The sequence below is a fragment of the Serinus canaria genome, chromosome 2 (assembly GCF_022539315.1).
Source record: "Serinus canaria isolate serCan28SL12 chromosome 2, serCan2020, whole genome shotgun sequence".
Taxonomy (NCBI): Eukaryota; Metazoa; Chordata; class Aves; order Passeriformes; family Fringillidae; genus Serinus; species Serinus canaria.
This window is the reverse complement of record NC_066315.1, coordinates 123,077,342-123,133,645: the sequence shown is the minus strand read 5'-3', so window position 1 is coordinate 123,133,645 and position 56,304 is coordinate 123,077,342. Positions and strand designations below refer to the sequence as shown.

Below are 56,304 nucleotides of genomic sequence, written 5' to 3'. Positions count from 1 at the left end.
CATTTTTCTACACATAAGCAACATTTCAGTCACAAGGAAGACCAAAAACCACAGCAGCGCAGTTTATTCTTTTCATTTGGTTTGTAGTTTTGATACTGAAATCTTCCATGAAAATGGAGAACAAAATGTTTTTACAAATACCGGGGTTATTGAAATAATTTAGCTTTAAAAAATCAAGAGCATTAAATATAAGCATCAATGCTGCGTTGGTAGTGCTGTGTAACTGCATGCATTATGTCATGACTTATTATAGGAAACTCAAGGAAATCCATTGCTTCCAAATGATTCACTCCTCCAACCTGGCACCCAGTTTCAAGTGAGTAGTACAGAAGAGTAACACATCCTACACATTCCCTGCAAACTTTGTTTAAAAGTCAACTTCAGGAATCCGGGATGGGCAATGCTCTGCCACAGCCATGCTTTACACAGATATTGCCTTGTTTAGAAGCATACTTGGCTATGTAACTGTATAAACTTGTTTGATATTTTGATTATTATATTGCTGCTAAGAACTCTCACGCAAATTAAATAGCTTCAGAGAGTTGCTTTCCAAGCACATGTGAAGATTAGAAGCCCCTTAAGGTTCCATTTATGGGCTATTAATTATTATTATTATTTATGTAATTCTCTTCTGCGCTAAGTACTTGTGACTCCATGTGCTTAAGGAGCTTACTGGAGGGATTCCAAAGCAAGGATGTTGCAAAGGAGGAGAGGGAAGAAAAAGCCTGCTGTTTCTGAGAGGAAAGCAGCGTGTTGTGTAGGCCTCATGGAAGAAGTTGTTGCATTGAAGTGTATAAAAGCAGGAAAGCATAAGAAGAAGGGACAGTGGAAGGGTTTCAGATGTGTGCAGAGACAGTAGAAACGAGAAGGTAAATTCACACTGGGGATTTAAAAGATGCCAGCACTCCTTTGAACCTCAGCTTTTAACATACAGGAACCACAGATTTGAAATGAGCCCTCTTCCCTCCTGAAATCCTAAATGTCAGCAAATTGAACAGGGATATCTCCAAAATAGCTGTAGGAAATGCTAAGGAGAGAGCCACAAGTTAACCCCAAGGGGCTAAGGGGCTTAGGCTCAGATTCTTAGAGGTAATTAGGTACCTTTAAATACAAGTTAGACATCTAAATCTTTGAGGCTCAGGATCTTACTTAACTAACTCTGGACTGGAGGAAGTTTCCTTAATGGATTCACAGCCATGAACCCTTTCCTGGATTTGGATCATGTTTTGTCTTGCAGAAACTGAACAGGGCATATTTTTATGGTGACAGTTAGGGCAGTGTGGTGGGGACAAATACTCTCCAGGAAACAAGAGATAGAAATGTAGGGCAGTTAGGAAATGTATCATCACTGGTCTCTTGTGGGGGAAAAAAAAAACTTACATGGCTTTTGGTCAGCAATGAGATTTTCTTAGTATAAGAAAGTGAGTAAAAGTAAGGAGCAAAAGCCCTAATTTATCGTGCCATGGAGCAGAATCTCAGAATTCTCATAGGCCCTTTATTTTGATGGACGTTGCTCATTTCACAGCTATATTCCTATATTCTGGGAACAGAGCAAACTTGCTTTTATTCATCTCAGGCATAAAGAGCCTTGAAATTGCAGTAACAATAATTTACACTACACACAGGCATCTTATAGTATTTATAATTAATTCCTTGAAGTATTTGTATGCGTTCTTTGGTTTGGGCCTCTGGCATATATTGCATTCCACACTCAAGTCTTAAGAAATTCAAAAGGATTGTGAGAGCTACATTATTAGAAACATAGTCATATATTTGCTTCTGTATAATGTTCAGCTTTTAATAAATTACCTTCTCTCTTTGTCTCTCTTCTGTCCCTGTTGCCTACTGTCATAAACCTGCAGTTTTTCTCTTTAGGAATCTCAGCATTCATTGTTTTGACATTATTTGTGGTGTAATACTCAGTATTTCTTAACCCTTTCCTGCTGTTAGGAGGTAAATAAAGAAGAGCTAAATTTAAAAGCATCAGAGCTCGTTTTTGTACCATGTGAGAAATTCATAGTAATAGAAAGGTTTCTGTGATTTAAAATCCAATGGAAATAGTTTTCTTTCAAGTTCCTTGAAGCATTTACAGCCCAAACATTACAGTGTTGTAACATTAAATTACTCACCTGCTAGAAATAGAATGTGAAAATATTTGTTTCCTTTCAGCCACTGATGGAGTGAGTCTGGAAAATTGATTTCATTTTTCATATTTCCATTTTTAATAACTTGGAATACAGCAAACGGAGCAAGTCACCTCCCGAATTACAATGCATTGAACCAATTCACTCATTTTTCCACAAAAAAAAGATGTCAAGAAGTCTGGAGAACACTCCTCTTTCTTGCAGAGCTTCCTGTGCAACGTCTCCTCCCAAAGGACTGCAGCCTTTTGCAGCTCCTTTCCTGATCTCCACACAGCTAGACAGCTCACCTCTTCCTGCCCCTTCTCCCAGCTTTCTGTCTTACAAGCCTTGCAACCTCCATGCCTGGTTGTAGTAGAGCTGTGTATTTGTCCTCATGCTCTGCACTAGGGAACAGCATAGGAGCCCTGTCAGTAACTAAGGATCAAATCAAGGCCAAGCCACAGCAGCTGAAGAATTGTGAAGGATCACAGTGGGAGCAGAGAACTGCCACACTTTGAGCACTCTACAGCACAGTCATAAACACTCCCCCACCTGTAGCTGCTGTGCATGGAGTGTTCACTGTGGTGACTCTCATGTACTATTGGGGCTGCTGGAATGAATCAAAGGAATTCAAAGGCTGCTGAAACAGATTCAGTTCTTGATGTGTGCTGATCCCCTTGAACCCAAGCAGAAAAAGAGCTGCATTGGTACATTAAGCCACTTCTGCATCCCATCCCCCATCTGTGCCTTTGAGAGATGATACAGCTCAGCATTTGGTGTCTCATTATCCAAGCAAGCAGATGTGGTATAAATCTAAAAGGTTTTCATGGCAGGAAGTGGTAGGTGGAGATATCCTAAGGGCTGGAGCAAGGCTAAGACACAGCTGCCAGGGAAACTCGGGTGGGTGAGTGGGTGGGAGGAGGCAGGAACATCCTGGCAATAGAGCACCTTCCCAGGGATGAAGGCAGTTGAGAGAAAGTTACTGAGAGAGCCGAACTGTGCAGCAGGGATGGGCTTTGTCCAGTGCTCACAATAAGACCAGATGTGGAACACAACTCCCTCCATTGTGTTGTAGAGAAGTGAAACAGGGGAAGTGTCAATCTCCTGTCCTACCTCTCCATCTTTCTGCTCTCTCAAAGTAGAAGAGGAAACCTTATGGAATGAGGGTATTATTTCCTTAAAGCGACAACCAACCTTTTCACTCCTGCCAGTATGCCTTTGGCATTGTAAATCAGTTGTGCTGTTGTTACCAGCAAAAAAAAAAAAAAAAAAAAAAAAAGTTTGAGGAACTCCAGTCTCTGCTGGATCTGAAAAATGTTCTGAACTGAGACCTAGCTCTCAAGTTTAGAAATGGAAAGTGAGTGTCAGATGGCATTCATTGAAATTCCAGCTGTGTTGCCTTCTTTATAGGGCCTAACTGTTCTTGAAGGCAACTTTGGGGAAGCATCACTAGGAGGCTGCTGGCACCTTCCAAGGACTGAGTGGGCTGGAGCACCTAGGAGCCATTGCTGTCTTCAAGGGTGTCAGAGGATGTTTAAGATGAAGGCTGGTCAGAGGCCATGCTCCCACTAAATCTGATTGCTTACCAACTTCTCCAAGGGAAAAAATATCCCTATTAACTTGGTCCTGATTTTATTGGGAGATCTTGCAGCAGTAATTGAGAGGTCTGCCTGTGGGCTAAAACAGCTCTTAGAGAGTTGCAAGTAAGAACTTGACACAAAGCACTTCCATAGGAGAAAAATCCTAACTCCAGGTGGGAACTATAGCCTTGTACATTGTCAGCTGTGTTCAGGTGCTCCCAAGCTGGCATTACAAGTAACATAGAGGTAGAGGTGTCTTTGCTGGAACTGGAATGCAAGAGCATATCAGCTATGGACTCTAAGGAAGTTTTTCACATTCATGTGAGTGTAACAATCTTTAACCTTGGTTGTAGGTTCATAAAGCCTGTTATTCAGTAAAAGGCTAATATACCAAAAGCAGATTAGACAGTGGTTAAGACTTTTTTCCCCCTCTTTCCTAAATGAGTTGCACACATCTGGTTTGATCCCTTTGTTCTGGGAGCAGTAGCCAATATTTGTCATGTGAACATACTCTCTACAAACTTCAGGGAGTTTGTATTTTTTAAAAAGTGCTTTTCAGCTTGTTGCTGCAGACAAACGGGTTCTCCCAAATCAGTTGGGGCAGACAATACAAAGAAGCTAGAGAAACAAGTCTGCCTACTGGGACTTGAGACTTTGTTTCCATATCCTTTTGCAAAAACAAAACTGAAAGCGCAGGTCCTTGGAAATGCTGAAGTGAATGTGTTCATCTAGGACAGTATAGTTAAGTCTCTTCTAGTGGAAAAATGATTCATTTGACTTACAGTAGGAAAAGCAGACTATTTCATTTGTTTGAGACTCAGTGGAGAATTCCTTATTTGGGAACTGTGCAGTTCCCCATATTTGGGAGAATCTGGTTGCTGTTTCCTATGGGTGTTTCTAACTGTGAGAACAGCCTAGATTTAAAAAGCAGAGGACTTTCTTCCTGCTAGGAATGAAGGCTACCAAGCTACTTCAGCTGCTTCTCTGTCCAACTGAACAGTTGTCTTTCATCTGAATATTGAATTTAGTTATCTGTTTGGAGAATACAGATTGAATGACCATCTTGTTACTGTGTCCTCTTTGGACTGTAAACTTTAAACAGATAGTAGTTTTAGCCATTTATCTGAAACAACAGGTGGTTTCATTAGGAAAGTACAGGACATAGCAATAGAAAAGAGATTATGCAGCTGGAATAAATTACGTGTCTCGATGTAAAAGTCTGCATTTACCATGGCTCCAAGAGTGTTTTGCATTCATTCACTAAAGCAACAGCATGGGATTTTGCAGAATGGTGTTTTTATGCATGGCAGAAAACTAGCAAATGTCAGTGTGACTGGGAAAATTCCTTAGGATTTATGTTTAACTTAATGCTTAATCACACTTTGCAAAAGTCAACCAGTCTGATAGAGTGGTGAGATGGGAGTCAGGTCAGACACAAAATCCCTATTATAACATCAGTAATAACATTATAGCACCATAACTAGTAGCTTTGTTTTCAAAGTATGCTGTAAAGTGTGCTCTGAGTTGAAATATAGTGTATGTAATTAGATTTTCCTGCAAAACTTGTTCCTGGAGGCTAATATTCCCAAATGCTCTGGGGAAAAAAAAAAAAAAAAAAAAAAAGAAATTCAGAGAAAAGCTATAGAAAACACATCAGAGCTCCATGCAGAAGGCAAAAACCTAAGTTTGCAATCTTCATGGTCTAATTAACTTGTGGGTACGTCTGATTTCTCCATTTCTGCAGTGTCAGAGTATGGCTGCATCTCACTGCTCACCAAAAAATTGCTGGGATCAAATACAAAATAGCTGTTTGACTTTGTCAGAATTGCATTGAATATTTGCCTGTTACTGCTTTGCTCACTATATTTTCTCCTTGTGTGGCTGTGGCATTCCTTGGAGGGGATCTACAAGGCCAAGAACTGGATGGGACCTGGGCAAATGCTACAGGTTGCAAGATTTGAGGTAACTCATTCAGGTAGGTAGATAAGTGCAGGGCTTCTCTTTCTTGTACAACAGTTATGGTCAGATGTCTTCTCCAAATGTAAAGAGCTTGTGGGACAGAGGAAGAGAAGTTAATCTTCATCCTATTCTGGAACCCTTTTGCCTGCTAAAAGGTACCCATAGGCCTTATTTTCGTGTTCTGTGTGTGGTTGGTAGCTGCATTTAAGAAAGACACAGTATGGAGACTGCACATGGGCTGCACATTCTGCATCCAAAGAAATTTCTCCTTGCAAAATGAAGAGCTATTCCTGAAACAGCTGGGGGTCATGCTGTACTGTCAGTCCCCCCTGAGGACTGAAGGGGAAATTAGTCATCTACCGTAGAGCAATAGGAACAAAAAGATGATAAACAAAAGAAAAGTCACATGGATTTTTCTTTGTTTTTATTTCTAAACCTGTTCTTTCTTCTGGTAAGAGAGTCAGAAGCCAAGGATTTTGAAGGGAGGAGAGATACAAAATCATTCTGTTTAATATCTTTACTGATCACCTAGAGGAGAGAATTGAGTGCAGCCTTAGTAAGTTGGCAGAGAACTCCTAGTTGGTTGGGAGTGTTGATCTTCTGGAGGGCACAGGGATCTGGACAGGCTGGATCTAAGGGCTGAGCCCACCTGTACGACGTTCAACAAGGCCAAGTGCTGGGTCCTGCACTTGGATCATGACAACCTCAGGCAGTGCTACAAGGCTTGGGAAAGAGTGGCTGGAAAGCAGCCCAGTGGAAAAGGATGTGGGGTGTTTATTGAGAGCCCAACAGAACATGAATCACTGTGTGCCCAGGTGGCCAAGAAGGCCAATGGCATCCTGGCTTGTGTCAGCAAAGGTGTGGCCAGCAGGATCAGGGCAGTGATCATCCCCCTGTACTCAGCACTGGTGAGGGCTGCCCTGAACTGTGTCCAACTTGGGCCCCTCACTACAAGAAGAACATTGAGATGCTAGAGTGTTTCCAGAGAAGGGTAATGGAGCTGGGGAAGGGTCTGGAACACAAGTCCTATGGGGATCAGCTGAGGAAATGGGGATTGTTTAGCCTGAAGAAAAGGAGGCTTAGGGGAGACCTTATTACCCTCTACAACTGCCTGAAGGGATGGTGTAGCCAGGTGGGGGTTGGTCTCTTCTCTGAGACAACCAGCAACAAGACGATAGCATAACCTCAGCCATAACCAGAGAGGTTCAGGTTTGCCATCAGGAGGAACTTCTTCACTGATAGAGTGGTTTAAGCACTGGATCAGGCAGCCCAGGTGGGAATGTTAAAATAATGACTGTCACTTAATGCTATGGTTTAGTTGGCATGGTGGTGTTTGGTGAAAGTTTGGACTTAATTAACTTGGAGGACTTTTCCAAACTAAATGATTCTGTGATTCTACTATAATTGTAGGTGATCTTGGCTCTTTCTGCTCTCCTCTTCAGTGGAGTATTGCAATTTCTTTTTTCCTTTCTGCACATCAGATCAAGTGAACCAAGAAGTTCACTGCTGCAGAGAAATGTGAAAAATATGCTACAGCCTCACATTACCTGGCGCCCACAGGCTTCCCTCATCACTTGGCAGCCAGGCAGAGCAGGGCTGTACCCACCCATGCTAGGGGCACAGTTTTGCCTTTAGAACTCTGTAGTTAAAGTATAAATATATTTCCTAGATTCCTCCTTATGATAGCATGAAGATACCTGAAACTTTGCAGTATCTAACTGATACTGAAGTATTCTGCTGCTCACACTTGGCAAGTTCCTTCATTACTAGTTCTTCCAATATTTCTTGCTTTCACAGAGATTTGGCCCTCTAATCACTTTTGTGTTCCTGCTAGTTTTTCATTACAGCTATTATTTTCCTTTCGAAGAAATTGCATAAACTACTTCAGTGCAAAGAGCTCTCAATGTAAATCAGTCTCCTTGTTTTTATGAGTTTGCAGTTTTGGCAGTATTGGTGATTTTCTAAGAGATCAGAGACTTTCAAGTCTTTAATATACAGCTGTTAATTAGATTCTGCTGCCATTAAATCTAAATAAAGATTTTCTAAGATATTTAGATCTGTTAAGACTCTTCAGGCATCAAATAAATGAGCTTTGTTCTTATACCCAAACAGCACAGGTCACGAAGATTCAAAAAAGCCTCTAGGATTATTGTTTCAGCTTCATACCGAAGAAAGAAATGTAAAGTTGCACTATTCATCAAGTTCTGATCAAATCCATGTGGGCCTGAGCAGACAGTGCTTCTATCAAAACAAGGGCTGTATTAGGTTTTTGTGGCAAGTTTTTAGTTGCAGGGGTGGCTTCTATGAGAAGACCCCAGAAGCTTCTCCTTGTCCAACTGAGCCAATGCCAGCTGGCTCCAAGATGGACCCACCACAGGCCCAAGGCTGAGCCCATCAGCAATGGTGGTAGCACCTCTGGGGTTATGTATTTTAGAAAGTAAAAAAAAAGCCAAACCATCAGGTTTGGTTGGGAGAGGGGAGTGAGGATATGTGAGATAAGCATCTTTGCAGACACCAAGGTCAGAGCAGAAGGAGGAGTAGGAGGTGCTCAGAGCATTGGAGCTGGGATTCCTTTGCAGCTCATGGTGAAGCAGCTGTGCCCCTGTACCAGTGGAGGACCATGGAAATGCAGAGATCCACCCACAGCCCATGGAGACCCCCAGGCCAGAGAGGCAGATGTCCAGAGGAGGCTGTGACCCCATGACCTGCACTGGAGTGGGCTCCTGACAGGACCTGTGCTCTCATGGAGAGAGGAGCCCATGCTAGAGCAGGTTTCCTGGAAGGGCTTGTGACCCTGGAGGGCACCCATGATGGAACAGCTCATGAAAAACTGCAGTCCATGGGAAGGACCCATATTGAAGAAGTTGGTGGAGGACTGTCTCCCATGGGAACGCAGGGGAAGAATGAGAGGAGTCCTCTCCCTGAGAAGTGGCAGAGACAATGTTTGATGGACTGACCTCAACCCCCATTCCCATCCCTCTGCACTGCTGGGAGAGAGGAGGGAGAGGAAACTGGGAGTAAAGTTAAGCCCAGGAAAGGGGGTATGAGTGTGTGTGTTTAAGGTGTGTTAAGATTTAGTTTTTATTTCTCATTATCCTACTCTGATTTGATTGACAATAAATTAAACAAATGTCTCCAAAGCAATTCTGCTCTGCCCATGAAGGTAACTGATGAGTGATCTCTCCCTGCCCTTCTCTCAACTCACAAGCCTTTTGCTACACTTTTTTTTTCCTGCGCAGCTGAGGAGTGGAGTATTGGAGCAGCCTTGGTGGGCAACTGGCATCCAGCCAGGGTCAACCCACCACATTGTTTTCCAAGTTTATCAGCACTTTAGACAGAAGTAATTTTTTTTAGACAGTTGTAATCTGAAGTGAGAAATGGGAGGTGATGATTAAGGCTGGCTGAACTGTAAGAACAAACTTACTGTCATAGTGTTCCTCAAGCCCTCCGGAAACAGCCCCCGCTCAGTTATTTTCAGAGCACATATTTGTGTCTCTATTAGGTCGACCCATTTGGTCTAAGTTAGGAGTGTTAATCTTTTGTTGGTTTGAGCCACTCATTCTGACAGCTACTTAACAGTTTGCTCAGTGTTCATATGATCACCTTCTTTAGCCTAATGTACTGTCTTGATACTGAAATGTTACAAGACAGCACTAACCCATGGAACAAATATAAAGAAATAGTATGACATTTCCTGACAAATTTTGGCAAAGTTGCCCAAACAGTTGCCATGAGTATGAAAGCATTTAGAAGATGAACCCATTTACTTGTTACCAGCTGTCATTGTTTTATCCTTGGTCTTGCACCATGAGTGGGTTTTTTCCCCATAAAACCTCAAATGTCATTGTTGTAGCTAAGATTATGCAGGAATTTAGCCTTTGATTTTCTTTGCCATTGATAATTCCAATGGTTGCAAAGAAAAAGAACTATATTGCATAAAACATTGGAATTTAGAAAGAAAAAAAGCAGTGCCTAAAGTTTTCATGGCTTCTAATTTAGGGAGGCCTGACTCACTGTGACAGTACTGCACATGGTTGTACAGGTGCTATGATGGCAGGGAAGCCATGGAAGAAAGTTTACTAATTATTTTACAACAGTTTCAAGTGCTTATATTTCTCTATATGCATTTTTCGTAGTAACTGTAGCTGATTCTCAGATTAAAATAAAGTGGCTGGATAAACAGATTCCCAGGATTTCAGTAGAAGGTTTGTTTGGCATTTCAAGTCACTTCTTTGAGGAGCACTCACCTGTGACAGATTACCATGACTACTAATTTATGTCTCAGCCTGTTTTACATTAGTTGTCCCTTCCTGACTCCAATAACAATTTGTTTGTTTAGTTTGTGGCAGATGTGCCAAACTTGAGGATTAAAAAAAATGAATAACTTCTCCTCCACACATCCCCCAGTTAGGTGCCTCCACACTGTGGTTATTTATTTTGGTCAACATTGTTACGTTCTTTTATTTGCTTTCTGGTTTCTGAGCTTCAGAGTGGACCTGACTCACATTTTCCAAGCTCTGTGCAAGTGCTAGGAGGGATTGTTTGGGTTTTTTTTTTCATTAGCAAAGTTCTCTTCTACTGCAGTCTCCCTCTTCCTGTAACCCAAATCTTGAGAAAGAAAACCTATTATAAAATGAGGTGCAGCAAACCCACAGAAGGTGGCATCTTACTGTTGAGCATTGCTTAAACAAGACAGAGAGCTCAGAAACATTGCATGGTGGTCTGTTTGTTGTAAGATGAGAACAGTGGGTATCGATATTATTTGCTGTGTCAAAATATTATGTTCTAGGCAGAAGTAAGAAAATTGCAGCTGGTACGTGATTCCAGTTATTACATGATCTTTGGAAAAAACAAACCCATACTGCTTTATGGACAAGCCAACAATTCCTGAACAGTAATTTATGATGAAAGCAGGCCAGAAAGGCTACCAGCATCCAGTCAAGACCCACCACTCATGCAGAACAAGACTTTCAGAAGATTAAGGTAATTTTTAAATTCTAAGTAGTTCCAACTCCCTGTTGTATTAAATCTCTGAAGTGTGACTCCACAGCTCACTGATAGGGGCCTCTTTCCCCTTGAGATGTTGGTTCTCTGGTGGCTGCCCCTGCTGCACTGCACCCTCCTCCCCAACCACTTTGACAAGGCTGTACAGTCACCTCCAGTCTCTCCAGCCTGACTGGCCTCATTTATTCAAGGAGCTGTTACAGTTCTGGCTACAAAGCTATTATTCTGCAAAGAATCTGAGAGTGAAAACTTTCATCCAAGTGTACACAGTGAATTTCCACTCCCTCAGATGAAACAGCCTAGTAGAATTCATTCCTTCCCTTTTCCTGAGATGCAAGTAGGAAGAATATATTGCAATCTATCACATTAAGAAAAATTACTGGAGGATGTAGAGATTTTCCCTCAGTCTGGTCCCAATTACATTTTTTTTCTCCTTTAAATGTGACCTAGTGCGTTTATAGCAGTTTCAATGCTAGAGTGCTCTGCTCTGGTCCCAAACAGAGCTTTGTGTATCCCAACTCAATTTTGTGATTCTGTCAGTCACATATATTGGCCCGATTTTTATTTCATGTTGGACACTGAGAGCCTAAAAGCCTGAAACCAAAGCATTAAAACATTACAAACCCATTAGAAGGGAAAGTTTGGAGATGTAACTGTCATTGCTAAATCAGTTCTTGCTTACAATTTGCTACATTGGTCTGATTCCAGGTAAATTCAGGTATCATTTGTCCTCCTCCAGCATAAAGCCACCTTAAAGGAAAAAAAACCTATATGGACTGGTCTACATGTAATATACTATAGAGCTGTGGCATTAGGCATGAGCTCATATGTTTCTTTGAATTTAAAGTTGGATTGTCATTCCCTATGCTTGAGGGAAGTAAATATGTCTGTGTCTGCATGCAGAAACATGAAAACCAAAAATAAAATACTGAGAATCTGACTGCAAAAAACCCTAGCCTTGATTTGACCAACCTTCTGGAGCCTCCCAGCCACAATACTAAAATCTTACTGCCAATCAGCAGTCACAAGCAGCATACTGTATTTACTTTGCAATCAGGACAGAGAATGTGCTAGAAATGGCTCATGGGGAGGAAATGAGCGTGCTCAGGAGTCCCATAAATTCATTGCAGGAGGCGCCAGGCTGGTGCTGCATTTGGGTCTTAGTACCATTCTACAGAGTTAACTAAAACCAGCGTGGCTGATTCCCTCCTTCCTGTGGGTGTCAATAGGCCCATACACAGAAAATCACAGAATCTCTGAATTGTTTGGATTGCAAGAGACCTTAAAGATCATCTCATTCTAAGCCCCCTGCTGTGGGCAGGAACACCTTCCACAAGACCGGGTTGCTGGTTCAACTACCTCTGGTGAGTGGATTAAAACAGGTAAAAGAAGTGTTACCAAAGACACAGGTAGGGGCTTGGATCTCCAAATGCACTTTTAGATCCCTTGCTGAGAGTTTGGTATTTGTTCTGCAGAGCATGCCAGTACCAGTGTCAAAGCACATGATAAGCCTCAAATTCTTTGCTTCCAGCTACAGCAAATGTATTCCATTGCTGGGAGATGGAAGCTGGTGGGCAAACAACTCCAATTTTGGCTACCTAAAAGCTGAAGTATCAAGACATAAACATTAAGGCAATTTATGACTTCTCTTGCCTATAATGTTTTCCAAATCTCTTCACATCTCCTTTTGACAAAAGACAATCTAAACATTCTTAAAACCAAAGTTTTAGCTCCTCAGCAGAACACATAGTGTCCTTTGGGATGGGGACAACATGGTTAACAGACAATGGAGGTGCATACAAAGGGCAGATACCCACTGTTGTGTTGTCTAATTTAGAGAATGAGTTATAAAATTGAAACTGGCATTCTGATGGAGTTTGCAGTGGAACTACTATGACCAGTCCTTTTTAAAGAATTGTACTTTGGAAGCTCCAATAACCCTACATACCTTTATGAAATGGTTAACATATGCACTGGGAAAACTGCAACCTTCATCCAGATCTGGTGATGACCACAGCCCCTTGTCACTATTGATATATCTTTATAACAACACAGTCAGGAAGAGGAAAACATTTCCGATACAAGTATCTCAGCTTATTTTGCATGTTTAATGGTACTTTTCCTAAAATTTAAAGAGAAAAGCATGCTAGTGAGGTTCAAGCTTTGCTCCAATAATTAAAAAGCCTTGTGAAATGCTGAGAGAGCGAGCCCTGGCTTTTCTTTTACAAGCACTTGGCAGGTCATAAATAAAGCATGAGAGAAACAAAGGAAGTAAAATTGTGCCAGCCCCCAGAGCACCTTAAGGTTCATTTAATTGCCAGAATTATTTTCCCAGTGAAGGGAAAATGCTTGTGTAAAGCAAGATGCAAAGCAATCGATATTGGCAGCATTCAGATTGCCTGTGACTTACCCATTTATTTCATTTTTCTGTATCACAATTTTTTTGGGTATTAACAGCTGCAAACAGGATAAGTTCAGGTTAGATTAGTAATGAACATGCCCTTAGAAATTCTACAGGTTTTACTGCTGGGAGCAGTCAAATGCATTGTGATCAAACATGTATTGGATAGTTAAGCACTTTTAATGGACCAAGCACGTGGCTGCAGCTACCTACATCTTTGTGAAAGGGTCTGACTGTTGCAGTATGGACTGTTCAGCAGCAATCTTCACCCCCCAAAAAAGCCCACAACTCAAAACTGAGGAAATTTTCATATCAGTCAGTTCAGCCCTTTTTGCATCCATGATTTGTCAGTCTGTTTTAATGCAGTTTAGGTTTACATCAATTCCTCCATTTAGTTTATTCAATGTTGGAAGGAAATACCCAGCACAAAAGATGCCCATGATAGATTTCTGTCTGCTCTGTATAGCTTGTGGTGCCTGATTCTGTGAAAAATGTCAGTCTATTGAAACTAAAAGTAGTGTGCAAAGAACCCCTCACCATTAGTCCCTGAAAAATTGCAGAAAGTTTTTGCAAGTTAGTTTGCATATTTTTAAAATAATCTGGGTCCACAGGACAAATAATTGAAAATTCAGATATACAGGACCAAAATTAGTCTTCAGGCTACAGATACAAAATTTCTTTGACTTCCAAGTGCAGCTGAGTCAAACTGATATCCCAGGTTTAAGCCTATTCTATAGGCTTTTATTCTGATTATATTTTACTAAGAATCTGCTGTTGTGTCTTCATTCATCCTCAGCTCCTCCATGTCTGTCATGAGCTGTTTGTATATTATGTACAATACTTACTTGGACCTACAAGACCCAGAAAAAAGACCCTGTGCTGGCTCAAATAACATCTTTTTTCCCTGTGAAGTCTAAGGATTTATTTTCTGGCAATGGAACAGTAACAAGCAGTTTTAGTTCTCAGTCTAGAGAACCTGCTTGACATTTTTGCACAATCTCAGCCAAGTCAGTGGGACTGGCTTCTGGTGGGACTTAAGTGCTCTCCAGCCTTTAAAAGATTAAAGAAGAGAATGAAGAGCAAAGAGTTATATATATTTTTACTATTGGACTTTGGTATTCTAGGGCTGCACTGTTACATACCTCAGTTTCTAGAAGAAATGCATGAGACTGTGCATGTTTAAGCTTCTTTATTAGACATTTTATGAGAAAGCATGACAGACTTGACAAGAAATTAATGGCTAAATATAACTTTACATGTATCTTTACAGCTTCCTGAAAGCTAAAGTTTGTACAGACTTGCTTTAATTACCTAATTATAAAACAATACATAATGCCAAAAAGCTATCAGTTGACATTATCTGTGTATGTCAGTACCAGTTTGTTTCACTGAGCTTTTGCTTAACTCCTGACTCCCTTTAACTTTCATACTCTATGGATCTATCAAAGGTAAATAATACAGCTTTGCCCACAATAACATACTATGATATTTTCTGCACATCAGTGCTAAGAATCTTATCATAAGATAAGCCACTTCTAAAGAAGCTCTGATCTAAAGAATTGGATTCCAATCTGAGGATTTCCTTGGCAGATGCAGCACTGGCTGATTTTTGGTGGCACTGTTTGCCATGTCTAACTCATACACACACAAGAGTTGTTATACCACATTGTTTTGTGAAATGAAGAATAAGGATAAAGGGCAAATCTTACTCTTTGGCCCAAGAAGCTAAAAACCCCTGGAGTTCTCTGGATTTGTGAAGGCAACAGTGGAATGGCTCTTCCATGCATGTGTACTAACAAACCCTGTTTGCCTCAGCAGAGAGCAGGAGGGAGCACCACTGTACATACCAGCACTTAGCTGGCAAAAACATTTTCCAGGCCTTTCTCAGGGTCCTGTTCCTGTGAGTTCCTGGCCATCAAGGCAAGCTCCATCCTATGGAATCAATTCAGTATTTCAGTTCTTCAAACACCCAGATGGGACTGGCTGGGACCATGCAGGAGCTGTAAGTCACCCACCCACCTGACCAGCAGATGAAGGCCAAGGGAGGTGCCCTCAAACATCTGCAATCAAGCATCTGGATTGAGCCCTAGCTCCCTTCTTGTGAAAGGGGTTTCTTTTATAAGGATTAAGAAAGCACAGTTAGTTCCTGGGTTAAGTTTATCATGTTTTAAAGCAGACATGTGAAATGAACCTGGCTGAGATGCGATCCAGTACTGACATAAATCTTGCACGTGCCTTTGATTGCATGAAAAAGCATGCCTGTGTTAGGGAGAGAGATTGTGAATGCTTCATATACATCATCATAAATTAAGAGTAGCAGTCACATTCTCCAAAGCTAATTAAATGTAACTCTTTCAGTCTTCCCAGCACATGCAAACAGATTCTTTTTCCTTTAGCTAAAAAATGTTGCCTGCATGCTTTCTCTTTCTTCTTTTTACTTATGTTTATTGTTTGCTAGAACATCTGGCCTCTTTCCAGAAGGAAGAAGCTTTGATGACTCTCCTGCTGGCACAACTCAGAGAAACACATGGAATTTTTATTCTTCATTTCCATCTTAGCAGCAGCAGTCAGAAATTACTGTCCAGCTAACACTTAGAAAGAATGACAGCCACACAAAGGTTTTAGGGACAGAAAAATCAAACTGTGTGAAAATGTCTGTCAAGGATTTAAACACCATTCTAGAGACAGACCTGGGGACACCACATATGTGTTTTGTTTATCAGAGGATCACTTTTATTGATCCTCTTTTATGAATGTATATATTAAGTAAGATAATTAAATACAGAGAAGAGACACTATTTGAACTAGCTGTGTTTTCAAAGAAGGGCAGAAAAGCTGGTGAAGGGTCTGGAGCACAAGTCCTGAGAGGAGCAGCTGAAGGAATGTCACACTCTTCAGCAGTAGCCAAAGGCAGTTGCATGGATACAAGCGTGAGAGCAACACTGGATATGCCACAATTCCCTGGAAGCAACAGCAGCTCAGGGACTGGGGAGTATGAGACAGCACTGCACAGAGGATCACAACAGTGATTCCACAACGTGGGGAGCTTTAAAATCAATACTGGCATTTGGCATTAAGTGAAGATAAATTGACTTTTTGTAATTTCACCATGGTCATTTACAAATGAAAGGTGAAGGACAAAGGACTGGCTCCTGCTTCTTCATTTAGCCATGTATAGCTGGGTCTATGCAGATTCCTGAAAATCAAAGCTACTGTTCCTACTTCACTTCTTGATGAGGATCTAAAACAAAATCAGCTCTGAGGAGATGCTTATAAGGGAATAGAGTGGGATTTCAGGAAGATATTTATCTCTGAAAAAAAATAATTAATTGTTCAATTAAAATTAACTCTAAAAGTAACTTAAAAAGAAGGCTCTCTATCATTCTTAACACATTCTAGTTTATTTGCAAACACTGTTTTTTCCTTCCATCTCATTTTCCAAAAGGCTGTATCCAATACAGCAATTTAAGGAAAATTTAATTTGAGAATTCTTTGTGCCAATCTAAACAACACAGATTAGAATCTCTGCAAAAGCTATCTGAATGACTGAATATTTTGCACAAATGCAAACAGACAAGCTCTTTCTAATGAAAGGTGATATATGGCTGAAGATGGTTGGAATTTCCATTCAAGACATTTCACAAATAAAGAAAATACCAGCAAGAACTACACAAAACCATCAACTATCACAGAAAAACAAAATAACATGGCATACATGTTTTCAAAAATAAAGTTAGATAATTTCATCACTGCAATTCCTAAATTAATTTTCATGGATTGTTATGAGCTAGAAACAGGATGTTGAATCTGAGCTCTACCAGCCAGCCTAGTTAGAAAGCAAAATTTGGAGAGCAAAGGTCTTCCCTGTATCCTTTGACTTAATTCCTATAATTGTCTTTTAGACTAGATTTTTTTTCTTCTCTGTACTGTATTCAAGTGTTTGCAAACTCTTAGGACCATCAAGCAATACCTCAAGACTCTGTGTGACTTGAGGTAGTAAATATTTCAATAGGAATTCAGCATTTAAGGCTATGCAGTAAATTTCTTTCAGACTGGCCACTATCATAGCATCCTCAGTGATCAGTATCACTCATCAGCCCCTCAGATACTTACATGAATTAAGACCTGGATGCTTGAAGACATTTAAGGTAAAACTCAAGTGCTTTGAAAAATTAAGGCCTATAAATTTGTCAGATTTAAGGAAACATTTGCTAAGCCTCTTCAAATTAAAGAACTTGCATTTTAAGAAGTTGAAATAAATGATCCAGAATTAAATATTTGCTTTGGATTTGCCAGTTATCAAGAGTAACTGATCAGAACAGTAAATCTGTGTAGGACTGTGCATGACCAGACAAACTGGAATGTTCCAATTCCATTACAAAATGAAGCCTCCTAAAATTGGGGTGATTGTTTCCAGAATGTCTCTTTGTATCTGCTGCCCCGGCTGTTGCTGCTTTACAGTGACAGCCACCCTTCACTGGCTTACATGGGAATCACAAAACTTCTATAGGTTCAAAAAGATGGTGATAACTGAAATGATTTTTCATGCAGGCATAAAGATCCACCACTGTCAAATTCAGAGCTGTGTAACTAAACTAAGCCACTGAGGTGTGCCTCTTTTGCTGGAGTAGGCTGGAGGGCAGGGGCTATGACCTAAGAACTCAGAACCTAAAAAAACCCCAGACCGCTCTTCCCTGTAAATAAAGCAGCAGCAGGACACTCACCAACCGCCACAATCAAATATGGGATTGGAATTCATCCCCTGGACCTGTATTTGCATCAGGTCCGTTTGAGAGAAGAAAAAATACTGTTTGTGCTGCTTAATCCAAGTTTCACCCTAGCCCAGCATCTTTGGAGGGCAAACACTTTTAATCCTGGAGGGTAACAGATACTTCCACAATTAATTCAACATCTGTTCACCACTTTGAGTCACACCTAACAGATGGGCCACATCAGCTGGGAAAAAGAATTAAATGGAAAGGGCACCTCATCAGTTCCCTGACTGAAACACTTTGTGACATATTGCAAATGGCTGTTAAAAAGGAAGGAAGACAGCTGTAGGGGAGGATGTTATCTTTAAATTGTATCCATTAATACTGTGCAGGTAGGAACAAACCCAGACTCTGTTTTGAATCCTGCATCCCAAAGCCATCCCTTTCCCCCTGCTCCGTGCCAACCTCACTGTCTTTGCCTGGCAAAAGGTGGCACCTTGCTCCCTAGAGCTGAAGGCATTCCACCCTCCATCAGGGAGGTGTGATTGCTGCCTGCTTACATTATCACAGGACAATCAATCTGATCTCTGGAAGGTGCCCAACTTGTTTAAAATATGTCTATGAAACCTGCTTGATTAATTTTCCCAATTTGCATGATCAATGAGAGTTTGATTAGTGATGTTTGTGACATCAGAATAATTCGATGGCTGGTTTCCAAGCTAACAGAATTGTACTTCGAGCAACTGGGCACCAGAACAATCAAGTACAGCTTAGCTTCTCACATTACCAGTCATCTTTTTCATTCTCAACGTGCTTCATAAACATTAATGACTGCCTGTCAAAATGTAGCTTCTACAAGTGTGGTGAAGATTTAATCAGACTGAAGAAAGATTACAATCAGTGTTATTATGAGCACTTAACGTGACAGAGAGACAGTAGAAGGTTTCTGAACAAGTTCTGCACTATATAAATGCACTCCCTTGTATTAAGTGACAATGTGTCAAAATATCTTAAGTAATTTGTTGTCCTTTCTAGGACCCAACCTTGCAACTCCCAGAATAAGAAGGAAATTACTTAGTTTTAGAAATTGAACTTTAGCCAAGGGACAGGACATAAAAGCCAATGGTTACTTGGCTTTTCTTTGAGAGATTTATTTTTTAAAAAATTATTCTAGGCAGGTCAAATCAGGGGCCTAAAGAGCTGCTGAGTCTCATCAGCTTTAGTTCTGAGCCTGCAAATAATTTTGCAATTGTTTCTGTCCACCTTCCCCAAGGTAGACAGAAACAATTGGTCTGTTATAGAGAGAACACAGAACAAGCACTCAGGCCACCCCCGGACAGCTCCTTCTGCATGGATGACTCACCTGGACATTGCTTGTGCTGCTCTCTCTCAACCAAAATTACGATGCAGGGCACAAGGAAGTATCACTATTGGATCCCATCTTCAGTGCAATTCCAAGAAGTATTCACCACACAGCCACAGAAAAGGGCTAAGTGAGGGTTTCCATTGTGGCAATAGCCATTGCCCAGCCTTCTTCAGCAATATGCTCAGCAAACAAAGCATAAGCAAACAATTTATCCCTAATGTCTTTCAGGGGGATATTGGAAGTCCCTATGAGAGCAGAGGCATTACAACACCCCATGAATTGTTTCCTGAAAATCTCTAGGACAGAGTGGTTGTGAGTTCTTCCCCTGCACTATGTTAGAAATAGGCCACAAAAAACCACATCCACAGCTTAGAACTAATCCTTCTCTCACCACTGTGACTTCCTCCACCTTAGTCACTACTTCCAGCAAAGACACCATGCTGCACCAGAACAGCTCTAAAATGAAATGTAAAGACTATAACATTTAAAGACATTTTGTTGGTTTCAGCTTCATTTAAAAAAACCCTAAGCCACAGCAGGATACTGAAGCAAGACAAAATAAGTGAGGACGTGCAAGATTGCAGGTACTGCTTCCTCAGCAGGAAGAGAAATACTACTCACACTCCCAGCCTGTGCAGCATCACACTGCTAAAGGACTTGGGTAGGAAAATCTGCCAGTAGTTATCATGGCTTGTAAATTGCTTTTTTCCACTAATTATTTTGGAAGTTAAGAAATTCTATGTCCTCATTTTGGTCTTTGGTAGAGTCAATGTAAGCAAAAGCAGCACAGCTCTAGGGTAGCATCATTTGCCTATGCCTGTTAGTTCTGCAGTCCCATTAAAGCAGACGGGTAAACAGTTGTCCAGTCTATGCACATTTCAAGGAAATTTTCCTTTAATTAGCTTTAATTTGGTCCTACAGACAGGGAAGCATTTGTGGTTGGAGCATCTCAGGAATACTCCTGAAGTATGTCTTCATTTAGTTTTGTCCAAAAGGAATTCAATGAAGTGTTCTGGGAGCTCCGCAATAAAAACTCCAGGTGGATAAGTGGGGGTGATGGAGAGCTTCAGGAGTGACCTCCTGATCCAAACTAACTCAAGCTCTGGATGCAGTTACTTTGGCTTTGACTGGAAAGCAGCACCTTTTCTTTGTCCAAACATAGACTGAACAAGTTGAAATGTCTGCACCTTGACCCTGCAAGAGATACAGGACAGCTCAAGTCCTCTGGACTATCTTGTCATCCCAGAAAAAGCCCAGGGAAATGATAATGAGCACTGGGGCTGTGTGAAGTTCTAATTGGATCTGGAAGGAAGATCTTCATTGTTTCTCCCAGCACCAGTTTTAGACAGTCAAGTTTTCTTCAGTTGCAGAAATGAACATTTTTGCCTCCTCATCCCTTTGGATAGGAATTTTTAACAGGCAGATAGTGCCCAAAATATTCAAGAACATGAGCAAAAATTCCCAACCCTAGGGTGTGGTTGTTGTATTGTGGGGTTTTTTGTTGTTCAGTGTTGCTGTTTTTATTTGTTGTTTGGTGTTTTTTTTTTAATCTGAGCAATTATTTGCAATTCCCTTTTGCAAGGTGAAAAAATTAGATCCAAATGTCAGTTTTCAAGTTCAGTGAGAATGTGGTTCAAGTCATATTTCAGAACAATACATCATTTGAATTTCTACACCTAGTAAGGAAGCCAAAAACTTTCTGAAAATAGGTCAAAGAAAACAAGGGGGTGGGAAAAGACTAGAAAAAGTAGTTGTAATTGTTTTACACTTTGCTGGAAACAAAACAAAAAAAGAATGGTTACAACTACTCGAGAAACTTGGCATAGATACACTTTCAGCAAACAGTTTTTGTTAATCTGAAAAAAGAGGTCCGAGTACAGTAACTTCTAAACAAGCTAGACCCAAGTAACAGCAGTTGCCCTTTTTACAGTATCTGCCAACTCCAGTATTTGTTTTACAGTAATGATGTGACAAGGCTGATTTGTACTTGCCTTGGCTTTAACAACAATAGTAGCAAACTGATAAAGCTTAAGAGTAAAGTAGCTTATTAGCACTGGCACCTTAGCCAGCAAATATCACAAAAAGGACTTAAATCAGAAATTGCATCTGTGCCCCTTGCTTTTGGCTGATAACAGCAAAACACAGGATACCAACAAATCAACCACATCAATCACCAACACTGCTGAAACTGTCAAGGAGCAAGATTAGTGCAGACCTGACACAAAATCTGTCAATAGTGCACCTGTTATCCCTATCATCCACATAAGATGTCATCTCTATTAAAAGGCAAGGGAGAGCTTGGTGTCAAATTTGAAAAGCTGAACATAAACCACTGCTCATGACAGAGTTTACTAAATATCTAAGCCTCAACACTGTCATACCCTGCCCCATAACAGTGCAAAGAAAGGTGCAAAACAAATAACAGCAAGCTCAAAATAATAACCAGCAACAATAACCCTTTTCCCTGGGAAGAACACTGGATGCCTGGTGCACTTGCCTTTTGTCCTTCAGGGTGATGCCCAGGAGAAAGCCACACTACAGAGGATTAGTGTTGCTTCGGGGCAGGGAGCAAACACAGACCTGACCAAGCTTTCAGAAACGCTTTCCTTGTCTCAAGGCTGGTGGTATTTGTGTCCCAGCAGCCAAAGTTTTAGCAACACCTCGATTTCTCCCACTTTACTTGCCCAAAAAGTCTGCTGCACTCTTTAAAAACAACTGCATTCTGTACCATGTTTTATTCGTAATTACAGCTGCGCCTGAGGGCACACACCTCAGCATGAAACCACAAGACATTACTTCAAGGCAAAGTTGGCATTAAATTAATATTACATGCATTAATAAGATATTCCTTTAGCCATTCTGAACACAGACAGTTCAAATGTTCAGGAACAATCTCTATTTTAACACCTGAAAAACAACACACAGCTTGCTTTTTTCTTTTCTTGACAGAAGCTATATAGAGTGTAAAAAATACCAAGTTTCAAACTGTGTGCTTGCCAAGTAAAGCTAAACATGGTATGAGAAGTTTGATGTTTGATTTGGTACAGGAAAAGCAGCTGAGAGAGGTGGAGAGCAGCTGCATTTCAAAGGGAAATCCTGATCTAGGGTCCTCGAAGGAACAAAGGGACACAATCTGAGCTCCAGCATGCTTATCTAATAACTGCAAGATGAAAAACAAAGCCCTGTTGCCTGGAAAAATGTACTGCATATTTCATCTTATGTATCAATTTCATTCAATACTGAATACACACAGGGTGCCAATGGTAGATTCTGAAATGATCAATTAAAAACACCATTTAAAAAAATAATTAACCTTTAAGTTGGGAATTGAAGTCACACTAGACCCGAAATCTGACCTGCACATAGCAGCAACAGGTTGCAGATCTATTGCTCCAATGCACTAAGCTCTTGTACACTGTTTAAAGGGATGCAGGGTAAGCTCAGACTTGGAATCATCGAAGCGCCCGAGCACAAAAGTTCAAATTCCAACCGGGCTGACTCAGTCCTTCTGCCTTCCAAAGTACATAAATCCAGTTCCATGTAGTTTTACTGAGAAAGGAACTCTAAAAAGCACGGGTCCTCCTCCCTGCTGTGTCAAAGCTGAGGATTCCCTCTCCTATATTTTCAATTCTTCCTTGCCATTCTTCATGCCAGAACTGACTGGCAGGCTCCATGTCGGATCCAGCAATCAGGAGGTTTCCTGTTGATATCAAACCCGTTGCTTTGCAAGCCCAGTATCAAGTTACAGCAATACAAATGACCTGTGCAGTAATTTACAGTTAGTGCAATATAGCTCCAAAAACTGGTGACAAAAAACCACCTTTAACTGCATTTAAAGATGCCTAACCTAAAACATTGTAGAACAGTGGCACCAAATCCAAAACTAAGAAGTTACTATTTGTTTTGTTACTTTGCTTACAAAGAAATGTTCTAGAATAGAATAATAGCAATATTCAGGATACACCAAATTTGCAGACAATTTACAGGCAGAATTGGTTGGCCACTGTCCATGATGCAGTCACTAAGGATTTACTGCAACAGTTCTACCTTCTGTAGGACGTGCGGGCAAAGCCAGTGATCTTCATTAACATCAGTAAAAGCAGGGCATCATCACAACAAAATGCAGAAAAGATACTGATGTTAAATATTTTCAGTATTCTTTTTCTATCAAGTATGTTTTACAGCTATGAGTACTGAACAGACCCAGATCTCCCTAACTCCACTGAAGTTCTTTCCTACAGAAACTCATTTCCAGCAGTTTTGCATTGACAGTAAGGAAATAAGGCAATAGATCTAGAGAGACAATCACTTCAGAGCCAGTTAGTAGAAGTGCAGAAAAGAGAAGTATGTGCTTAATTGAAGCAATCCAGCAAATGAAGAGAGAAAAAGGAGTATCTGGTGCAAGACAAGCAGGTAGAAGTGTGTCTGAGAGAAGAGTTGTTTGAGATTTTATCCTGTGATGATAAAGAAATGAGTCATCATCCATCACTATGAATAAACTCTAAAGTTAAATCATTTGATGTGGTAACTTAAAACCACATTCAGTTTTAGATTCTTTTCTAAAGCTACATCAAAGAACAGGAACTTCCAATAATTCTCATTAAACACCACAGATTTACACAGGTACTCCAGTACTTTGGCTTTTGAAAAACAATTTTCTCAGTGCTTCAGGACAGCTTTATGAAATATCTCAGGGAAAAGACAATTATCTACTTGGGGAAATTACACACACAGGGCAAAAAAAAACCCCAAACATTACCTAGCAGGCCACAGCACAAAAGGCAATAAAACAGCTTTAAGAGTCCTGTCAGATGCTGCAATCACATAGACCATTTCAATAGCCATGGTTATTAAAGCAGCACAAATAGTGACAACTGCACTTAAGTTCAGCATTATCAGATCACACTTTTATTAATTTAAATTGTGCATGAGCATCAACAATTACATGTTCAGACTGACTAGTGGCTTCTTCTCAATACTGTGCTGGTTTCAAAACTAAAATGCTTCAGAGAAAGGTGTCGAAAATTCCAAGGGAAGTCTGCTTCCAGTATGAAAATATATACATACACCTTTTCTGTAAATTGCAAGGGGTTTTTTAGCCCTATCAGTTTAAAGCTGTCACCATGCTGCTTTCCACATCTTCCAGATAAAAGCCACCATTCAAGGAGGAATTCAAAGCAGAATAATTTATCAACAGAAAGCTATTGACAATTCCTTTGTAAACATTATAAAATCTTATCTTACTGTTTCTAGAAAGTGAGTAGATCCTCCATAGTTGCAAATTATCTCAGAGCTTATCACAGGAAAGATTACTTAGAGATAAATCCAATAGTTCAGAAAAAACTATGACTGAAAATGGCAATGGCAATTGCTGCAAAATTAGCCAGAGTAATATATCTTCTGCATCTTATAAACATCATGGCATATCAAGTCTCAGTAAGGTTTAAAAGCAAGCATTTCCCTGAATTCCAGTTACTCAAAGGCAAGAGATAAAACCTTCCCACTCCCCCTCTTTCAATTATCTCCATTTCTGAAAAAGATGAAAAAAATTATAGACATATTAATATTATATCCTATGACCTCAGTAGTGTGATCTCCAAGTGGATGCAGAGGAAGACTTGCAGAAAGATGGCATGACAACCTCTAAAGAGCTCATGCAGGTCACTCACTAAAGCAGCATTTCTTAAGGAAAATAGTTACTTAAAGAATGTTTCAATTCAAGCAATGCTTCAGAAAATTATTTCCTACATTTCAGCAATGTGAAACAAGAAAAACATTCCCGGGTAAGACTTATTTGGTGTCACTTCACTGATAATGTTCTGCAACCTAAACCTAGGAGGAGGAACTTAAAGGCTAGCTTGAACAAGATGCAGCCTATGCAGGCAGTATCTCAGGAGAATGCAGCACACACTGACTCATAAAAGGAACCCTTCCAAGCTAGAGGCATCTTAGGTTTATAGAAGTGGGATGCAGCTACCGTTTCTTGTCAAGCTGACAGTTTTGGCATTCAATATCAAAATCTCTGAAGGAACTGGACTATGTCCCTACTGCATGAGGTTTTGGAAATAAATGCATTGAAGTGGTATAATCACTTACAAGCTCAAAAACCCCTCTTCATTTGATCTGAAAATATCAGATAATTAATAACCAAAAAATATGCCCGTTTCTCAGCATAAGCTTGGTATCTCTTAACAGTTAATCCTGCCTGCATTTCCAAGCTAAAGGGCTAAATGGAAGCTGACTACTTCAAAGTTTGATGTTAGGTCTATCCCTTAAAGGCCAGCATTTCAAGTGTTAAGGGTTTTACAGCAACACCAACTGAGCCCTGCTGCAAGATAAGCATCTTTTCCCTGCTGAATGCAGCCAGACTTCAGGCCCCTTAACAAAGCTGCTACATTCATGCAGCACTGGCTTTTCCACCACCCTCCCTCCAACTTTGCAGTTCAACTTCTAGAGCTCCTTGCTGTCCCAGTGTTAATTCTTACCTAATTAGATTGAATTTGCTGAATTTTAGCAAGCATACTTTTCCTGCAGCTGCTCTTTTCTAGCTACACAGTTAACACTGTTTTGTGGACTCTGAAGCTCTTTCCTAACATATTTAAACAAAATATAATCGTTCATATACATTTAACAACAACAAAAATCACATTACTATATCACAGTTAACAATCTTGAAATATGTTCAAGTCTAAAGACAATTTTCTGAGAAACACCATTCAGATAATGCTGAGGTTTGTTCAATGGTCTAGAAGCTATTTTCCAGGCTCTTTCCAAACTGGAGCTATAGTCCCCCACAAGACCATTTCCTCACATGCTCTAGACACAATCAGATGTACAGATCCAGGGAATAGGAAAAGCTAACTGAACAGAGGCCTTTAGTGTTCAGTAACCCCTGGTATCCCAGTCAAGACACACAGGCAGACTTTCCTGTCCAGGATATCAAACCTAAAGCTTTCTCTACATGGCAAACAGAAAATTTCAGTGTTCAAACCCTTCAAAGACCCAAAGAGATGATCATCTAACTGAAGAAATGCACTTGTGTACAATCTACCCAAAATAACCGACCTTTAGAAGATAAGAGAAGCCAAAGCACCAGTTTAAACATGTATACAGAATTGTTCAGACAAGAAGCTTTTGATAAACACAGCTGAAACCACTTGCTCCAAAATTCTTAGGTTGGTGGAGCTGGAGGGTGGAAACAGCAAGAGAAAGCCTCTGAGCACATACAGCACTACTGCATTTCTGAGGGGACCCAAACCTTCTGCTATGTACTAGACTGGGGCTGAAGTACCCCATCTGTGACATGCTCAGCTTTGCAGTAGTTTGTCTAAAATCCAGTTTTAGGTATAACCACCTTATCTGGATTCTGCTCTTTGGAAACTAGTCATCTTTAAGTTGGCATAATAACGTATGTCTAAACCTGCCTTATTATGAGAGAAGTTTAAAAATACAGCTTAAAATAACAGCAATTTTCTACAAATTCCATTCTATGTCAGAAGCAGAACTTATTTGCAGCAAGTTGTTGTTTGTTTCTCAGTATTAAATGTTAACACTTAGGCATCCAAAGAAATCTCTCTTCATCTATTTGTGGAGGGTGAGGAGGCAAGGCACAGAAAAATAAATAGAATAAAATGGTTATTTCTTCAATTTATTTGCAGCATGGCAACTTAGACTGGTGCACAGAGTATTAGAAGTCTTGAAGTTATGTTTACACACCAAAATGTTAGTGAGAAGTTACTTTTATCTGCATCCGGAAGTGGGTAACCCAATTGATTCAGATAAGAAACATGTATAGCTTATTTAAAACATTCACTTCAAATTGCAAAAATGTCAAATACAAAGTACTTGATAAGCCAATTTTATTTTCAAGTTTAAGTCATAGGACCTTTCTAGTGTAGTTTTAAGTTTTTTCCCACATAAAATTATTTTTACAACCCATGGAAAATTATACACGGAATCATTAATGGTAAAGTGTTCTGATCAGCAACACCCCTTCCCCTGGATTTCAAACCTGTATTTTCTTTATTACATAGGAATTATTTTATTACAGGTTTGTTAAAAGATACTGAATAAAAACCAACTTCTTTCTCTTTTCCATTGTGTCAATATGTAACCTTCACCATACTGTTCAGCAATGCACAGTGATGTGCTATTAAAATGTATAAAAGGCAAAGGAGCCAACATTTATCAAATAAAAACATGAGATCACACAGTGAAGAGGGATGCTAACAGAAGGATCTACAGTAAAATATCTACAGAAAACTACTCGTGCTACTACCTCTGCAGAGGCTGAACCACATTCTGAAGACACTGAATAAACTCAAAAGTGGGCTTCTTGCATAGCTTCTTCATCAGAAGGTTGTCACCAACTAGTGCTAGAGAAAAGTACAGTGAATTGTCCAAAACATTCAAGTAACAAACCAGAGGAGTTGTAACAATGCAAACTCAACAGCCTTTTTCTTATCACATTGCACTCCACATTTTGCTCCTTTTTTCATTTGGCACAAGTTTTTTGGGCTGGTGGTGGTGTCAATTGTCTTGCTTTCATTTCTGTTTCTAAAGCCATTTAAATACACCAAAGTAAAAAAGGAACAGCAAACAAGGTACAGTACTTACAGAAGTGAATTTTTCATCTATGTGGAATCAGCAGAACTACAAAAGTATTTTGGAACAGGTGGGAGACTTGTGTTACTGGGTGGCAAGAGCAAGAAAAGTCAAGTGAAACAAAACTTAAAAGCAAGCTAACAACTGAGATTGGCCTCATTAAAGCAAATCCTATTAAAAGCTTAAAGCTAGGAAGGAAAGAATCTTCTGCTAACAGCATTACTGCTGTGACCCACAACTAGGAGCACACCTCATGCCAGTGTCCTGGCCCCCAACTTTTCTTCACTTGATAATGCTTATTCTTGTCAGAAGAAAGAGTAGTGACATGTAGTGATACCTGAAAACTGCATTTGCAGAAGGCTACACATCTCAAAAACCAGGTGTGCACTATGGGAAGAAGTAATTGCTACTCATACTTCTTAAGATGCATGCTGACAAGTAAATACAACTTCTGGTTTTCCAAACTGGTTTCATGGCAGAAATTACTTTACTAGAGGATTGTTTGGAAGCTGAACTACAAAATGTGTCTAAGTAATTGGAAAGTGCCATTTTCCCTGTAAGATGCATCTGTCATTGCAATTGAAAAATGCTTTTTAATGCACTGTAGTAACACTGACATAAGGCAAAAACATTTTATGTTGTGTGTCTTCCTTACATCATTTGACCTACTTTGACCAGAACTTCTACTTGTGAATCTAAAGTGATTTTACTTACTAATTTTGTCCTGCATCACGGTGCCCTGCCAGAAACTGTTCTGTATGATTATCTGTAAAATTTACCCACTACTGCTGGAAGAGAGCAGAAAGCAAACAAAAACCCTCAGAGAAAAGGAGAATCCCAACATCAGACAGACTTTGTTTTAGTAATAGACATGATGCTTTTCATAAAACTACTTGTGTGGCATTGCCCAAATTCACAAATTGCAGACATTTGGGTCAAAAATTATTTCATCAGAAGACAAAATGAAAGACTGAATATCTTTTCATTTGATAAATGCAAAGGGCATCAGTCTTCTTTTAAAATGGAAAAAAAATCTCAAAACAGACAAAATCCATTGCTGTGTTACTGCAGCATAACTTCAGCCTTTCTTGAGGGAAAAAGAATTCCTTGCACAAAGAGAAATCTCTCCCTAATTCTTATAATAGTGAAGAAACTTGAGCCTGTCTCTCAAGAACTAAGTCTTCAGAAGTTTTGTTTTATTAATTTAGAACTATAACAAATCAAGCTAACATATTTAAAATAATTTCTAAATAAAACAACTCAGAAAAACCAGACTGGAGATAGCACCTGAATTCTTATGGTTCTCCAAGACAAGAACAGTGGACCTGCATTGAAGTATTTCACACAGTTTGCTAGAGACAGTCACCCTCTCTCTCCAACCTACCATGGGCAATTACATACAACTTCTAAAAGCAAGCATTTAAGCTTTACCAAGGAAATTATGATTGTCACAATGCAACAGAATATTAAGGCCAGTGAAAAATAACTGAATAGGTATAAATAACACAAATGTTTACTAAGGCCTGCTTTTCCAAACAGAACCAGAACAAAAGCACAACAATTCTGTAGTGTACCAAGTGTATATTTCAATTTACTGTAATGCAGTCTAACAACAAATTTGGTCATAATTTACCAGATATACATAAATGATTTAAGTAGTAAAAGAAGATTCAGTTCCAAGAGAATAAGTTCATACCTTGAGGAAAAAAATCCCAACAAAACAAAAGAAAAAAAAAGGAAAATACATTAAAAATGTAGAGCCAGGTCCAGTTTCTAAGCATTAAGTGAGCAGTATTCTAATAAAGCAGATTTAGGTGAATTTCATATATATATATATTTATATATATAGACAGATCTACCAATTGTAAACTATGGTTTTAAAAGGGATAAATGGGATGGAAAAATCTTTATGCTATACTTACATATTCACAAAGCAGAACATTACTTTAACGTTTAAAATACTTTTTCATTCATATCATCTTTGCCCAACTAATTTCTACTTTGGACCCCACCAGAATCACACATTACTCATTTCAGTCTAGAACAATGAGAATAAAATGTAATCTTCAGTGTAAAAAAAGGTATCCCACCCTCCCCACCCTCCCCAAAAAACTATTCATGTCAGGTTTACAATGATGTGGAAACTACCAATGAAACAAGTGGATGATAAAAAAAAAGCATTTTAATTCCCATATAACTGTAGTTCAAACTTATCATCTCAGTTTCCATCAGCAAAAACAATGTCTTAACATTATGTTACTGTTCTATGGACAACAGTAAAGCTTGTCTCTTTAAATACATACCAACTTTGATCAGATGGAGCACCAGTAAGATTTTGTCCATCAGAGCATAATTCAAAGTTACCCACACAACTACCATAATTTAGTTACCTGACATAAAATAGGAAAAAAATACTCATTTTAAAATTAAACAAAGTTGAAAAATATGGTGACCCTCAATTGATTTTTATACAGTACTGTCACACTGGCCTAGCTACATGTCATGACAAATGCTCTCTGCATATTTACTCACTGTGACATAATAGTACATCAGACTTATTGTTCCAATGATTGCCTGAATTAACTTGCCTTAGGCTAGACAACACAGAGGAGTTTAAGGTGAAGGTGTAATGCCCTCCCCTCCCTATGAAAGGGGCCTGAAATCATTGGTACAATATTACAAGCTTAGGAAAAAAAAAAATACGTGGCTACAAAAATTCAAGTTTCAATGCCTCCTAGAAAATCTGAAACAAAGAGCATTTTTTCCTTTGGACTTCTTGTTTCTCTTAAAAAAAAATCCAGCAAACAAGCAAGTTAAATGTAGTTTCTTTACATTAAATACTAACAACAACCCATGAAGTACAAAAGAATAAAAAATAGTTTGTGTTCAATGATGAACGATGGGCACAATAGCCTAGTGTCCAATTCACATCACATAAACTAGCCAAAAAACGGACAAGTAAGAAATTATTGACCAAAAAGTTGTTTTAATATGACACTTTCTCCATTCCTTGCATTTTTATTCTGTGGGACTGAGGTATACACCAGGGAAACAAAAAAATTTTGAGAGAAGAGGGGCCTTAGAAGAGAGAAGAAACATTATTACATCAGATACCTTTTAGCATGACTGTCTCTTTTGACTAAGTGGCACAGGAGTTACCATGCTCTGATCAGTCTATTATTTTCATTACTGGTCATTTCTTCTGCATTATCATTTTAAAACTGATGAATCAACAACAACCTTCTTTAAAAACAGACACTAAATTAATGCCATTAAAAACTTCTCCAGTGCTTATCTCCCATAGCACCTGCCAGCATAGAGCCAAAACTTTTCCACCCAAATTTCAATACGATGTTGGCAATATCTGTGACACATATTTAAATGATTGGCTTTCACCTACAGATTACAGGAGAGGTAAGGTTTGTATGGCAAAGACATGCTTGTGGAAAATGAGCCACCAGCCCAAATTAGCTTCACTGACTCGCTGACAAAAGTACGAGTGGATTTGGGAAAGCTGTCTTTGTATTTCCATACCAAATTGCAATTTTCTTCATTCATGTTAACGGATACATGAATGTGTAACATAATTACAGTTACTACTATGTCTGAATAGGACCCAAGTAGCTATAGCCTATAAATAATAAAAAATACATTTTTCTTTTGATAACTGACTGTAGATGTGAGGACTCTGTATAATTCAACCAAACGGTTGTATGCTGTACAGTCCTGTGCAAATATCATAAAAAAATTAATAATCCTTTTTTTGCTATAAGGCTTTGACCCTACATTTTCACAGCAACATAACTACCATCCAGCCTGTACCATATTTCGCAAGCCTTCAGTCCAAAAATTCAAACAGTCAATCCATACAGTGTCCATTTGCAGCACCCTGAAGTCATATGCTCTGTCAGTCATCTAAAGGCATACAGACTTCCCCGCCTTCATCCCATCGAGACTGGTCATTCTGTTCTTCTACATCATCACCAAGCTCCTCATCGCCTTCTCCCACTTCATTTTCTTCATATTCTTCATCCCTAGGGAAATCTGTGTCCTGCACCTGGTCTGCTCCCTCCTGCCCTCCAGGCTGAGATTTATCTGCACAGTCTACACAAACTCCGTAACGTCGTGATCCATGTCTTATTCCAACGCTGGCTGCTAGCATGAAAATCTTCTTACACACCATACACTTATACTTTTTATCCTTTTTATGCACCTATGGAAGAGAAATTTTAACAGCTGAATATAGGCATATCAGGTTACATTTGTATATAGTACCAGAAAACTATTAATAACAACAATAATAATTATTAATATTAAAATTCCTATTTTTAACTTTTCCAAAAGATACCCAACACTATTCTGAGTAAGGAAGGATTACTAGAGATCTATTTATGTATTCCTCAGCAGATATGAGCTACTGCCCACAAACAAACCACTTTGTTGGAGCTCAGCATGTCGCCCGTTCTGTACACAGGCGAGTGTTCAGTTCACATCTCAGGGCACAGAACAAGACTCAGAAGCAATGAGAGCAGTACAAACCCTTCCACTGCATGCAAGATAGCTCGTTTAGAAAATTGCTTTTTACAATTTTAAATTCTAGAAATATTAAGAACAAGCAAGAGTTATTACATTCAAGAATTTAAAGAGCAAAATTCTTCTTCCATGACCTCTCCCTCTCAACACAGTTAAAATCAACATCAGCTTTCCAGGTCCCTTAGGTAATTTTTTTGTCTGCTATTTGAATCTGCATGTAAAATTAGAAGGCTGCTGTTGACTAACCATAGATTTTGATTTTGAATTTGGAAGTATGTTGCTTGTACAAGTAACTGAAGTCAGCAACCATGTATATTAGTTATTATCTATGAAAAAATTAAGTTGAAAACTTCCTTCTTCTATCTGGTGTTTCCCACAACAGATTACAATTATGTGCTTAAATATCTCATTTGAAAAAGTTGCAATTTTAGATAAAAGAGAAATTACCACTCAGATGAGGGGAAAAATAAATTAGGTAATGATACAAATAGTTACTTCAGCTCTGCTGTATAGTCTGTACAGCTGATACATGTGCTTCCCTCAGCCTCTAGACCCTATAATACTTCACACAAGACAGAATGTTTGAGGTTTGTTGAGCTGAAAGGGGAAGGGAAAGGGGAAAAAAACCCAGGAAAAAAAAAAAGTGTTCTGACTTCATCAGAGAAACACTTCAGTTATAGCACAGAACTGCTCTGAGCTCACTCCACAGCTGTTTTCACATTGTCTGACTTCATCTCCTTTTCTGGAGGAAAAAAAATCTTCAGTTTCAAGTCCTGGTCAAACAATGCAGGACAGAAAACTGAAGTCCGCCTCTACTACTCCTGGTAGACCAACTAACTCCCACTGCTGCCATCTTCTCAGGTGAGCCACAAAGGAAGGAGCATGGCCATCAATGAGGCAATAATGCCCCAATTCTCTCGGCCTTTCTCCATACCAGAGATGCTCCATCCCTCCAATCCTTTTCCTAGCCCTGCTCTAGAGTAGCTCCAACAGCTCCATGTCCTGCCTGTTCTGGGGACCCCAGAACTGGATGCAGTGCTCCAGGTGGGGGCTCATGAAGGGCAGAATGCCCTTCCTCACCCTGCTGGCCACACTGCTTTTGATGCAGCCCAGGATGCATTTGGCTGTCTGGGATGAGAGAGCACACTGGTGGCTCGTGTCCCACCTCTCACCCACAAGCACCCCCAATCCTTCCCAGCAGGGCTGCTCTTGACGTGTTCATCCAACAGCCTCTATAGATACTGAGAGGTGCCCCAGCCCAGGGGCAGCACCTGGGAGAAGTGCAATTTACCCCACTCCATGTACTAACTACCTTTTCTATCTATCTACAAAACATCTTGCAAAATGAGGGGAATTTTTAAAATCACAGGTTGGAGAAAAGTTCTTATTTTCTCACCACCAACATGACCATGCTTTTATTACTGCCCTGAGATACACCTTGGATTTTATATATTATTGAGTCTTGATTTCATTATAGACTTGGTACAAAGTGCCTACAAAATACCCAAGACAGATAAAATTTCCTCTGGATCCTCATATAAATGAGTACTCAAGTCAAATCCTGAGTTATGCAATGTGCACAGGACAGGGTAAGCTGAACTCCTGGTTATGGCACTGGCAGAATGCAAGTCAGACAGATGTTTATTTTCTGCATTGGATATTTTTCGTTCTTTCCTAATCTCAAAACAGATACTATACTATAGCTTTGGCTGGTTGTGAAATAAACATTTCAGAACTACCTCAAGATATTGTGCAACTGCTGAATTAACAGGGTGCCCTGACAGAAAATGGTGATGCAGTGCTATAGACCAAGATGTGCTGTTCTACTGCAGTAAAGCAAAGCCAAAACTGCTTTTCATAATCTACAGAGTACTTATATACACTGCATCCCTTTATCACATCACCTTCAAAATAATCTTAATTTGAAATGACTGTCTTCGTGGACACTGCATTTTTCATTAAGAAAACAAGAGGCAGTTATCCAAGAAATGTTTATCTTCATCCATTTGAGATCAAGATAAGACAATTTACATTATGTCAAATCAGAGAACAGTTTGTTCCAACTACCAAAACACCTGAAAAACCCCATAAAACTCCACTCATACATGTGCATACATATACATAAACACTTGAGATTACCTACCAAGGAATGTCTCTTTACATGCTCTCTTCGTGTAAACAGCTTCCCACAGATGTCACAACTGAAAGATCTCACGCCTGTGTGAATGAGCAAGTGTCTCTTTAGTGTTCTTCTGTATTTGGCTACATAATTACAGTGTGGACACTTCAACTTGTTCATGATTAAAGCAGAGGAATCGCCTAAAAGATAAGAAGCATCAGGAGAAAAGATGATGAAACACACAAAAAATAATTTAAATTTGTTCTGTCTGGTGCACAAAAATAAGCAGGTGCCACAACAATAAAGCAAAACACATGACTTTTCATCAGCGAAATCAGGACAATGCCTGTCTGCGGAAATCAAAAATGCTGCTAAGTTCTGCATTTACAATTCTAATAGAAAAATACCTACTTGTAACCAAGTCATTTTTACCATGAAGTCTTATTTCATGAATTGAAGTAAGTTAACTACAATTTACCAATATTCCATTTTCCTAGATGTCCTAGATTTTGTCCTGGATTAGAAAGCTCTAACTCTGCAGCATTTAGACAGTTGCAATCTTCTCTTCCAATATTCTATTTAGAATTACATGCAGGAACCATCTACCAAGACCTGACTTTAAAAAAGTATAAGTAAGAATAAATATTGACAAGAGGAGTAGACACCAAGAGGTAGCAAAACTCTGAAATTCTCAAAAAGGAAGTTATTGGTCCAGATTTTACCTATTTTCTACTTTGATCTAACAGCAGAAAAAATAAAAAGAGCAGAAAAAACTTCTGGAAGTAGCAATATCTCACTTCTTCCTTATGACGGAGGAGAACTCTTTATATAGTTTGCCCAAAGGATACATGCAAACCAGGTTTAATACAGTTGCCTATTAGTGTGTGGAAAAGAACACCACAGGATTCTATGACGTGGAGAAGGCCACACAGAAATACAAGGATGATTTTGATAATACCATACTAACTCAACTTACTACAGGTGAGAACTTATCAACACAATCATAACCATCTAGAAGCATTCAAAAGACACTAGCTAAGGCGACATGATTACATGCAAGAGTTTCTAGTGTTCACACTGGCAGGAAGAAAACATAAGTAATTACACATTATGTGCACATTCTCACAGGCATGTCTCTAAAGTTGCCTCCTTTGAGCTTTTAAATCCATCCAAACACAGAAGTTACATTTTGCTAATATTCACAAGTTTGCATATTGGAGCACTCATGTGAGCTGCATGCCCACATAATATCACATAATGGCTTGTGTGAAGAAAAGTAAGTCCTACACAGGCAGACATCAGGGCTGTAAGATATATGGGAATTTAATGGTTTGAGAACAGGCAGACTTCTTAAGACCCAGCTTCTAATTTCTTGACTGCCAACAGATTTCACCTTCTGATGACCACATTTCTTCTACTGTAAACCCCAAAATATTTAAAATAAACCATGAACCACATCCCAGTAACAGCTGAGGTAAACATCACTATTACCCAGTACTTGATATCTTCTTTTTACTGAAGACTTTATGTATTGTAAGAAACTAGCAACAATTGTTTTAGATATGGTGGTATTTTCAGTATGTTTGCTGACAGAAAAATAATTACAGATAATTGCTTGCTTGAACTGACAGAAAAAGGCTTAATTACAGCAATACGGAACTAAAAAATTTATTGCAATGAAGTTTTTTATTTTTAGTAGCAAGACATATGCTGAGACCTCCTTTTAAAATTATATTTATTTCCATATCTTCACCATCCAAATTTTCAATTTCAAAGGCCATTTATCTGTATTTAGCTTAGTAAAGGGATGGGCAGCTATCAGGTTATAAAAGACCTCAGGTACCTTCACACTGAGTCACAACACTAGAACTGATATAAATCACATTCTGGTTTTACTCTTCCATACATTTGAATTCCTTTTCCTCCCTCCAAGGAAGTACATTATCCAGAAAGGCAAATGATATGGAAGAAGATCGATTAAATAATTTTCTAACCCTCTACCTACTCTCCATCAGATACACTTACCATTTTCCCAAGCTTCTTTTGGCCAAGATTCTGGCAGCAATCCATACTTGAAATCACTTGAAGTACCCGGTAGCAGCCCATACTTGAAGTCACTTGAAGTACCCGGCAGCAATCCGTACTTGAAGTCATTTGAAGTACCCGGCAACAGTCCATACTTGAAGTCACTTGAAGTAGCTATTAAAGACACATTCTTTCTTTAGCTTCCTGGGTTCTAATCAGTCATCAATCTAATTTGTTTAGCAATATATATATCCTTTTTATCCTTTTTAACTGTGACAAGAAAGTTTCTAACCTTAAAATAGTAATTATAGCATGTTTTCACATAGTATTCAATACTAAAACAAGAAATAACTGTATTCCTAATTTCAATGAGACCTTGGAACTACTCTCCACAGCACCATTTCTTCTCCCCATCCTGAGAAAAACTGAAAGCCTTTTTCATACTACAGGGACTTTGATGGTAAGGATATGTATTCCCTCACTATCATCATGAGGGGGCTGAAAGGTTTTCCAGAAAAACCTCTTTCTTCAGAGCTGCTTTGTGCAGTGACTTCACCTGGACTGCCACAATAGTCTAGCTGGTACAAAAGTAAGTAAGTATTTTCTACTAGAGGCATGGCATTTTTTTATTCCTTAACATATATTCATTGCGTACATATATTTATTTAAAGGATCCTACAGCTATGTCTAAATGCTTTTCTGAATAATCATTTCCATTACTTTACAACCACATCAATTCAAGAGACTGTAATTACTTGGAATATAACAGCCTAAAAGTCTAGTTTGCATATTTACGGTTGCTCTTAAGACAAGATCTTCTGCAGTTTCTGTTGTCTTTGTATCCTTTTTTCCTCTTTAAAAAAAATAAAACCATTCAGAAGTGAACAATGCCTTAAAAAGATCTTTGCTTGTTTAATTCCATACTTCATAACAAGTAAGAACTGCATCAGTGAACATGGAGTCACTATTACAGAGCACAGAGAACTATAAATAGTACACAATAAAGCTGCACTAACAATTTGACAAAATCATATTTGTTGGGCAAAAGCTCTTCTGGCAACAGTGCAAATCAATGTTCCCCCCAGTCCCCAAGACAGGAGTTTGTTGGAAATCATGAACTCATAAATCTATTACTTTCCTCACAGGCAAACAGTTTTAAAATAAACAAACTGTAGTGGTTAACTGGCAGATTTCCTTTTATTTCTCTGGATGGTAGTTGGGTCCTCACACTGGATTCCCAATGTCACCACTTGAAAAGTCTTGAGGAGAAGTATTCTTGCTTTCAAGCCTGAAACTATACATTTTAATAGTCCAAAGACTTCTTTTTATCTCTACACTGTTCATTCTAAGGATTTTTTTGGGAAAGGAAATTCTCTTAGGCTGAATTGGAATTTCACGTAGCTAGGGGAAAGCTGCATATTTAAACACTTCCAACTTGCAGTTTTACTGGAAAAAAGTACAGCTTTTTTTTTTACTGGAAAAAAGTACAAATCCTCACAGCATGAGACACATACAGTAGCTTCATTTACTGCTCAGGCAGCATTACCACTGGCAGCAGTGATTGGTCTGCAACATAAGACAACAGTTCAAAAGGATATCACTCAACAAGTAGGAAGCTTATAATTCTATCTTATCCATTAGACAATGGCAAACAACAAGCAAAGGTGGAGCATGACTGCCAAACTAGGCATTCCACCAGAGCTTTTAAAAAGCAGAGCTTGAGTGAATGAAGACGAGAAATAGTTAGATGAGTTAAAATACTGCTATTTTGCTATAAAAGGAAGAGGGAAGGGAATAAACCTCCGTCTCCCTTAAAAAATACAAAGCAGTGAGGAAAATTTCTTAAATTACTGACTCTAACTTTAATTACTGACATAACTTCTGTTATGTCCAAAAGAGGCAAGAACTCCTTATACTAATTTGGAGTGATGGACTCCAGCAATGGCATCTCAACAGCTCAAGGAATAGAACACAGATACCCTATAGACATGCCAACTACACATTCCTTTGAGGTGAGAAGGAAGACTTCCTTCTGTAATACACATGAAAGGATTAGAGAGGAAGCAGTGTTGCACAGTCTGGGTAAGAGCAAAGATGACTTGATCTTAACGCTAAAAGCCTTCAAATTACAGCAGGCTTCAGGACCTAGCAGAGGAAAAAAAAAACCAAACCTACCTTTATGGCATTTAAAGTATGAGATCCTTTCTTTATAGATTTTTCTCCCTGTACTAGAACTGTAGCTGAACAGTGAAAGGTCAGTCAGAAATAAAGTATTTTAATCACTTTTCCCTCCCTTATAGGATGAATATCTGTAAGATCAACAGACCCAAGTGTTTACTGCACACAGATGTAATGTTATGCTGTGTACAGGCACTATTGTATAGCTTCCTTCAGAATAAGCATACACCAAAGACTGACCATAGGCAAGAGTTGGACCAAGCTGAGCACATTTTATAACCCTGTCACTTTGACAATTCTTCTGTATTTATGAGAATACAAACTAAATGTCACTAGGAACATTTATGTACACAACTGATATTTAAGTCTGACGGAACTCAGGAACTCAAACCCCTGCATAATTTGAGATCTTAGCACAAGACTCAACATAGAGCCAAATAAATTTAAGAGCTGTCATCTAGTGTAGGTAGTAGCTACTAAATCTTTCAACCTCCAACTGGAAGAGAAGACCCACTACAACATGAAAGAACATCAGCACAGATACCACAAGCGATAAGAGGTTGCTACACATGCTTCATGCTTCAGTATACATGACTAAGTAGATAATAATTAAACCTAATGCTTCTTCTTAGAATAATTAGTTGACCTAGAAAACCTGCTTTCTAGATTAAGCACACATTTAATGTGTTCAAAACAAAACCATGCAAAAGGCATCTTCAGTGTCTAATTGCTCATCCAAACAAGATAGACTTGAATTACACACAGATTGGAAGCTGGAAGTGCAATACCCAGCCTCTACTACCTTCCCCAGCTGGATATAGAGCCTACAGTCAGGTAAGCTTCCAGAATGCAACACATTTACAGACCCCTGTGGCTCATAGTACCTTCTCCCACGTCTCCTCTCACCCAGGCTACTGTCCCCTGAAACCTGCTTGCAAAACTAGACATAATTATCATCTGACCTGTTCTGATCACTTTAAAGCCAGATGATAGCCTCTTGATAGGAGGCTGAAAGCAATTATGGGTGCAGTCATACTGGTATACTGGGGATAGGGTGCAAAGGGAGAAAGTATAAGGTAAGGCAGATCGCTGAGAAAAAAAAACTAATTAGAAGCAATAGTATTCTGTGTCTCCAGACTAAACCACCTGATCACAACTTTTCTTTGATCTAAGGTTACCTTTTTACACTTTAGTTGATTTCTAAGAGGTGTAAGTTAATAACCCAAATCTCAATTAACCTCAAACATTTGCCCATTCTTCTAGCCTGCATGGATAAAAGGCTATCAGTAATCTGATCTTTAATAAAAGCCAACAACAAGCAAAGCCAAAATAATAATTAAAAAAAAACAGAATACAAAGAAGCTGATTAACCATCAGCACTAAAATTCACACTATGTTGATTTGACAAGAGATAAGGATTGTGTGAAGCAAAATGAAGACGATGTGTGGCTCTTCTACCACTAAAAAAAAAACCTATCAAAAACATTGTGAAAGGATTTTATATTCTACTGCATTTGTTCTCAGGAAAAAGGAAAACCAGAAGCGAGATACAATGATTTTCAGTTTTGAAAGCAAGAGGTAGGCGTGCACCACCAGAAAGAGAGAACATGTCTAAGCCAAAAGCATCCTTAGTTTGAAAAATTTCACTTTTTCTGATTTATATCAGGAAATATACAGATTTGGGGCCCAGAAAAGGATAGATAACTGAGTAGGTGATGATATGGGAGATAATGAGCACTTCACTGACAGAAGTTATTGAACAGGGCATTATAGAAAAGAACACATATGGTGCACTGAGGGAAAAGATACAAAGCTTTGCATTAGATACAGCTGTTTGTAGTGAACTTACCTTCTCTTTTCTTTACATACATTAGCCCTGGAAACAGTGCCAAAATAAGAGAAAAATAAAAACTATTTTTCAATATATTTTTGACACTGACTGCTCATCTAATCAATTAAAAAAGACGGAAAGTAGACAGGATAAGCGATTAGGCCATAGCTTTCAAGGATTGCGAAGAAAGCAGTAGTAATCTACTGATACAATCTGGATTGCTATTAGAGAGCTGGATTTGTTGCTTATGTTAGGTAACATGACAGAGGAAACAGCACTGCCAAGACTGACATACTAGGAAGGTGGGGAAAAGAAAGCATCCTGAGCTCCCTTTGCTCCCAGAGTATTCCTCACATCTTTAACCTTACTTCTTCTGAAAAGGCTTATTCTGGAAGCACATTACTGCTCAACTGCATCTTGCAACAGAGGGCTCAGACATACTTAGACTATGAGTAAGATTGCAGTGGCCAAATGTCTTATCTATTGCTCCCAATTGCTCTCAATTTTTACTATTTTTCATTCATGAAAATGTGGTATATTGCTGTGACTATGGAGTCAGATCTAGCATCAACTACCCCTGACAGAAGACCACTAACTGATGCCAAATATATTACGCACTTGCTTTTCAACTTGATTATCATACCTTCCCTGAAAAATTCCTTCCAAAGAAAGTGAAAGCTATTTTGCTGATCTCCTCCAACAACTATATGAGTGAAACACACCAAAGAACTTTCCTCATGCATACCATTTATTTGTGGGGGAGTTTAATGTTCTCATGGACCCTTTTTAGTAAGTCAATGCATTACACTGGGACTCAAAGGGATTTTCAGGCAGAGAAGATCTGTAGACACCACAAAATCTTCTTCCCCAACCCATCCACAAAACAACAACAAAAAAAAAAAAAAAAAAAAAAAAAAAAAAAAAAAAAAAAAAAAAAAAAACAAAAAAAAAAACCAAACCCCCCAAAAAAACAAAACAAAAAAAAAAACAAAAAAAAAAAAAAAACATTGCCTGGAGTTGCAGGCTCATGGACAGACCATACTGTGAGAATGTGAGGAGGGAATCTGCTTGTCTTTGGGATGATCCCTGGGAGGGGTAAACTGAACAAATGAGGAAGAGGTTGACCCTCAGATTTTGCAGTGTTTTTAGATGACTTCTAAAAACCTCTGACATCTTCAATACTGGATTACATAGGGAATGGGGCAAATAAAGTGGTTAAAGGTCCATCAAGGAACTTAAATCTTGTAATCAGGGTATTAGCTTAAGGTCAAGAAAAAATATGACAGAGTTATAGTACCATGGAAAAGCAGGAAAAATATACAATTCTTTTTTCTTTTGTAGCCCAGTCAGTCAAGTGGGGTTTATCCCTACAAGAAATATACATGTGTCCTGATAAGTCCATCAATCCCGATTTCTTCAAATACAAAGATACTTGCTTTATTGTAAAGCCTAATCAAGTTGTGTTATGCTCCTCCCTTGCATTATGACAAACGCTGGGACCAGCACTACATTTTTTTGTAAGCAGGTTTAGCTGCTGTTTGTATCCTTCTGAAAAGTAGTTGTTTCTACAGCAAGCTGAATTAATTCCTTAAGAACCCCTACAAAATCAGTTAGGAACCCTCTCGTTCCACCAAGGACCGTTTTAATCCTGCCCTTGTTATCCTTTCCCTCACCCCCATCAGAGTACAGCATCATCTAGCCTGAAAATTACAGTAATAAATTATACACTCGTAGCTTCATAAAGTTACTGGGATATTGCATGCAAATCTCCTAAAAATCAACACAGTCAGTTCCAGAAAGCATAAGCAACACTTCACAGCTGTGTTCTGAAGTCTGAGGATAGGAAACTTTACAAAACAACAGAAACACCATGCTCAGAAGACATACCAAAGAAGTGATGAAAATTGACAAAAACCACCCCATGAACAGACATTAAGCATATGATGAATTATGTTCACTGAGCTTTTATGATCTTTTGTAACACACTGTAACACTGACTGTAATACCCTGTCTGTATGGTTATTTTCTCTATGGTAAATGGTTAATTGTAGGATGAACGGTGGCTGTAAACAGTAAAAGACCTTTTTAGCAGATTATCAACTAGGAGAGAAAATACTGAGATAGGTGGTAACATTCCATGTTTTAGTTGAACTGCTGCTTTAATTAATATAGCTAAATTGGAGAAGTCTTCAAAATTTAAGTAAAATATAAGTAAATCTAAGATAGTACAAGGAATTTGAAATCAATCTTAACTTTTTTAAAGCTTTTCTAAAGCTCACCAACATGATACTTTTACAGGGATGGTGTTAAACTCACTGGCAATGATGCCTCAGGTTTTAGCTTTTATATTTTTCAGATTCTGTACTGCTTTAGTGTGTAGTTCTGAGCTTCATATTAGGGGATAGTAAGCTCTCTTCACAGAGTAGGTAGACAGAACAATTCTTTCTCTAGCTGGAGACCAAGGAAAAATGATCTAAGTTTCAGGCCCAAAACCATAAACAATGGTGTACTGAAGAGAGAAAATCAAGAAGGATGAGACTGCAAAAGCTAAAGCTGTAATTGGACAATTAACTCCAGTATGCAAACGGACCTGAACTTAGAAGAGTGTGAGACCCTGTGACCAGTCGTCCATTTTGTGACCATTTTAGATTCATCTTGGGTGTAGCCCTGGCTGGGCTCTTGTTCTGCCCAAGGTAAGTCCATTGAGGCCTTCTAATAAATAGCTTTTTTATTCTTAACTCCATCTAGCCTCTATTCTACATCAGCCTTCACAAGGCATCAGCAACACAGGGCGAGAGGAAGAAGCAGCTGACATATCCTTATCGGATACGAGTAGAAAAACTCATGTTCAGCAAGGAGCAGTTTAACATATTTGCTTTACTGGAACAAGAGGGGTAGCAGATGCTTCAGAAAGCTATTACTGTTTATTATCTAATACTTACCAACTGTACCCAACTGGAAAATTCATTTACTATAGAATTCAAGGAAGTGGCTTCAGGGATAAATTTTTGCAGTGAGAGTGATCTTAAGTAGGCTTCTCTCTTCCACCATATCTACAGTATCATCACAAAAGCACCAGACCAACCCAAACCTAAATCAAGGGCACAGAAACTCCCCCTGCATGTAACTGACAGTTCATAACCACTGGTGTTACCCCCATCAGAACATGACAAAGCATAATAGTAGAAGCTCGTCATTTCCGTTTTAGCAACCAATGGGAGAGCGCACTCCTTAGCTCTGAGTATAAGAATTTAATATGCTTTATTTTTCTTCTTATAGAATTGTCTTATATCTACTCCAGATGACATTTTCTTATGGATTTTTATCTCTCAGTGCCTATTATTTTTGGTAGTTTTTCATCTCCACAAGAAATTTAATCCAAAACTAAAAAGTTATTGTATAACCTGCAAGTTACTTTACAACTCATTCTTGACATTCTTCCAACTCTGCACTCCTCCCTCTTCCACCTTTTCTTTGGCATAGAGGGAGCAGTTAAAAGAAGAGTGTTTGAGTGAAATCTACCTGCAAAGCAAAGAAAAAGAGCCACAAGCAGAAGAGAAAGAATACCAAAGGCTGAAGAAGTGGGTGAAAAGTAAGTTATACCAAGCCCTACTTCAGTCACTCTTCTTGTTTCAAACAATATGCATTCAAGAACTTAGTAAAAGTGAAGATATTATAACAAAAAAATTAGATATGGCTTCCAAAAGAATTCTGACACTGACAGAAAATGTAACTACATACTTAGGAACATATATGGTGTGCTCTGAAAATACCAAGGAGATCACTAGTTGACTAGTATTTTAGAACTCAGTAAAATAAACTTCCCCTTGTGGTCACAGAACTTTCAATGGTTTTGGACTGACACCACAACACATATTCAGTATGCTCTGTCTCCAATACAGTTCTTTTCATCAAATGCTACATGGATGTATTTTGTAATTTAATTCTTTAGCATAACAAGTTACTGGAAACATTGGTGCTTCTGTCAAAAAACCAACCAACCAAAAAAAAACCAACAAAAAACAAGGAGTAAACATACTGCACTGCCCATGCCCTCTATTATTTCCTCAAGAAATCTTCACAGCACACATACAAAATTCTACAGGATCCAAACAACTATTTATATCTGTTGTTGGTGCCATCATACAGTAGGCATATTGTCTGTATTTCCATCAGTAAAAGACAATGAATATTTACCCCCCAATAAATTATCAATAGAAATCACATGCTAAATTGTGTCAGAAATTTTGTATTTGTGCAACTAATACATCCTCAGCTCTTGCTTCAAACCCTCTACTATCCTTTTTCATGGCACTGCAACTAGAGCAAGTAGTGTAGCCCAGCACAGGCAGAATTGTTGTTTGGGCGCAGAGGACTCGCTGAGGACTCAATATCCCCCACTACCTGCAGCTAAAGGTGCTTCTCTTAGGCTAGATCTAACCTGATGCTGTGGACCTGAGGCATATTAGCGACTGTCAAGTTCCTGAAACACAGCTTCTATCCTCAACTCAGCCAGAAGGAATCCTGTGCAGTCTAACAAATCTTAGCCAGTAAGAGAAGTGCAGGAAATTCACTTCACAAGCACAACTCCCAAGCAAAGCTAAAGCAGACATACCCAGTGTTCAGAGATGAAGACCAGAGGTAAGAAACAAGCATTTGCAGAAGTGCTTCTCAGCACAGCTGCTTCTCCAGAACTGCTCTGTTGTGTCACACTACTCACTAAGCATATGAAGGTCTTTTGTACTGAAGAAACATGTCCTCAGTCCCATCCCACACTGCTCTGCACTGGCACGTGTCACCAGAGTACCCAGGCACTGCTGGCACCACACAGCACGACCGTGGGTCCCTCATGCCCCCTGTGGGACTACTGCTTGTCTGTGTCCCCCAGCCCCATGGGCAGGAGTAGAGCAGGCCTCCTGGAGGAGACATCCACAGTTCCTTGATGTCTGAAGCAGGCATACATTTTAAACTGCTTTAGAAACAACAGACATCTAAAGAACTTCATTCCAGCTGTGTCTTAAATTCATCCCTAACTTGACTCTTAAATTGCAGTAAGTTTTCAAAACAGTTCATCAAAAAGTGAGGCAGGCAAATGACAGTACTTCAAATACATACATTAATTATTCATAAAGCATAATAATTTAGAAAATAAAATACCAAAAGTTATGTAGTCAGGTACTGCAGTCAGTACTTTAATTTTCAAATTACATAATTGTCATTAAGCAATATTTACCTGCTTCTTCTTTAATAAATGACAAATCTTCTTCTGGATATGGGACTGACGGTTGCAACACTGAGCAATCTTCAGAGTTCTCTTCAGTATTAGGTGGTATATTATAAATAAATCTCTTTGCAGTTTGGTTTTTCCTTCTTGCTTTTCCAGGCTCTTGAACTGACTGTCCCTGTGCACCCATGTCATTCCACACGAAAACTTTTCCCTCACCTTGAGATTCATTTTCAGCCATTTCAGGTGAGCTGTCCTGGACCCAACTGCAGTCATTCATTTGGTAGCTTTCCATTTGGCCCTCATCAATAGGGTAGGGATCATTCTCAGTTTTTATGCTACTTGCCAAGTTGGTAAGGTTTCGTGTTGCCCAGAAGCTGGCAACTTTTTGATCCCTTGGAGATAAACCATCCCTACTAACAGATCTTCTGTTGTAATCCACTACAACAGTCTCTGGAGCTTCTGATTTTATACTTATGTTTAAGGCATCTTTAATGAAGTTGCGGCAGGACTGGACAACCTCCGTCATCTGAAGGTAGCTGGCCACCGACATCACTTCAATGGCGTTTTGGCTCGTAAGCACGAGGTTACCAGAATACAAGAAGTCCAAGATGACAGAAAAACCTTGAACAGCAACAACGTCTAAATAGGTAACAGTGGTTTGGTTACGGCTTTCTTTGTTTGTAAAGCAATACAGAGTCTTAAAGAAGCGGCTGCCTGCAACCAGGATGTTCTTGTGAGCTCTGAAGACCCTCCCGCTCACCACAATATTAACATCACAAAGAATGCCTTTCTTCCTCTGCTCGTTGAGCTCTTGCAGGAGCTGATAGCAGTAAGAGTTCTCATTTGGCCTGCTGTTAAAATCACAGTATCCTTCATTATTCAGTTCTGATGGTAACTCTGCCTCCTGCAATTAAAAAAAAAAAAGCATAAACATAATTAGCTCTTAACAAATGCTCTCCTTACTTCTTCAACACAATAATAAGGATATGAAAAGAAACTAAAGAAGATTATTTTAATCAAACTATTTTTTTGTTACTTATGTTCTTGGCCACAATGACAGAGAGGAATATATAAATGACAAGACATTTCTGAACACTAAAAATCATGCTCTCATTCTGCACCTTCCACCCCCAAGTTTGAAACAAAGAGAACTAGATTTGCCTTGAGAGCAAAGGAAGGGAAATTTCAGCCAAAAGTAAGGAAATTATATAGTTGAGTGTGAAGTACTTGCTATTCCTAACCCACATATACTAAAGAATCAGGAGCCTCTCTTTCCAAAGATTTAACTGCATGATTCTTACATCTCCAATCCCTTGTTCTTCCACAGAAATCTCCACTTAAAACAATTAAGCAGAACCAAGATAAGTGATTCAACATTTTCTTCATGCTGAGATATGAATAGACACAGATTAGGTCTGTATGTCCCACTTCATCTTGAACGTTTTAAAGAAAACATACTGTTAAAGTATGTTTCTTATGCAGTTTTACAAATTAAGTATTTATCTTTTGCTTTTTAACTGCAGCAGCTTTAGGATTAAACAGTGTATCACATGACAAGCAGACAAAATACTGCAGATGACAAAAAACTCCCAACTTAAGCTTCCATTACAATACTTACCTCACACTTTCTTGAAATAAGCCTCCCAAACTTTCCAGTGGCAACATTGGCACAATACTTATTACACACACACACACAACCTTTTTAAGATGTGATCTCAAACACGCCTTCAAAATTTTTCCTAAAACCTGATATTTTCAGAAAATCCAACACCAAAACATAATTCATTATTATAGATTAGTTCATACAGGGAGAGATCAAGAGATCTGAACTGGATTTTAGAGCACACAGAAGACTTCTAACTCATGTTTAGATAAAGATTAATCAGAGATGCTACAAAGCAGCAGCTAGGAGAAAGCAGAAAACACAGACTGGCATATTTGAGATCATACTTATATGGGTTGACATATGCTGCCATCAAGAGCAGCAACAAAGACAGTCTGCTTCATACTAGATCTCCAAGATTCTCCCTTGTTTCCTAGCAAACAAGGTGGATAGCTCCAAGACAAATAATTCTTTTCTTCTCTCCGCTCCTAAAACACCTCACTGATTAGTGAACTAGAGCTGGTGTTAAAGCTCACCTGTCTCAACATTACAGGTCAAAATCAGTATTAAGAAGGTAAAATCAGTATTAAGCACTGTCATGAGCCTGTAAGTTATGCTGGAGCTAAAATACACATTGCAGGAAAGTACTACTCTTAATTTGAGACTATGGCAGAAAACAGCTACATATATTTTAAAAGTCACTTTCCACCCCATAGACCCTAGTGGATTAAATCAGTACTCATCTCAATTTATAATCCCAGTGTGGATCACTGGAATAACAACTGAGGCTGTACCTAACTCTAAAAGGGTGTTTACATACATAAGCAGCAAATAAGACCTGGTATAACCAAAACAGAAACTGTGCCATTTCAGCATCTCCTGCAGAGAAATTTCAGTTTGCTGTCACATTCAAGTTTCTCCTGAATCTCTTACTTGTCTCAGAAAAACACTTCATTAAAGAGGAAGGAATAAAACCAATTCGGCTTTTATGCAAAAACAAGCAGTAGATCTTTGCCCACCTCATCTTATTTTTTTTTTCTGTACTTTACGACACACCCCAAGTGCTACCTCAGATCAAGACTGTGAAACAGTTTGCTCCAGGTGTAGGACAGCTAAGGCTGTCACTCCAAGCTCTCAGCAGATTTTGGTTCTGGACTAGATTCCTGTCACTTCAGCAATGGAGCACTGCACAGTTTCAAAACACCAATTACACTGACACTGGATCAGATTAAGATGGAAATGACAGTACCCTGAAGTGTTGTCAGGCTCGTCAATCACCAGTGACTTGCACCTCACACAGTAAATGTTAGGTAGATGCTATGATAGCTGCCAATTTCTTTCTCTGAGAACACATTGAACACCACATAAAATTTAAAGAACTACCTGCAGCAGTTCTTTTCTTTTGACAAATGTCTGATTAAATAATGGCAAAAGAGTACATTTTAACTAAGCAAGTGTAAATACCCAATCAAGCTGGGACCAAAAAAATAAATTTATATTTACAATGTGGGGGTTTTGTTTCCTGAGAACAGGACAAGCCAGCATGGTGAAGAGGAGCTGCAGATCACAAACGTGCTACACAAAAACAAGACTGAAATCTTCATTATGACAAGACCAGAAGGTTGAGTGGAAAAATGAGATATTATGCAACCTGTGTCCAAGCTGTTAGGGATGTGCATTGGAGAAAGAGATCAATCAGTATTACAGCTTTAATCAGTATTATAGCTTTACAGAAGTGGGTGCATAAACATTTCTAAAACTAACTGCAGTACTAAAACCAACTGTTTTACTGCTGGTATGGTACAGTCAACACCAGTGTCACAACTCAAATGAAGTCCTGACATCTGAGCAGTTATCAAGTCTATGTACACTAAGTATGAAAAGTAGAACTGATAGTATGAGAAAAATGAACAAAATAATATTACTGTGAGAGATTTAGACATTGATACATAAAAAATACAATACAGTTCAACAGAAGGCAAGATGCACAAAATCATTACAAGAAAAAGTCTATTTGCCAACTCCTGTAACTTACACGACACATCATTATAAGGGTTCAGTTTTTTTCTAATCAAAACAACAAACTAATGATATTTGCTTAGATGTCAACTATATTTTCAGAACATAGACCCCAACTTAGTCTCATCAACTAAGTTATCCCAACACCAAACTACCTCATCCTTTAATAAACACTAGTAAGGAATAAAAGATAAAAATCAGCCCATTTTCATTTTAATTTATGCGATCTTCAGTGCTCTAAGTCAAAAACGTCTCTCTGTGGGTGAGACTAAGAAGTGCTGTAACAGAACAGAGACTGCTTAAGGAAATTAATATTCTTTGTGTGTATTCAAAAGAATACACACAAAGACAAATCACTATTTTACATGTGTAATTCATTAATTAAACTTGCCCAAAAGCTAACAGGAGCAGAAAGAGATGATCAAAATTGCTACTAGAAGTTTAGTTTTCTTTCTTTCTCCTACTGTTCCATCAGCATACTCTGTCCCTGGAAGGAAGAACAGTGAGGGCAGGAAGAATTAAGAAAAACTCAAACCAGCCTAACCACATATTCCATCTCAGCTACATGCATATGAAAAGTAATTATGGCACATTTTTTAATCCCTTCCCCACTACCACATCTTGCTCTACAGCAGTGCCTTGTGCCCCACATTAATTCTTACTCTGGTATCTTCTAAGCTATCAGTAGCTTCTTAATCACATGCAGAGGAAAATGAACTCAAAATATGATCCCATCACACGATGTTCCACTGTCACTGTACACACACAGCACCACTCACAGACAACTCAGCAATTTCAAATAATTTCATTAATTGTCTAATATCAAACTGAGTAGTTTGAGGTTTGATGAAAACACTAAATAAAAACACACTAAGTAATAGTGTTTACTCTAAGACCTGACTTCTTTTTCAACTTCTTCACTCTGCTAAGAGTAAGTCAAGAAGTTAACTTAGAACACTGTAATGTAACTAACATCTGAAGCATGACTTCCATTCATCACTGCTCACATAATGCAAACAATTCCAGTTCACATGGAAAAAATAACACATCAAAGGCCTTCCTCTTTTTGGTGAGCTTCTGCTTTAAACCAACATGCCTGTTAGACTGGAGAAAGCTTTTCTGGCAGTATTTCCAAGGCTTAGCTCTAAATTATGTCCAGAAAGAAAATGTTTTAAGAAGATGGTTTGAAGAGAGGAATCTGCAGCAGCCAATAAATCTATCTTATGGACCCAAATTCATCAAAGAATTAAAATATTTTGCCATGATTTCCCACTAAGCATCCATTTCTTAAGATTCTTGCAACACAATAGTCTGTTCACTACAAAAACAAAGGTAGTTTCAAGATGATGACAATTTCCTTAAGCTTTAATGTGGAGAAAAATTATTTTAAAAACTAGAATAGAAAAAGATTCAAGAATTTGGTCTTAGAAAGAAGCATTGGTTGACAGCTCAATACCCTTGAATTACAGCAGCTGCAACCACTTGTGATGTATTTTGGCATTCCAAATTAAATGTATCCCAAAAATAAACTGAAATCATCACTCATTTCTTCACAAGTGTAATATCCAACAGACCTATAGAAATTTCCACTGCTTTACTATCTTAACACCTACAATTTCCTTTCTGCGCTTGAGTGGTGGCACTATGCCATATGTTTATTAGCAGCTGCTAAACATGCCCTGCAGTTGAGGCTTGTCAAGTCCATAATACATGTGTGCTGTCTCTAACACAAAGGCTGAAAGATCTCTCCCAAGTTTCATTAAATCTAAACGGCTTTGCTGCCTCATTATGTATGTTGGAAATACGGTCAGGGTACAAATTACCTACTTTTGTTCCAAGTTTCTGGTATCATGGCATTTAGATAAAAATGGGGCTATTGTTTTGGTATTAATTTAAACATATGTATCAAAAGAAATTCAAGTGCCATTAAGAGTATGAAAGGATACGGAAATTAAAACATAGAAGGGAAAGAAAACAGAGATTCTTATTCAGGTTTTTGATAAAGCAACTGTAACATGAAAGTGTGCCACAAAGAAAACTACACTGACTCCTGAAAAACTGCAATTCCTTCCCTCGTGAGAAGTTTTTAACTGAAATGTAATTGCAGAAGGATGCACAAAGCACTGTTTTCCACTCAAAAAAAAATCTCTTTACAGCTACCTTTGTCCCAACCTTATCTTTTGTACAGTGCAGAAGAACCACTGACTCATCTATCCTACTGTTTCATTTATTATCACAGTTAGTACAAATATTTTTTCTTAAACTATCAGTGGTATAAAAGCAGAGACTCATTTTTACAAATATTCCCATGGCAATGAAAGGTCTTCAAATAAACACTTATAATCATCAAATACATACTTACATTAACTCATAGGCTACCGTGATAACAAACCAATATTCTGTCCTCCCTTCCACCCTCCCCGTATTTAACAGTTTTACAACAGACTCAGGGTAAGAGGACAGAAAGAAAAAATAGTTATCTGAGTAGAGAAAAAATGCTTGGAACAGCTTTTATTTAAATACAGCTAAAACAGACTGAGAGAAGCTATCAAGTGTAGCAGGGATTAGCAGCATCCACTAACACAGGAGGCTACAAAGTGACAGAACATACTTCTACAGAGTAATCATTCACAACTCAAAGTTAGAAACTAGGCAACAAGATGGTAAGGAACAGGCTGCAATAGCATTATGCAAAACTGGAACATTTTCAAAGATATGAAGAAGTAAAACAAACTAAGAATATAAGTCTCTTAATTAGAAACAACTAATTGAAAGCAAGTTTGGCTAAAACACTGCAGAGTGTTTCTTCAGTCTTCTGAACAAACCCCAGAAGACTGAAGAAAACTGATAAGATGACCTACTACCACATAATATCTGTAACAGTAGCTGCTATAAAACTACACTCGCTGAAAATGTAGCATTAATCATCTTGAAGGTGAATGTTGCATTTGTAAACACAAAAATAATATTTTGGATTACTGGCATTTGTGCACCATAAGGCTTCCCCTGCAGTCCTGCAATAGCTTCACAAAAAAATTGCATACATTTTCCAAGTAGTTCTAAGGAACCCATCGTTCATCTAATATTTTACAGGTCATCCTGTAATCCTGATATCCTGCCCTAATATTTGACTAACAGCTCTTGTCCAAGGTACCCTGAGCTCCTTAAGAGTGCTCAAGCAATAACCTCAATCTAACTACCGCACTACATTTCAGACTCCAAATAAAGCTACCCAGCCAAGGTGGGTGTTTTAATTAAAACTGAATTCTCAATGCAGAAAAACGGAGTGACTAATCAATTAATTCCGGCTAACAGCCTAACAATTCAAGGACTAGCCTAACCTGAAGTAACACTTAGACAAATGCCCGCAGGCAAGTTTAACGCCAGCGAAGCGATCGAGCGAACTTTAGCAGCGCAGGCATCCCTAGGAGAAAAGGCTGCAGAAGGCTGCGGATTCAACACAGGCATTCTTTAGGGGTTTTCATCCTCGTATATTCTAGGGCAAGCCCTGCCTCATTCTTGAAAGCAGCCAAGAAACACAGCGACTTGAAGTTCAGCGGGGAACGTGAAGAGTTTCACTACTCCTACAGCGTTAGAGGAGTGCTGGCATAGTAACACGGCTTTCAGGAAACCACATGTTTATCTCAAACACACACCAAGCGATTGCAGACTTCTTGCTCAGCAACTCAATCTAAGGCAACGCAATCGGGAAAAAAGATTTCAGCGCGAAGAACTTAAACACACGGAGTTATCCGATTAGTGGACCGGGGCCACACCGCTAAGCACGGCAGAGCGATTCCAATTTCACGCCGCCGCGTCCCCATTTCACAAGCGGTCGCTGGCCGGACACTGCCCTCCCTCCGCCTGTACCGCAGGAGGAAGTTGTAACGAGCGTATTTAAATCAGTGCTGTGACACTGGGACTCGTACGCAACTTTTTTCCCACATCGCCGGTTTATCTTCGCGAGATAAACAGATGAACTAATGAAAGCGGCACCCGGACGGATAACGGGAACGGAATACAGCCACAAACAACAGCTCGTGCTGTGTTTGTGTGCCTGCCCACATCCAGCGGGAGAGTCACCCCAAATCCCAGAGGGGGCTCGTCTCCCACTCCGGACGCGGTGAGACAGAGCAACGCGGCGGGGCCAGCCCGCCGGGCAACAACCACGAGCAGCCATTTAGAGAAGTTCACACACGTGAGCACAGGAAACCTCACCTATGCAAAGGGGAGGCCGGGATCGCCCCTCCCTCCTTCCCCGCCGCCCCCTCCTCGTCCCGTGTCGTACCTGCTCGGCGCTGCCGGGCTCGTTGAGGCGATGCTCGGCGGAGAGGTGGTGCCGCAGGAGCAGGGTGCGCTTGTAGTTGCGGGTGCCCTTGCAGAGCTCGTCGTGCCCCCCGGGCAGGGGCGCGCCGGACATGATCACCTCGGGGGGCGCAGCAGCGGCGACGGCCGCGGTGCACCAGGCGCACGACATGAGGCCGGTCTCCTGGCAGTAGTAGAGCCACGGGAACTCCTTGAGCCAGGAGCCCTGGAAGGAGATGTGCATCTTCTGCAGCAGGGACTTGGGCCTGGCCAGTGGGAAGTGCCGGATGCTCTCCCCCTCGCCGCTGCCCTCCGCCTCGTCCCCGCCGTCGCCCCCCGACCGCCGGCTGCTGCTGCAGCTGCCGCCCTCGGCGCCGCTGCCGTCGCCCAGGCTGCCCCCTTCTCCGTCCTCCTCGTCGTCGCTGCTGTCACTCAGCGAACCCCCGTCCTGGACCAGCTCCTTGCCCTCCAGCAGCCCCTCCGTCTCCAGTCCCTCCGCGCCCTCCAGCTCCATCTCCTCGTCCGCCCCCCGCCCATTGAAGTGCTTCCGCGGCCAGGCCGCGGCCTCGCAGCCATTGTTGGCGGCGGGGTGGGCGGCCAGAAGCCCCCCGCCGCCGCGGAAGGCCAGAGTCCGGCGGTTCCTCTCGGCGAACATGGGGCCGGCGGCGGCGGGGGGCGACGCCGCGTCCTGGGGCAGCAGCAGCTCCTTCTCTTCGGCGGCGGTGGCCTCCAGCTCCTCAGCCTCCAGCCCCTCCAGCTCCGCCTCCTCGTCCGCCCCGCGCCCGTTCAGCGCCTCGGGGTCCTGCCGCTCCCAGGCCTCGGCCCCCGCCGCCGAGGCGGCCGCCGCGGAGGTGACGACGCCGCCGCCGCGGAATGCGAGCGTCCGCCGGTTTATCTCCGCGAACATGGCGGGCGCGCCCCGCGCCCCCCGCCCGGCCGAGCGCTCCGTCCGCCGCGGGAACGGGGCGGGGGAAGGAGGCGCCCGGCTGCCGTGCGGGGGCGGCGGCCGAGAGAAGCGAAGTCCGGCCGCTCACTCCCCGCTCCCCCGGGTCCGGCCTGGATCGCGGCGGGCGCGGGGCTGCCCACAATGGATCCCGCTCGATCGCTCGGCGGCGGCGGCGCTTCCGTCCCGACAGGCCCCGGATCGGGTCGGGTGGCAAATGAACAACGGGCTGCCCACAATGCACCGCGGCCGCCGCCCGCCGCCGCCGCAGGGGAGGGGAGGGGAGGGGGGGCGCGAGCGGGGGGCGGGCAGGAGGGAGGGGGGGCCGCCGGCGGGGGGCGGGCGCGCGCTGCGGCCGCGCCGCGTCACGCGCCGCCCGCCCCGCCCCGCCCAGTGTGGGGCGGGGGGGGGGGGGGGGGGGGGGGGGTACGGGGTCGACCCCCTCCTTTCCTTCCCCCCGCATCTGCCCGCGCCGAGGGGCCGCAGCCCGCCCCCTCCGCTGCCGGAAGCAGGGAGGGAAGGGGGACACCGCGGGTCCCGAGGGGCGAGCGGTGGCGGCCGCGGAGCAGCGGCCGAGCGTCCCCGGGGCCCCGGAGCGGCGGTACCGTTATAGGCGCGCGGGGCGGCGCGAGCGCCTCCCGCACGTGCCGGCGGGGCGGGTCCCTGTGTCGCGCGTGAGGCGCGAGGCGCGGCGGGCGCGGTACCGGCGCGGGGCGGGGGCTCCGCCGGCACCGTGGGCCGCTGCTGCGCCCTGACCCCGGCGGGCTGCGCGAATCGCGGGGTGGGAAAAGCTGGGAGGCGCCACTGTGGGTCATCGAGGCCAAAATCCCTGCTCAGGCAGGGTCAGCCTAGAGCGCATGGCTCGGGATTGCTTCCAGGCGGTTCCTGAATAACAGGGAGACTCCACCATCTCTCTGGGCAACCGGTTCACTACGCCACTTGCTCACTTCTGCCCCACGCCCAGTGTGGGGGGAAACAGAAAAGGAAAAGCAAGGAAACTCCTAGGTCAAGGAACAGAATAGCTCGGTATGTGCAAAGATGAAAAGAAACCAGAGCAAGTGATGAGGCAGTCACTGTCCACGCCCCCGGGGTGTGCCAGTTCCCAAGAAAAAGATGGTTAATTTCCCTCTCTGCCAGGGAGCGCGGTGTTACACAGCGTGGAGCACTGCTGTCCTTGTTTAGTGGTGTCACCTGCTCCCCTATTTGGCACTCCCAGTCTGTTCCGTGTGGCAACAGAGTAAGAAACAGAAAAGGCCTCGGTGCCGATGCAGTTCAGCAATGACAGCCCATCCAGCCGCTGTGAAGAACATTTAGTCAGGTCCAGTACTACTGATAGCAAAATATCTTAAGGGAGGGAGAATCATGGGGTCTTCCAGCTGAAGAAGTGCAGTGTTGATAGTATCATGTAATGCTCATACATATATTCAGTAGTAAAAAAAACCTCAACTCCCTGTGTCTTGGCCTGGAAATAGGCAGGGGTCTGAAAGAGCTGGCCTTAAGCTTTTGAGAAGACTTTGCACAAATGCTACAAAAAATCTATAAACCCAGAATGATTTCCTCCTTCCAAATAATTGCTTGTGGAAAGGAGATATTTGGTAGAAAAATTAATTTATATTCTGGGAAAATATTTCTAAAATTCTTGGGGGAGAGGAGAGTCAGTCATGGAGAAACAGAGTAACTGTAAAAGGCAGTATCAGATTTCCGTGTGAGGAGCAAAAATAGTCTAAATCTGAGCAAAGAGTCAGATGAATGATGGGAGTAAAAGAATTTTT

At 40.4% G+C, this 56,304-nt stretch overlaps 1 protein-coding gene across 1 annotated transcript; it reads right to left on the bottom strand.

Annotated features, from left to right (window-relative positions):
• Positions 1–26,779: 26,779 nt before the first annotated feature.
• Positions 26,780–54,496, bottom strand: ZBTB10 (zinc finger and BTB domain containing 10). The gene is made up of 5 exons (XM_009086310.4): positions 53,573–54,496; positions 45,669–46,566; positions 36,427–36,600; positions 34,426–34,601; positions 26,780–31,962 (listed from the first exon to the last, which is right to left on the bottom strand). The coding sequence occupies exons 1-5, from the start codon at positions 54,494–54,496 to the stop codon at positions 31,657–31,659; spliced, it is 2,478 nt and encodes an 825-aa protein (XP_009084558.3). The 3' UTR covers positions 26,780–31,656.
• Between the last annotated feature and the right edge of the window lie 1,808 nt (positions 54,497–56,304).

Excerpts from the sequence above, each read along its gene's own strand:
- ZBTB10 (XM_009086310.4), bottom strand. The coding sequence starts at position 54,496 with ATGTTCGCGGAGATAAACCGGCGGACGCTCGCATTCCGCGGCGGCGGC. Across the intron at positions 34,602-36,426 it reads AAAAGAAGCTTGGGAAAATG|GCGATTCCTCTGCTTTAATC; the intron begins GTAAGTGTATCT and ends CTTATCTTTTAG. Across the intron at positions 31,963-34,425 it reads ATGTAAAGAGACATTCCTTG|GTGCATAAAAAGGATAAAAA; the intron begins GTAGGTAATCTC and ends TCTCTTCCATAG.